This window comes from Sander vitreus, chromosome 2, assembly GCF_031162955.1.
Source record: "Sander vitreus isolate 19-12246 chromosome 2, sanVit1, whole genome shotgun sequence".
NCBI lineage: Eukaryota > Metazoa > Chordata > Actinopteri > Perciformes > Percidae > Sander > Sander vitreus.
The window spans coordinates 15,193,102-15,265,190 of record NC_135856.1 but is presented as its reverse complement, the minus strand read 5'-3'; the positions used below and the strand labels follow the sequence as shown (position 1 = coordinate 15,265,190).

Genomic DNA, 72,089 nt, shown 5'->3' with positions numbered 1-72,089 from the left:
ACTTCTCTGTCCCGCGAGTTAAAAAAAACAATTGGCAAAAGAGCTTTTAAGTTTAAGGCTCCAGCAGATTGGAATAATTTATCTGTTGAAATAAGATCAATTTCACTACTTGGTTTGTTTAAACTTCCCAGTCTGCTCACTTTAAGGTGAACTGCCATTGTCATTAATGATGCAGTCAATCCTTATGCCTACTGTCTATACCCCTATGTTTATATTTGACTGTAGTTAGAAATCCACTCACACTCTACTGTTTACTAATTTACTTATTATTGGCCATCTTGACCATTTGGTGGTTGTAATGTATTGATGAACATATGCATTTGTTGTTGTTTTTTGTTTTGATTTTTGCTTTGTATATGTATGTTGCCGTATTGCTAATTGCATTTTTATTTTAATTTTCTTTATTTATTTATTTAACTCCTCTGTTGTTATGTAATGATTGTGTTATATGTTGGGACCCCCTCGAAAATGAGATGATTCATCTCAAGGGGTTTATCCTAATAAACAAAAATTTGGAACATTTCATATATAGATATAGATGATTCAGATGAAGCTTCTTGTAAAGTTATCACTACATACAACCAATAAATACAAAATTAGCTTATGTCAACGTTCAGGCAAAAATGAATCAGAAAAATCACTGGTGAAACGATGAGCACACAAGTTACATAACTAGTCTATTCAAAGCTAATTGGCTGCTAGTCCATGCTCACCACAAAATGTTACATCACCTGGAAAAATATGTTTGCATTTATATGCTAAATTTCACTCACATTTTTTTTATCCAGAGTGATTTGCTTATACTTTTCCATTTTCACAAAATAAATATTAAACCATTTTTTAGACATATTTGTGGAAACTCTGTGGAACCTCTGGGGACCACGATTATGGTCATGGTTAAAACGAACAGCGGCCTGACGTGTAAAAGTCCAGTGTTTTGAATGATTCTGTTGTTTTTTCGTGCTATATTTGTATTTTTATTTGAATTAATAGAGGGAAGTGGAAAACAGTATAGTTTACATAGCGCTTTAGATCATGGCTCACAACGTACAGACTAATTCTTCCCAATTAACAATGTATTTTTTTGGGATAAAAGTGCACCAGTACAGGACCTACAGATACATACATGTAGGTACAACGGAACAAGATGTGACGTTATAATAGGGGGTAACAATCTGGGCACATACCAAAATATTTTATACTGTAGGTATTTTAACTAATGGGTATCTATTCTATTAGTATGGGGTACAGTATGACTTACTTGTGAATGGACTGAACAACATAGGTTGTACAAAAGATTATGCTATAAATTGGGAAGAATTCCACTATTACGTTGTGGGCCGTAATCTAAAGCCTTACCAAAGTTTTAACCCTGGATTTAAGAGAACTGAGAGTGTTGCAGATACTGTATGTGGTGCCCAGAAAATGAATGCTGCTTCACCTTTGGAGGTCTGGAGGGTCCATAATATAGCAGCAGATCAGAAATGCATTTTGGCTCTGAACCATTAAGTGCTTTATAAACCAGCCGTATTTTAAAAGCAGTTCTTTGACACACATGAGGCTGGTGCAAAGATCTGAGTACTGGTGTGATGTGTTCCACTTTGCTGTGTAAGTGAGGACTCTGGCAGCATTAACTAAGGAGAATGGATTATTTTTCTATGTATTATTTTTCTTAAACTGTTTTTGCAGAGGAATCCAGGTTTTTTTTTATCTCCTCAGCCAGAGGTGAACTTGACCCAGATAACCCAACACAGCTCATATCTCCTGCCTGCAGGTAGTCAGTGCAAATACTCTGCTTGGCAGTCCCACTGTTTCAGGAACAAGAGATAATTAAATGGAATGAGATGTTAATGTTTTTAATCAATGATTAATGGCTTCCTGTTCGCTGCTTGACGCTGCAGGCGAGACTCTAGCTAAGGCTCCAGTGGGAGGTTCATGCAGGGAGGAAGGCTGTCATTTTTCAAATCCATACAAAAATGTATTCAAAGCGTACATCGTATCATCAAAGACAACTTTGTTATATCTGCTTTCTGAGTGCAGGCAATCTTTTTTTTATATATTTTTGTCTTGCTTTCACAGGTTACTGTAATGGTTGAGTTGAAAATACTTATCGCCTAAAGGATTCAATATAATATTCAGGAAAACAATTTTACTGTCTTTCTGCCTGGCTCGAGTAACAGGAATAGGTGAAGCAGGTAAACACCATGACAGTCTGAAAATAGTCATTATCCAGTGTTCGACAGGACACTGACTTGTCACCATGGCGACACATTCTCCCACTGCTAGATATTGTCATTTCCCAAGAGTGCTGGCAACATGGGCTCATCAACACACCTGGACAAACTCTACTCTTTAAGAACACACAGAGGCTAATCACAGGTTGACTTTGAGAACCATTAGAAGCTAAAACATGACATGACATATCTTCAGCTACTTAGGCTTATAGATATAACATTTATCATTTAATCATGTGTGCATTCACTCACACACACACACACACACACACACACACACACACACACACACACACACACACACACACACACACACACACACACACACACACACACACACACACACAAACGCACATTTATCTCTAGCGCATTGTCTTCGCTTCACCTACTTTACTGTTTGGTTCAGTCTCTCGTCAACTTTGTCTCCAATCGCATCATGCAGCTGTTTCCAGAAAATTAAACCCGCTGTACATTACCTGTCCCACCACCGAACGACAGAAAGGCTAGTGAACATTGTGGAGAATTCAGCCAGTTGGTAAAGACCAAAACATGCTAAAAAGAGAGTAAATATTGGACTTTAATATTGGCCTCCAGAAACACGACTTCAAATTAATGCTAATGTTGTTCTGTATCTGCTGGATGTGTAAGTCATGTGTATAAAAAGGCAACTGTTTGCTAGCATGTTTGCCATATTAACTTTATAAGATTAATGTTCTGTTTAAAGCTTCTTCCACTACCCCTAAGTGTTCATAAAAAAAACAAGTAATGTAGCTTTAAAGACCCTTTAAGGAAGTGAATGAACTTCATAAACACTTACTGTAAATACACCCAGCAATTCCCTCCTTTGTGGATGGAGTTTCCTCAGTTGTCATGGAGATGGACACCATCCTCTCGGGAAGACTGTAATATGTAGTTAAACAAACAAAGCTAGGAGATGGACCTTGAGTTAAGATTTTTTGACTGCTGTTTATCGGACGATTCATTACTGGACAAATCGCTTTATAATTTCCCTCTCATTCACACACTCAAAGATATACACCAATGGGGGTGGAGCTGCCATGCAAGGCGATGGTTTGCCCATCTAGAGCAAAATGGGGTTTAGGGTCTCTCTCAAGGACACTTCAATATGTGGACAGGACGAGCAGGGGTCAGAGGATTATCAAACTGCCAACCATGAGATTAACCCTTGTGTTGTCTTCCTGTCAACCTTGAAAAAAACACTTCTTTTTTTTCAACGTTTTTGACGCCTTTTTTTCAGTTTGTTTTTGCTTTTTCCAACGTTTTAAATTGTTAAATTTTTCTTCTACACATTTTCAGTGCTTATTTCTACGTCCCATATTTTCTGATATAAAAATAAAACTGAAAACGGGTCAATTTGACCCGAAGTCAACACAAGGATGACCTGTGGTGGAAGTATTTCGGTGCAGCAGGTGTAGGTTTTGGAAAATAGGAAAGTGAAACAAAATAAAGACAGTTGAAGACTAAACCAAGTTAGGTTTTTGTATTTTATTATAAACTTGCAAGTTTACAGGAATAACACAAGTTCACGAAAGGCACAACAGCACAGTGTGAAAAAGTCTCTTCAACGAGTGAACAGGAACACTGAGCTTACATACACAACAAGGAAATGGGAGTGATAACCACACATGTTCTGCTCTAAACATGACTCCGCATTTCTTACAGGCAACTTTATACACAGAAAGACTAAAACACAGGAGACATCTCGGAGCCATTTCGCCTCCTCCCCCCTGTACAACTTTCACCCCCTGGTTACATCTCAACTATCCAGGGACAAATTAATCTGTACAGAGAGATAGTTTACTGTGACCTTGTACCTTTATCGGTTCAAACTAAGTCTGTAAGCATTCAGCTCCAGACTTTCTGACTCCACTTTAGTTTAGTGAACATCAGAATCTCCATGTGGGAATGAGATAAACTCCCTTTCAGCATTGTGAGAGAAACAGAGAAAGAAATAAAACAAGAATATTAAGAATCATGCTTAAATGTAATTTTTGCGATTACAGACCCACTCTACCTTCTGAGATTTTCTTGGGGCCAAAAGTCTACAGTCATGCTTGTGGCACTTTGAGGCCTTAGGCACAGGGGCGCTTTGAGCTAAATGCTAACATGTTCACAGTGACAATGCTAACATGCGGATGCTAAGCTATAGGTATAATGTTCACCATGTTCACCACCTTAGTTTAGCATGTTAGTAATAGTACAGTTGAGGCTGATGGAAATATAATTGGTTTTGCAGGCATTAGTTAGGTAAATTAAAATTTTGATATGATGATGGCGCTAGATAAAAAGTCAGAGGATCACCAAATATATTATATTACAGTATATTAGAATTGATCTTAAGAGAAACCTAAATGTTTGGACCAAATTTGATCAACATTTTATCAGCAATCCATCCAACAGTTGTCGAGAGATTTCATTCAAAACCGCAAATTTCAACGCTAGAGAAAAAGTCAAGGGGTCATCAACGTTGTGATTCATTCTCTGGGTATCATGAATGTCTGTACCAAATTTGAAGTCAGTCCATCCAAGTTGTTGAGATATTTCTATTAAAATGTGTGCACGTAGTATAGAACTATCCAGCCTACAGAATTTAATAGCAGGTCAGTTCTAGCAAACATCGTCCATATGTTGAATAATTACAATTCCTGAAATGTAGGAACCCTGGAGCTAACTGTTCAACATGCTTTTTTGTAAATTTGCCCCAATAAATCCCTTAATTCTTTCAGTCAAACAAACCGAGAGCACGGCTAAGCCAGCCAGCACATGCAGGTCAACACAAATAACAGCTCTGTGACACTTAAACCCCTTTTAGGCATTGGTGAGTCCTTGCAGCTCTCAATCAACAGAAAGCTTGAGAGGAGGCCTGAAGAATTTTCCAATTAGGCGGCCTGAGCTCATCTCAAAGCTGCAGATGAGATGCACAGCCACATCGCTACAACTTGACATTCCTGTCAGCCACTTTGTGAACTTCCATCTGTCTGCCGTCCATGCACCAGAGGTTTCATGACAGAGCGGTGACAGCAGAGTCACAGATACCGTTGCTGGGAATGTCATCACTGGCTTGAGAATATCCATGTCCTGCTGTCTGCAAGAAATAAAACTTCCGAGTAATGAGACAGAGAATGAGGAGGCTAAGGATTAGATTTGTGTGTGTGTGTGTGTGTGTGCATATCCATTTTTGTAAACCTTTTTGTGTCTTGGAGCCATCCTCATTATGTTGCCAGGTTGTTGTTGTTGTTGTTCCCCTTATCAATGGTCACCATGCACTAGTATATGAGTGGGATACAGATTTTAATGTAGCTAAAAATGCTGCAGTACAGCAGGTGATCTGCAATTTTTTCACAAATTTACAATATGGGAATACTTTGTCAGAGAGCCTAGTGTATTAAATCACATGAACAATTCATCGTCTCCAGACAATGAATACTAAGGCCTTAAGGTAATCCCCTGAATGTTCTTGTAGTGCCACCATGAATTGGTATTTGGTTTAGAATGAAATGTCTCAACAACTGTTGGATAGATTGCCACAAAATGCCTCTGGATCAACTGTGATAATTTTGGTGATCTCTAGACTCATCTAGCTTCAAAAAAAGGTTAACATTAAATTACACATTTGGTCAAATTATGACCAAATACCTACAAAACGTATGACATTCCCATCAGCCTCAGATGTACTTTGTGTTTGGTGCTGATTTGCAAATATTAGCATGCCAACATGCTAAACTAAGATGGTAAACATACCAAACATTAAAGCTGCTTGTTTACCAATTTACCAAACTTCCAATTAAATCACAGTTTAACTTAGACTTGGATGTTTACATGAACACTGTTTACATGTCAGACACTGGACTGGTAATTATGAGAACTACAACATGAACATAAACATGAAAGAAGAAAAAAAATAAGAGCTGCAGGTGGACTAGTATCATATAAACATATATTTATTATTATTACTATTTTTAATGCATACATTTTAGGAACTAACAGGGTTACATTTCACTGAAATTGTATTTTATATGATTTCATGTGACAAATAAATTGATTGATTGATTGATATAATACTAGATGGATGATTAAAGGGATGAGGGGCAGGTGTGCAGTCAGGTTATGATCTGCTGGGTAATGAGGGAACAACAAGGTCTGGCATGATATGAAATGTTACAGCAGGAAGATATGGTAAATGGCAGAAAATAGATGCAAAATATCTTAGGTGGCTCTTTCAAAACAAAAAGTCTGAGTGCAGGAGCTTTTCATTGGAGATTATGCAGTAAATACCTGGACACAATAAGTGCACACACATCACAGCAGAGCTTAGGTGTGCAGCAGTGTTGTGCCTTAATAATGCACCATGTCATCTTTTCTAATCTGGGGTTAACTAATCCACCTATGTTCCTGATCCAGGCAGAGACAAAAGGTCTCCTCGACTGTGGTGAGTGGATTGGACTATTGACTATGGATGGTTCATGTTAACCCTGCTGTCTTTGGCTGCAGGGTGGTGGGCTCTGGAGACCATGTGCACCACCATCATGTTTCTCTCCACTCTGGCTCTAGTACTGCGCCGACATTTCATAAGCCGAGAAAAGACGTAAGTTGTTGTTTTTGTAAACCTTGATCCAAGCAGGGCAGGTTTTTGCTACTTATTCATGCCCCTTTTTGCTACTGCCATAATATAAGTTAATTCAGTGTCATATAATTAAACTACATCTAAAGATAACACTTTATAAAAGACATTTGGAGACTGGAGACTTGACTCAGACTTGACTGCCTGAATACATGAATTACTTCAAAATCCATTTTAAAAAGTAAAGCCTTTGAAATAAAAGCTGAGCTTACCTAAGTATTTTGTTTAACTGGTCATGCTTCCATTCACTGTGAAAATATGTTCTGTAAGTGTATTTTAGATGTAGTAAATCATGTCTTTACTTAATTACAATTAAATTCATCATTATAATTAAAGTTGTAAGTCCTATACTGTACTAGCAGGGCTGTTGCCAGAATTTTAGAAATACAAGTCCAAACTCCCCTCGCAGAATCCAGAACCACTCCGTAAATATTATACAGCCATGAACCACACCCAAACCACCAAACTAATTTTGTGAGTATTTAAAAAGAAATCACAAAATCTCTTTCTTTATTTATTCATGTAACTGTTCAATGATATTTATATTACGTTGTATGCCTTTACACTATGCTCTATTGCAAGGTATATAATTGTGGAGATGAATTATACATTTCTTTTTAAACAGCCACATTTCTGAAATATTGTCAAACTCAGACCCATGTAATATGCATGTAATCACAGAATGTAAACTCTTCTTCATATCACTATGGATTTACAGAAATATCACAGAGGACATGACCTCGATGTCCTCAGTAGTAGCTTTGTCCCTGGTTACTAGCCCATCTTTTGTTGGTCTGCTGTCCGCTTCAGAGAGAGAGGCTCATGGCTTGTATAAATTCTGAACCTCATCTCAGTGAAAATAAAGGGTGCATTAGTGCTTGAGAAGCAGTTACTAACACTTGCTCTTTTTTCTTGTTGCACACATTTGCAGCACAGCTTTTTTTTAATTTATTTTTTTTTATAACAAATCAATGGAAATGCATCGAGAAGAGCTTGTTTTATTCATGTAAAACACACACAATTATGGCCATTTTGTGATCCATTACAGCTGTAATCAACACCCTCAGGCCAGGGCTGTGTACATATACACTAATTAGGACTAACACACTATGTGGCTGAAATTAATCTTGTTTAATTCAGTGGTAATCCAATTTTTAGATGTGTCTCAGGTGTGGTTTTATGTATACCCTTTCCAGGAAACCAGTCCAACTCAGTATTATTTTGTGATCTCAAGAAAACAAACTTGGTATTTCTAGATCAAAAACTCCTTCATGATTTCAGAAAACAAAATCTTTACTAGTGTCTTCTCTGGCCTTCTGCAGTAATGTCATAAGTAGTGTTTAACACAGCAATACATCTTCTGTCTGGTCCAGTTTTCACCACTCAGTAACTGGAGGATCAGGTTGAAAGCTTTATGTTTAACTCTTTAATTGATTTTTAAACACAGCAAAATGGTTTTGCTTTCTTCCGGTGCTCTGGATGTGCCGAGATCTTCATAATGTTTGAGAATAAATTGCTTTAGATGTCATCATCTCAGGTTGTCAAATATTGATCTCTCCACATAATTACGTGTAATGAGGTGCAGTGCCTCAGTTGGAGATCCATGTATAATGCTAGAGCATGGCAAAGTAGAGACCACTACATGAGTCATTTTCTAAGAGCCCTTCTTGCCTTCTGATACTCAACCCCCCAGGCAGGGTCTGTTCTTGGATCTTTAGCTCATTACAACGTGAATAACATCACGGTTTGGGGCTTGAATTGATTCCAAGGTTGTGTGCTGGGAAAACAAGCTGATTACTGTGAAATGTTTTTGTCTTTCTGGGTTAGCCAGCCTCATATTGAGCTGGATGCTATTCTTAGCTGACTAGAAACTGGTAAATACTGATTGCAAATGCCAAGATCATTATGTTGAGAGCTGCCGTAACACTGGCAAAAAAGGTGATGCTGGGGTGAGATGCCCTTTATAATGGTTGTTTTACATAAATGCCAGAACAAACACTTTAGGTTGGCTCTTGACTGTTAATCATATTTATGACACACAAGGTTACAATGACATGTTGTATGATAATGCCCATAATATGACATTTCAGAGGGAGTTTAATATAAGACTGTAACAGTTAATATAGCTTTTGGATTGAACAAACTGTATGTGATGGATTTAGACTCTATTTTTCTCAGGAGCGCTGTTTTTGTCAAAGAGATCCAAACATCCAGATAATTTACTTAATTACACAGGTGCATCCTGTAATTGCCATCCTTTTGTTTGGACATTGAACTAACATTTAACAAATAATTATACTGTATTCACATGCTGAAAGGTTGAGATATCAGTGCAGCATTAAGAAATTGTCCTTGAAAACAAAGGCAGATATTTTTTGACGAGAAGAAAAATGGAAAAGGGTTTCCTTTGTTAGAGGATTGGTTATTTTCTATCAGGAATACGATTGTTAAAGGCCAGTAATGAAACAGCCCTGTCGTCTTTTGGATTCTTTCAATACTCAGCTAACAATGCCTTCTTCTAAGAATTACATTTACATACAACTAAATATACGTTGAGGAAACATCAACATCTCGACATATGGAAACATTTTCACATTAAACATACTTTTGTACTTTAAACTTTATTGTCACCATTTTTCATTTATTTCCTTTGGATGATTTAGCCCCTTTACATACATGATGAAGTATGATCTACCGTTTTTTTCACATAACATACAAAACATGTTTTATACGGATGCCTTACATTGACCAAGATACAGTATTGAGTGGGATGACTTAGCTAAACAAGATTCTCGTGGTGCTTTGAGCTAAATGCTAATGTCATCATGCTAACATTGTCAATGCTAACATGCTTATGTTTAGCAGGTATAATGTTTTTTTTAATGTTCAGCATCTTAGCTTAGTTTGTTAGCATGCTAACATTAGCTAATTAGCACTAAACACAAAGAACAGCTGAGGCTCATGGGAATGTCACAAGTCACCAAAAGTTCTTAGGATTTTATTCAGTATTTTATGGCAAAACACCCAACAGTTTTTGAGCTATTGCAGTCTGAACCAAAGGGGCCATCCTGCTAGCATGGTTAAAATTAAAGTTGTCAGTGCTCCCTGGTGGTCAAACTATGTATTCGAGACACTTTGTAAACGTATATCTAATATCTTTGCCGTTTCTGAGCTGAGGTATCTCGTTACATCGACTGACATAAAGTAAAAGTTATTAGCAAGGCTCTAATTTTTTAACAATAATGTAACAGTGATTAAAAAATCTAATCGGATGTTAACTTTGTTTTATTTTTACATTTCTGCAAGTTGTTTTTTAATTTAAACCAGTGGTTGTTTTGGAAGTAGAAACAACTATTATAACAATGTGTTTTGTAAAATGTTAAGCCGCACACTCAGAAAGAACTTCTTGTTTCTCTTCTTGATAGGATGAAAAGACATCATCAGAGAATACAATTTGTTTGGAATGTGCCCACTGAGTAATTATGCACACTAGCTGCACTGCCTTAATAACATGACTGTTGGTCCAGAAGGTCATAGTGCAGAAAGAAAACAGGGTCTTCATATCTATTTAAATCACTAAAAGGCCTTTTTTTGAAGAGTTTTAAAAATAAGACACAGACAAAACACACACTGACCAACACGTCTAGACACATAACTCCACTCTTTCTATTTGGCAGAAGATCACTTTCCCTGACTTGCAATGGTAAGAGTTATCCCGCCGTCATCCCTTCACTCGTACACTTCACAAGTGTTTCTCATCATTCTCTCCTTCATCAAATTAATTATAATATATGATGTAACACCCAGTTGTGCTCACTGTGACCTCCTCCAACCTCCATCTCTTCCTCCTCTCAGCTTTCCAAAAGACTTGGGGGAGAATGAGGCACCCTGTGGGCAGAGCAGCAAAGATTTGGAGAAGTTAGGCTCAGTGTGTTGCAAGGCATCCACCTCAGGTAAACAATGATAAATATACTGTTTTCTTATGTCACCAATACTTTCCATGGCCAGGTCACTTTTACTGTTTTGTAGCAATATGGGATATCAGAATCGACAGAACCACAGCGTTTATTTTTTATTTTTTTTAAATCAGAGCCTCTGTGAGCAGAATTAAAGTCTGATAGCACCAACAGCTTAATCACTGCTCTGAATAACTGCTTCTGAATGAAACTACATGTAGTCAATGCCTAAACATTTAGATTTTCCCTGTTTTCCAAGAAGGCAGAGTCTTTGTTTAATCTTCTGGGGGCAATTTGTATAGGAAGAATCAAAATATGTCAAGCTGTTGATGAAGCTAATTACAGCAGTCTTCCCTCATTGTCTTAGTGGTGGGAAATTAGATAGTAGGCCTATTGTTATTATTATTTAATTCTGTGCAAAAATAAAATAATGAGTCTGTACAGTTGACACAGTAATGTCGGTCCAATAGGTGGATACAATGTCTTTACACTGACTTTTATATTTAGGTATAAATCCTCTAATTGAGTTTTTGTTTAGTTCATAATAGGAAACTTGATTTGAATTGAAAAGCATTGTAAAGTATGTCTGTTATTTTGTCCACCCACATTGTCTCTGTTATGTCAAGATTTTAAATATTTGCTATGACTTTAATAAAATACCAGTCTACACACCAATAACAACAGCATAATTGAGGAACATGTTGCTCATGTAACACTGAAACCACATTAAGTCTAAAACATGAGTGTGTTTGTCTCTCCACAGATATTTAGGCAGCCTCCAGCAGGGAGATCAGACTCAGTAGGTACATGTTTAACAGGTGAGATCTGCATTCTTCTGGCTGCCACATATAACCAAACCTGTGCCCACTCACACTGGCATCCTCTAATGTTTATAACACAATCCCAGCTGAAACATTTCCCATTTATAAGAAACACAGCCGTGAAAGGTAATCTAGCATTTAAATATGTGTGTTTTGTCAGCTTTTATTGGACTGATAATGGGACTGTAGTGTGGCCACACCATCTGCACTGTTACCCTATATCTTACTAGCACAATAGTTTTACCACCCACTCTGTGTTGAAGAGTATCCGTTTCTAGACTCAAGTTACATTGTAGGAAACTGTGTTGGACGCTTGAGGTTGGCAGACGTGGTCAGCACATTAACCCGGGCGTTCAAGTCACACTGTGCGGAGGGGACATCATGGCTAGCAGGACTACTGACGCATGTTTGCCAGAGCACTGGAGGGATGTGCGAGACTGGAGCATAGAGAAGAGACAAAACCACAGAGTAAGACCATCTCTGACCTCTGAACCACTTCTGTCCTACTCTCTCACACAGCACCCTGAACATGTTGTGCCCCGGTTTCTAGGAATAGTCTTTCTTACAGCTCTTGCACATTTAACTTTAAACAGACTGAACTCAGAGCTGCATGTTTTCTCCCAGTGCAGTCAATACTAAGTCATTTAGACTAGTCTGTTATGTATTCTTTGTCCAATGCCTCTGGGTATTGTCCAGCAGATCAAACAAAGTCAGTGCTCCTTTACTTATCTCCTAACTGTGTTGCATAAAATCATATGTTTTGTGAGTTAAGAAAATGTAAAAAATGTTTGATCAGCACATTGAGCTTGTTAGTGTTATACATTTGCTTATATTGTGTGACCGTCTATATTTAGTGTGGGACATCATGTAATGATTGCATTTCTGATTGTCAATACAAACACAATAATTATACATTAAAAGAGTTTGACACCAGTAGTTCTCCCTGTAGGCCAGGTGATCTGCATCTCCTTAATGCTTTTTGATAGTTAATGTTAAACTGACATACAAATCTGTACTAATTATTGTATTAATTTGCTTCTTAATGAACTCATTAACACAGATGCATTACATAACAGTCATTATGAAGTACCATTACCCTGTGCTGTGCTCAAAGTAATTATAACAGAAAGGACGAACTTGCCTGTCGGCACAAAACCGTCTCCAGCTGGTTGTGAATTTTTCATTTATCTGGCAAGTAAACTTTCTATCCATGCGAGTGCCTGACAGACAGCTGTCATGTTATTAATTAGATGACTTGGTTACCACATGCGTTTTCCAAATAAATACAAAGCCATTACTGCTATTACTAATTTTGTTTTCACTTGCCACCTTTCAAAAAAGTCAACAGACAGAACCTCATTCACTGTTGGTTCAGCATCCTGCTGAATGACACACGAGCATGTGGACTAAAACAAAAGAAGAAGTCAGTGAAGAGTGAAGAATTGTCTTAATGTCCCTGAAAATTTTTTATTTAAATGTTTATTAAATTATTTCACCATACCTAGAGATTGGCATGGGGTACTTTCCATAAAATCATCTCTCAATGCAAATCAAACCAGCTATTAGGCTAACTGAAATAAAACCATTTTTAAAAGAACATTTATTTATTTACGATACATTATTTATTCACAAAGAAAATTGGTGTCCTTAAAGATTGGATTTTTCCTCATTTTTTATTTAAGGCATTAAGATCAATTTCCAAAAGATGATTTTTTAATTCCTCTTTTTAGTCAACTTTAGCATGGGTTCATAAACTTATGAATACCACTGTGTGTGTGTGTGTGTGTGTGTGTGTGTGTGTGTGTGTGTGTGTGTGTGTGTGTGTGTGTGTGTGTGTGTGTGTGTATTAATAGAAAATGAAGTTGAGTCAATGTATTTTTTTCTTTTCCGCCTTTAATGGATGGAAGACATGCAGGAAATCATCACAGGTCGGACTCGAACCCTGGACCTCTGCGTCAAGGCATAAACCTCTCAGAATATGTGCGCCTGCTCTAACCAGTGTCAGTGTACATTTTTAAAACCAAGGCTTTTGCCTGTAATTTTGTATTTATTCTATGAAATTTGTTGAATAAGATTATATATAATATATGAGAGATCCTTGGCAACTAGACTAAACAACCTGTCAGTTAAAAGTCCAGTACAGCTGAGCACTTCCTGTAGCTTGCTTAATATTTTATCGATTAAAATGTGACAGTACTCTGTTCACTCAGAGGTGGGTCTGCTCTGATCAAAAAGTGCAAGATCCAATTCCGCTTTGCAACATCTCTCTCTTAATGATGAAATACTTCACGTCGCTGTCTCGCTCTCCTTTCCCCACAGATGTGGGTTGCAGATGTGGAAGGTGTCCTCAGGTCCATGGCGAGACAGCTGGTGAGTCTTTGTCATTTTTAAAATAATATTATTATGACTGGATAGATAAGTCAATTGTCTACAAACTGGATATGATAATTCTGAATGATACTTGTGTTTTTGAATGTAGTTGTTTATAACTCGTTGTTGGCAGTGAAGTGTCAAACTAACTTTCCCTCTCCTGTTCCTAGAATGCTTCTCTGGAGAAATATCCTCGTTTTAAAGTGGAAACAGCACAGAATGTCGTCCTCCATCTTCTTTAAACCACAGCAGGTCTCTCTGCAATCAACCAGCTAATCCATAGAGGCGGCTTTAGATGTTCTTAAACAATTTGAAAGCAGAACTCAATAGGCTTTAAACTATTGATTGTTTCAAACGTTTACTTGTTTATTATTCTAGCATGATGGGGTTGTCACCGAAGATTAGCTGCCATACAGCGTTGTGTCTTTGTGTCATGAGCCCTAAAATTGTAACATATATTTGTTAAACCCAGTTTTCTTAGCAAACCTCACCGCTTCAATCACTCATGCAAGGATCTCTCACCCTAAGCTGTTAAGTAATTTCACACCTGAGTGTATCAATCCACTGTCCCATAAGTGACGAAAAGAAGTTTCCAATTTGAGGTTCTCCTGGAACGATTGCTAACTTTTTGGTCAATACTCTGCTGACCTGACCAGAAATAAATCAGTATTTTCTCTGATGTACACGGCCTGCTGCGTCTTTATTTGAAGGGGAAATCCATACCCAAGCTATCAGGGTTATACCTTTGCATAATTTTACATTTTACTCTCTGCGTGGTGATTCTCAAGCGTTTCGAATGATGCCTACATCATATACAATGGCGATTGAGCCCTCCGTATGAACAGATGTTTTTCATCTTTTTATGAGCTGGACCATATCCTTTGCCAACAAATGAGATCTTATTATTTCCTCTCTGATTAAATAAATAATTGAATCCTTGTTGTTATGAAGGTTGTTTTCCTGTTTAGATATCAGTGTGCATTCAATTTATGTTCCACTGGGACCAACAGGCCACAAAGTTATTTTTGAAATGGGACCAAAACCACCACTGTGACAAGGATATGGCAGAGTGTTATGCATCTACTCTATTAAAAACTCTATTATCGTAAATGTCTCTGTTTGCCATTGTGACAACTGTGTACCAAATCCCTCCAGTGATGGCAAACTACTCGGGGAACTAATGTCCCTAATATGTCTCCATGAACATGAATGGCTCTGCCAAGCGTGCACTCTGAATCCGCCTGTGTAATCAAGACGGTATAGGACACGGATATCTGCTGATAGTGGCGGGAGCACTTCCATATCTCCTTGTTGCCTCCTGCCCTGATGAGCCCTTCTGACTCAAATTACAAGGTGAAAGCAGGGCTTTTGAAGAGCAGCTTGGGTAATGAGTGTGGTCTTCCTGCGCACTCTGGCAGACCATGGGAGTTAATCTAATGATGGGGAGAGAGCCATGATTCCTAATGGCCTCAGAGAGAGAGAGAGAGAGAGAAGCATCGCCGTATAGTGACCGATGGAGACACTAATACATAGCCCTCTTTCTTCCCCAATCAGTGGGGCAACACACTTGTACAGCAGACTTAATCATATCTTTACTAGACTTTGAGATTCAATATAGAAAAAACCCTGAACGAGGACTGGGAGGAATGAAAGGAACAGAAGTGAATTTATTGGCTCTTGAGAAGCTGATTATAGTTGTGTTGTTGTTGACTGTTGGCAATAAAAGGATGGAGGGCATTCAGACATCAAGTCAATATTGTGACCTGTTTGGAAGCTATCCGTCATGAATCACAGTACCCTACAGGCTTTGTTTAATGTATGTGTACATGTTATTATACCATAAAGCATGGGTCAGAGGTTCATCCACAGTCCAGTTTTTTTAATCATTTATTAAGAAAGTCATGCAGGCACAGTGAAAACGCAGACCTAAATGTTTTCAGTATGTTTTGTTTCTTTTATTTATACATTTATAAAACTGTTTGTCCTAGGTTTGTATCTGAGGAAAGATGTCATTTTCCCCAAAAAATTAACAATGTATTTTCTGTGATGCACTACACGATTGGAGAATTAATTGGTGTAATTGACAGGAGTGGCCTGCTTCAGTTATGGTTGTATGAAAGTACAGTTGCTATTGTTGTTGACTTAAAAAAGAGTCTACAGCCATGCTACTAGCTCTGTGAGGCTGTACTTAAAATGCTAACTTCAGCATGCTAACATGCTGATGTTAAGCAATTGCAATGTTTACCTTGTTCACCATCTCAGTTTAGCATATTTGCACGCAAACATTTGCTAATTAGCCCTACAAACATAGTACAACTGTGGCTGATGAGGATGTTAGTGTTTCAGGTATCTGATCATTAACCAGAGTATAAATTAAAATGTTGACCTGATGATGGTGAAGTCAGCCAGTCACCAAATGTATTACAATACATTGTGAGGGGGACATGAATGTCTGAACCAAATTTCACGCCAACAAATTCAATGGTTGTTGAGATATTTCACAAAAAAACAAAAATTTAATTTCCCCTTGCAGGATTAATAAAGTATGTCTTAATCCTAATCGTCTCAACCTCATAGTGGTGCTAGAGGAAAAGCCAAGGGATCACCAAAGTTAGTAGGTTTTGTCATCTGGGAACCATGAATGTCTGAACAAAATTGCATGGCAATCCATCTAATTGCTCAACAACAATAAATCATTGTTGAGATATTTCAGTCTGGACCACAGTGGTGGACTGACCAACAGAGCCTTGGGTGAGGACCTCAGCTTGTGACACTGAGTAACACAGACCATCTTATAATGGTATTAAACATATGCTGGTGTACTGTAAGGTGTTACTGTGTATGCAATTAGGCCCTAATGCTGTACATTTAATTTAATTTAGATGTTGATGTTATATCCAGTAAATGAATATTGTCTTCACATGTGTATTATGAATGAATAGTGACATATCATCTATATATGCACACACCTTCAGCTTTACTGGAGGAAGACCATTTGTGGTCACAACGTTGTTATGTCCATGTAGAACAAAAGAAATATTGGGAGCAAGATGGCCATATTGGGTTATTTTCTTTGGTCTTTTTGTCCAAGTAACACCTCTCCTGTTCTCTGTCGCCCGAAATGCCTGCAAACAAATGTGCTTCTGTGGTAATCCACACAGTGATGAGAATACCTCATAATCAGCAGCAGGTTGATACAGCGAACAGCAGCCTCCTGCAGTGAGAGCAAAAGTCTGATAAGATGCCACTCAAAGGCAATTAGCACGAAGCACACAGCACACATTAGCACACACACACACACACACACACACACACACACACACACACACACACACACACACACACACACACACACACACACACACACACACACACACACCTGAAAACGCCTACACACTCTCTTTCTCTGCTATTTTATAGGTGGCGGTTTTTGTTTGGTGGGGCTTGAGTGGGTTGGAGAGGTTGTGAGAATAGCAAGGTGTCCCCTCAGCCTGCATGATATGTTTGTTCTCTTCAGGGTGCCACTTTAGGAAATGAGCAGTGACATACAGAGGAGCTTCTTCTTGTAGGTCACATATGAGCATCATGAGAGCTGACCCTGTGGTTGACACTGTGATGGAGGAAATGAGATGATGGAGAACAACGGCAGTGAGCAGCCTGATAGTAGTCATTGCCATACTAATGTTGAAAAGGGACTAGACACATCAGACACACAAACTGTAAATCTTTATTTTTGACCAAAGTCTAAAGGTATATGTAGCACCCTAGTAAAAAATATATGAGCTGGTCCAAGTCCCTGGTTAATAATAACTTAACACATAGTTGATAAGATGATGAAATGCCCTCTGCTGTAAGTAGCCCTTGAACCTCTCAGGTGCTTTTCTTCTGTATTGGGTGCGGCCAGGTGTCAATTTTGTTACTAGCCTATCAGTGCCAATCAGAGAGGAGTCTTGTAACCTACCGGGGTTTTTTTTAGGGGGCGGGACTTAACAAAACGAGAGACAGATTGAGAGCATTGACTATAAAATTAGTGGACGGAGCATGTGTGACGTCAGCCATTGGTTTGTGGAGATCTGCTATGAGTCGTGGAGTTTGCCGTTACAGGCACAGCCATCCTGGTTGCGGATGTGATGATTTTAGACGAGAGGGAGGAGTGAGGGAGGAGCCCTTACACTCCACGTTATGTTACACACTTTCACTGGCAATCACAGCCATAGCCACGCCCTAAAACACCCCCTGCTTTATCGCCGATTTTAAAATCAACGAGACCATAATTTAAAAAATGAGCATCATTCTGTGTTGCAGAAGACTTCAAACTAGTGATTGAGACCATAAACTCATTATGAAAATGTTTACTGAGGTAATAAATCAAGTGAGAAGTGGGTCACTTTCTCATAGACTTCTACAGAAACTGACCTCCTTTTGCAACCGCACGTGTTGCCCCCTGCTGGAACTCAGATAGAATGCAGGTTTAAGGCACTTCCTCATTTGCAGCACTTCGCCGAACCGGATGGTTTGTCCATTAATATTAACAGTCTATGATTGAGTGCGAGAGAAGCGGGGAACAGTCAGAGAAATGCTAAGGAGTTGGTTGTAAATCCAGGAAATCGGTTAAATTACTGTTCATTAAAGTTAAGAACGGTGGGATTTATGTCAGTGTGTAACCCTGCTGAAACGGGGGAGTAAACTGGGTTTTGTAGCTGTTTGCATCGGTAACGGTAATGCTAGTCAAGTGGAGCTAACGCCATAGCCACGTGTGGACGGTTGCTAATAAGCTAGCTAGTTAAAGTACAATTCTGGCGCAAAACGAACCTAGGGGTTGTTAACAGATGTGTACCCACTCTGTCGCTCTTTGGGTAGGGTGACCAGATGTCCCCGGTTTTCGGGGACAGTCCCCGGTTTTGGTGACCTGTCCCCGGCTGGAGCTGTCCCCGGAAATGTCCCCGGTTTTCACTGTAACTGAAATTGGAATGAAAGAAAGAAAACATTGACCAAACATATAGTCGCGCTGACTCACGCACCCTACACGCGCAAACTCAAGCCAGAGCAAGCTCTGCTCAGAGCTCAGATATGTTCTAGAATGTCCATATTTTACAATGCTAAAATTACTGTTTATTTACATGAAGTCTGGTGGGTTTAGCGCACCACAATTTTGCGGACTTTTTATCTTTAAAAAAAGGATCTTACTCTAACAGAAAGATCAACCTCCTTAGAAATCCTTTCCATAATGTTGTCAGACACTTAGAATATTAATCTGAGCCTGTCAGCGGCAAAACGAGCACTTTTATGAACGTAAATATAAGCTGGACAATTGATGTCCATTAACTGACATTGTAGCTTGTTTCGCCGTTGCTGACTGCGATCTTGTTTAATACTGGACCAATGTAAAAGGAAAATATTTCCTCAATAGTTTTAATTGTATCCGATACTCAATGAGCTGTTGCAGAAACAAGCCCAGCGTGAAGCAATAAAGCAAAAGCTGTCAGATAAATGTAGTGCAGTAAACATTACAACATTTTCCTCTTAGGTGTAGTGGAGTACTTTTGAAGTAGCAGCAGGGACAATTCTAGGATCAGACCTTTAGAGGGGCTCAGCCCGTAATGACAATGTGACACGGATACAGTGCATGCAAAAGTGTTAATCTGCACCATGAAATTACCAACTTCTTCACAACCGCACACCTGCTCTCCCTGTGATTCAGCCAAAGGCGTGAGTCTGGCACAACCACCTCAACCAGAATCTAAGCTTTCCAATGATATTAGTGCCAGGTTTGCGAGAAAATTAACATTTAACTTACATGAAATGTTATCATATGCATTCTGCATAAATCTCTGCACACCATTACTCTCTGTGAAATATTTCAGAAACTCTTCACTCAACACATGCATCGGTACAACAAGCGGTTCCCGGGTAATCTGGTTTTGAAATTGCAACAAAATTTCTACATGGTCTCCAACTATAGGCACAAATTATAATGTATTCTCAACTATTTATGTCAGCACAGACATTTTGTAAATTGCTTAGCCAGTGTATCCCACCATAATGGTTATTATATTGCCAGATTCCAGACAATCCCACTTACAAATATGAATATATATTTATACTGGTATGCTTCCTAGTGACATTAATGCAAAAATATGAAGAAAAAACTATTCAACCTGTGTGTGCAAGGTTAAAATTCTGAAGTGCAAAATAGTTCAGGCTACAGCACAAATACAGTATTTCCATCCATAGATAAGAATAATCAAGTCTTACCTCTGAATTTCTCTTCAAAGTGCACCAGATTGATGCATTTAAACGTTAAAATAGACTAAATGTTCTTACAGGGGAGCATGCCCATGGACCCCCCTAGGGGGGCTTGTGCCCCAGTGCAGCTCTAGGTCTTGTGATGCCCCTGGGGCAATGTCCCCGTTTTTTACTTACGCTTCTGAGGCGAAAATGTCCCCGGATTTCGTCTCAGAAATCTGGTCACCTTATCTTTGGGACATGTTTTCATGCTAATCGAATGAGTTTAGACCTTGAAAGACGCTAGCGCGGACCGCTGATTAGCTTACAACGCTAGTATTCGGGGCACAGGGAACGTAAAAACAAATCGCTATTTATACCACTAAAAAGGCTCAAAATATCGCCACACTTCAACGGTAGCATAATGAGGGTCCCAACATGTTAACCGAAGTATTGAGAACTTCGTAAGTGTACAGACAGTTTATTGAACGAAGAGCTGCGGGAGCTCCATGAAAGGGCTAAGAGTGAGAGAGAGCTACCGGTAGTCAATGCCGCAACACAGCCTCGTACTTTGGAAAACTGGTGGTGTACCTGCGGACATTGTGAAGCTATGGCCACCAAACAGGAGTGTCTGTGTTGCAAGGAGTGGGACCTGTTGCATCGCAATACCCAAGAGACACAGTGTTTTGTACAGTCTGAAGATTTCCCCTCTCTGATAAACAGGGCTGTACTTGAAACTTTTTCAACGACCCAGACCGGAGGGACCAGATGGACAGTTATCCACTGAGTAAGTACACTAGACAAGTTATGCAGAGTGCGATTATTTCAGATATATTGAGCAAATTGCTTCCAAGACCAAATTGCTTCCAAGACCAAATTGTTTCCAAGACGGCGGCGGCATGTAAACATGAACGCGAGTGTCTTTATAATCTATCTTTTCAATAAACTGTCTGTACACTTACAAAGTTCTCAATGCTTCGGTGAACATTTAGGGACCCTCATTATGCTACCGTTGAAGTGTGGTGATATTTTGAGCATTTTTAGTGGTATAAATAGCGATTTGTTTTTACATTCCCTGTGCCCCGAATACTAGCGTTGTAAGCTAATCAGCGGTCCGCGCCAGCGTCTTTCAAGCTCCAAACTCATTCGATTAGCATGAAAACATGTCCCAGAGAGCGACAGAGTGGGTACACATCTGTTAATAACCCCTAGGTTCGTTTTGCGCCGGAATTGTCCTTTAACTATCACCCTCACAAGCTGGGAGAAGAGACTGTGTGCGTGCCAAAACCCACTTTGCCACCAACTTTCTGAGTGAGTATGTACGTTGATAACGGTAATGATATGGTCTCTGGATAGAGTACATTGAATGCTGCCACACGTGATGCTGCAGTAGAGGTGCTCAGGACTTGCTGCTGCATAGCAGAAGAGCCTGAGTTTTGCACACAAACACCCAGAACAAGTTTCTTCATCGTACAGCTTTTTTTATTTCTCTTGGATCACAAGAACATTTTAAAGGGTTAAATGAAATAAACCTTTTCTTGTATGACATTCAATGTGGTTTAATGTTTATTCAGGTGTGCTAGTAATGGGATTCATGTGTTAAATAAGAGTTAGTGACTAAGAATGAATGCATGGGAGTTTTAGGTTCACAATATTAATATAGTTATATAATAAGAGAGAGAGAGAGATCGAGCAGTGGTGGTCGAGCAAGCTAGAGAGTGAATGAAGAGAGGGATCGCCGAACAAAGCAGTAATCAGAGGGGGGACAACATTTTCTGATTGTTTCACTGCGGTTACCTTATAAAGCACAAATAAACACTTTTATTATGATTATGAGTGAATGCAGAGCTTCATCCTGTCTGTTTCTGAGTGTGCGTGTCAGTTAATCTTCTGTCAATATGAGACCCTAAGGGGCAAAGCAGCGGTTGGCTGCACACTGTTATTGGCTGGGGATTACACACCCATGTGGGGCTCAAAGGCTCTTTGACTACGCCCATAAACGTCCCGTACACAGAGAAATAAGAAGAAAGAAAATACAAACAGAGGGCAGGGTCTCTACAGATACAGACACCACCACACACCAGGGTCAGAATGTTGTGCTATGCCCCTGCCACACACTTGTAGTGGGTTATAAGTGATGACTGAGAGGGATTACTTTTGTATTTGTCTATACATACAAAGTCCTACATATTATACCTTCAATATTATCTGAACGATACCAAATATTAGATTTATGCCTTAATCTGAAAGTGTACATGCAGAGGTTTGACTGCTGCCTGCCAACAGGTTATGCCAGCTACAGCACATAAGACTGCATCTCAGTGAACACACCCTCAGGACATGGTGGGTGAGTAGGTCAGGTCAGTAATGCCCACTGGCCACGATATTTAATGCATTTCTAAAACAAAGCTGCATTTCAAGAGTAACATGGACTCCCTCTAATCGAATCAGGGAAGTTTGTTCTGTCATTTTGCAAGACTGCATATCAACCCCTGTGACACAGTGCTCATACCATCATGCTAATCAGCTGCCTCTATTCAAATCCCCCACAACCACGCTCCAACAACCACGCCATGAAAATGGATGTGACACGATAAACCACATCCACATATAATGAGGAGTGATTCCCCCGCTGCAGAGGGAGAGTCCTGGGCTTTCCCCCTGACTGTTCTTTTTGGCATCTCTTCAGTTCAGCTAGTGACTCAGCCCTTTGGATGGTCCATGGCTGCCGGGTGGCAGCTGAGTTGAATTAAAGATGGCCTAGTGCCCCCCCCCCTCCCAAGCTGCTTCTGTTGCCCTGGTGTTGTCAGGGACAGGATGCTGGACTTTCCTGATTGTTGCAGGTGAAACTAACTTCTGAGAAGAGAGGTGCTCACTTAATAACGCCAATGACTCATACATAAGGGATAAATACATTAAAATAAATGGCAAAATTGGCACGCTAAAATGACTATTTCAATATGTAACAAATAGAGCTGAAACAATTAGTCAATTAATGGGTTAGTTGATTGACAGAAAATTAGTAAGCAACATGCTTGTCAATAAAACCAACCAATCAAGTTTGTTTGTCAAAGTTATTATTCAAGCTAAAGAACCAAACTTTCACTGGTTCCACCTTGAAGTAGGCCTAAATATTTATATTAAATATTATAAATGTTCACTTTTTTTCTGATATCTATCTTACTGTTATCCTTATAACGTTATTGGTGAAGAAAAACAAAAACAGGTGATTTAATAGAGATAGACAGTAGTAACTGACAGTAGAAATCCTGACATCACTGTGAAGTTGCCAGGCAAACAGCAGACCTTAATGAATCCGCCCAAGAAATACTCCTCCACGTATCTCCACGTACAAACAACAAATTGCTTTTGCACTTTGGTTTTGTATAGATTAAACAAATTAGAAATGTTAAATAATGAGCTTTTGAGGTGCTGGTAGGCTGGTTTTGTTACTATTGGCCAGAGCCTGGCTAGCTGTTTCCTGTCTTGTTATGCTAAGCTAAGTTAATTAGCTGCTGGCTCCAGTTTTATATTTACCATACAAAGATGATAGTGATGTTATTCTTCTCATCTAACTCTTGGCAAGAAAGGGAATAAGTGAATTTCCCAAAAATTCTAACTAATATATAACAATAACCAGCAGATTAATGAACAAGGAAAATAATTGTTGGTTGCAGCTCTAAATAACAAAGTAGCATAAAAAGAATGAATGGATCATGGAAAGAGTGTAGTAGGAAAAAGGCACAAAGCTGAAGAAAACATGTATAGATTCCATTTACTTCAACCCATCAACATCCAGTTTTAGCCCTTTTATGTCCATAGTTTTATGGTTGAAAAAAATCCTCTCAACACTGACTGACAGTCTCTCATACTGTATATTCAGCTTGTTGTTAAACAAGTGGTAAAAACTGAAAATGGCCATAGTTAACAACATAACCTTTGTGCATTAGAGAATAATTAAATAATAAATAAACAAGCATTTAACTAATCTACCCACAATTCAGTCTGACAGTATCTGGTTTCTTTGATCTCCACTAAGTTCTCTGGGTATAAAACAAGTTTATGCAAGCTGAGCCTGTTGCCATTTGTTTGTAAAACAAATGACTTTTTTTAAAATAAAATTTTCAGTTTTTGCAGTAGTTATGGAAGGCAGCCATAACTTTATTAGATTTAAATGATTAATCTCATAATAAGTGGCTGTATATTTCTCATGGTTATCTCCATCATTTCAGAGCTCAAAATGTTTCATTGTTTGCCAGCGAGAGGCAGGTCTGTATCACTCTTATATAATTGAGCCAGCGTTTTGACAAAGGGGGTGGGCATCTGAAGAAACAGAGCAGAATTAAGGAGCAAGTGAAGGAGAGCCAGGCAGACAGGCGAACCCTTTCTGCAAGCCATCAGTGCTAAGCGACCCAGACGAGGAATCTGTCATGATGAATGCCAATGCTAACTAAATGCTGAGGTATATGGCATTCCTTCCTCCCACTCAGTTATCTGTCAGTGTGTGTGTGTATGTGTGAAGGGTGTGAGCTGATTATAGGGCAAAGGCAGACTCAGTGTATGTTATATAAGCAATAATTGAGTTAATGTATTGACCGTATTGATATGCATTGAGTTGACATCTGTGCTGCATTACCCTAATAACAGAAAATGGATGCTTATAACTTATTAAGCTTGTATCAATGGGCTCATGTTTAGGAGATGAAACCAGATGGTGAGGAATGCCAGTTGATGGCAATTAGTTCTAACTGGGGCATGTGTAGTATGCAGTGAAACCATGGTTGTTTTCATTGCCCTTTTGAGATGAAACCTCTTAAAACTGTACAAGCACATATGGGCGAGTGACAGCACTGTGTCTTAAATCCCATGAAAAACACTATATGCAGGGACGGCCCTCTTCCCCCCTTCAAGGCCAGGCAGCAATAGAGCTCACAGCTGGAGAACGGTGGAAGTGAGAATCTACTGTCTCTATTCATGGCTCCTCTCCCGCTCTTCAGCTGTGCCATTTTCAATCAATAGCTTTTAGGAAATTAGCATCTACCCTGCAGTTTGAAATGAAAGGCTTCTTTTGTTGTGAAGCCCATAGTGTGTATAATGATCTCATGCTGAAGAAACACGCACATTTTTCAGAGGAGTTTTTCCCCCATTGCAGCAAATTACATAATATGTTCATGTTCAAAGTAAAGCCTGAATGGCTTTGGGGGGGAAAAAAGCTGCATTCACAGCCAACATAGGAATTAAGGTGATGCTTACCTACTGTATGTTCTGGTGCAAAGTGTATGAAAAGCAATGCATTTTAGCAGTGTGGCACAAGACTTGCATGTGAATAAGATCATCTTATTTCCCCTCTGGCTCCAGGTGTTTACTGGGACCACTAATTCCCATCTGCATATATGCTTACCTCCTCTTTCCACTCCTCCCACTCCCCCTTCCTCCTCTTTGTGGATCATGTGCCAGTGCCTGAAGCAGAACAAGAACGTAAGAATAACTTTGATTTGACCAAGGAGAAGTCAGACAACTTCTTTATTATATTTTCTCAAAGCAATATACTCCTCAGATACATCACTGTGGCAAAGATGAAGATTAATTATGTTATCAGTAATGGATTTTATAGTGGCAATGATGACAAAATATGGAGGTATGGTTGCACATACATTGTACCAGTTCTGGAAAAATAATCAAATCCTTAACTCAGAGGAGGATTTCCATAGCAAAACAATAACAGCCAAACATGTATGTAGTACATTTTTTCTAGTGGAAGAAGAAGGGGGTCCCTACGGTCAAACAGTGGCTTAAAGGGACTATCCCTTTTGGATATTTCCAGGTGGGGTTGTATGAGTTACTTATCCATAGTCAGTGTATAACCTAGTGACTTTGGTGTTAAAGAGTTAGTTCTGATTAACCAAAGACACGCAATAACACTAACTAACTAACTGATCGAGGCAGTGGTAGACCAGTTACTGTAACAGTAACTGTGTTTTGTGAGGTAAAATTATTGTTTTTGTCAAAGGAGTCTGGTGGCTTAGAAGAGAGCATAGATGGAGATAACAACTTCCGTTTCCTGTCGGAAAGGGATGTCTGTACAGCAGAGTGAAGTATATTGTAAATATAGCATATACACTTATACCAATATTGTTTTTTAAGGTGGGCCTTTTTCAGGTGGCTAAAGTACTCCCCCCCCCCCCCCCCTCTGCCCCCCTCTGATAGACTTTCAGAGTTTAACGAGATCTTGCAGCCTCTACACAGTGTTTCTCAAACTTTTTTAAATATTGTACCCCCTTTTGAACTGTTTTTTTTAAGCCAAGTACCCCCTGAACAGCGCAAAACATTTTTGGTAGAAAAAAAAGTCTATATAAAGAGGAACAATACAGTGCTGGCAGTGATAGATTTACTAAACAACTGCCTTGTAACTAAAAACATTTAAATGCTACATTTCAAATGTTTGGAATCCATCACTTAATTCATTCATTATTATAGCATAATTATTTTAGGAATTATGCATGACATATTTGTAAATGAGCATTTTTGTAAAAATGTCACGTACCCCCTGCAGTACTCCAAAGTACCCCTAGGGGTTTGGGTCTTGTGTGTGTGTGTGTGTGTGTGTGTGTGTGTGTGTGTGTGTGTGTGTGTGTGTGTGTGTGTGTGTGTGTGTGTGTGTGTGTGTGTGTGTGTGTGTTGCAGCGGAGGGGTAGGGGTTGATACAGATAATGGGTCCTCCATGTTCCATCCATCTTGTCTTTATGCTGTGTATCCTTTTAAACAAACCATAAATTACACTTTGATATCATGATGTTGTATATCCCTTTTTCTTTAAATATGCACTGTATGCACTTAAATCTTATACTACAAAGTGTACTGTAGTATTTCCCACTGAAGTGTGTTAAAGTATGATGTCTCACAAAATAGAAATAATCAAGTAAACAACCTTAAAACATACAGTCCTTTAGATTAATGGTAATGAGTTACTTTCTACTTCTGCTTTGTACATATACTAAATGATTTTCATTAGTGCAGTACAGCTCAGTCTGCAGTTTAGTTTTTACTGTATTGCTTGCCGTTTAGTTTTAAGAAAAACTAAATGCATTGTGGTGATTATCAGCTGCCTCTTTCAGTATCCAACATCGCCATCTGTTGTTGACTAAAGTAGCTGCCCCATTCTGGAGTTGGGCAGAATGTGTGAATCTTCATTTGAACTGCTCATATTGTACATGAACGCAGAGAATGTGTAAAAAAGCAACACATCAGCACAAAGTTTCCCAGAGGTTTTGTATTCTTTCCCAAAATGTGTGTATTGAGCAAATTGAAGCTGACCACATCCAAACTAATTTACTTTCTGTTGGGCAGAGGCTGTGACTGAGTTCACCAACACTGTAACTATACACAAACTGTAGACGTGATCTTAAAGGTGCAGTGGGTAAGCCTTATAAAACTACCTTTCTGTCATATTTGCAGAAACTGACCCTATGTTCCAGTAGAACTACATGAAGCAGGTAATTAAAAAACAAATCTGGCTTCTCTGGCACCACCTACAGCCTGTAGTGTGATTTGCAAAAATCCACCGCTCCCTGTTCAGATCAAGGGGGTAAGCCAGCTTCCATAAAGCTTACCTCCTATGGCAACCCGGTCTCACGACAGTTCGTGTAAATGTCACGTTATTTTTAATCTATTGATACGTGTTCACGGGGACGTTTTTCTTGTTTTTTCGTGGTGGCCAGCACGAAATACCCTACGGGGAAAGGACGCCTCACACGCTGGGAGACGGCTGAAAAGGACGCCTGAAATGTAGGGAGGCGGCCGCAAGGCGGCCGCTGGGGACACGACTACGGGGAAAGGACGTCTCACACGCCGGGAATGGCACCAATTTGATGCTACCTAGCACTCACCCGCTGTTAGCATTCCATTGACTGCCATTCATTTTGACGTCACTTTGACAGCGAATAACTTTACATCTGAAGCGTTTAAAGACTCTAATTGTCCATTGTTTATTTCTAAAGAAACATGACAATGTATAAAAGGCTCCATTACCATGTATCTCACATTATGGCTCTGTAGCAGACGTTTTTGTAAAAATAGGATAACGATTGTTTCATAACCATGCGACTTACTGTCGCATAGTAGAGGAATTACCGTACAGTACAGGAGTAGCTTGCAGGCAGTTTGAACTTACATTAGCTGTTTAAGTTTAATTACTAATGTTAACTAGCATTTTAGTTAGCAATAATTAGCCTGTGCCTATGTTATCTCCTTGCATATACCTACGCTCTCCGTCTCTGCAAGATTGGGAATGATTGAGATTTCTCTTGGCACAGCTACCAGAAGACTTACAACTTTCAGACAGGTTGCTCATGTCACATCTACGTTGTCTCTCTCAGTTGGAGGCTGTGCAGTAACGCTCAGTGCTCACCGGGAAAGTGCTTCACTGGTCTCCGCTGAAAACAACAGCGTCGCTTTGTCCATTTATTTTACTGTCTATTGTTCAGATGCACAAATCAGGGCCAGGGGGGGGTCTAACTGTGTGTTAATCACTGCTCATGCACAGGCATTCATTCTCCCTTGTGTGGGGAGGGGCTTAGGAGACCGTTTTGGGCTTTAGCGGAAAGGGGGGAGGGACTGAGAAGTTGTTGATGTTCAAATCTTTTGGCTAAGTCCTGGATCTTTGCAATCCTACCCATGGCACCTTTAATAATGGAGTCCTGCAATGGAAAACATGTTTTGACTACTGTTATTGTGATGTGTCATATTTTCTATTACTAGCTGACTTACAGAAAACAAAATGTTTAGAGAACACAAAGCACCCTTTCACCTCCGGTCATCATCATCAGCGACACCCTGGGTCTTCCTCCAGCGGACCGCTTCCGTCAGCTCCTTTCATCGGTACCATCGGGACCAGTGTCTAGACTCATGGCTTCTCTACCCCTTAGAAATAATTTAAATAGCGATGGAGTCTAATATCCAAAGACTGTACATTTCATATTGTGCATATGTAACAAATAAACCTTTTGCATATTTTGCAACGAAGTCTCTCCTGATTGAATACAGTAAGTCATTGTAATCAATAAACATAATCACAATTCAGTCAGAGAACTCACGTTTGAAATATTTATTATAACAGCAGTACATTGTGTTTGGCGGCCAGACTTCGACCTCATCACTCCCCGCATTTTGGGTTTCCATAAGATATTGGGGAGTGATGATAAAGTAGCCTTCCCCTGGCCGGAGCCTACAGGTGGATGCTAGGGTGGTGGTTGAGCTGAAAGCAGGCAGCGATACAGGTGCAGGGCAGCAGCAGCATTGACAAGGCAGAGATGAGGAAATTGTGCAGCTTAAATGAACCCCCAAATTGAGGGGGGTGTTTGGTAAATGATACGGGGAGTGAGGCATGTCACGTGCAGCTGGTGTTGACTGCCTGAACTAGCTCACAAGCGTCGCCCCATTGGTGCTACTTAACATCTTCCTAGTATATGCCGCCCTTAAATAAATCCCAAATGTAATTTAGTACTGTAGATACATCCAATTCATGACTAGTACTGTGGAACCAGCACTTAAAAATAAACAATAAAAATGATATTTGCTTGCAGGATCAGCAAACACATGGTGAAGGATATGGGGTGAAGGAAACCTTAACAAAGTCCATAGAAATGTATTTAGGCCATTGGGTTTGTTTTTCTCCTAAATGTGATGATGGAATGCATAAAATACACATATTTTGGTATAACCCTCCTGTACTGTATGGTGACATATAGTAGCAGTGGTGGAACATGTATACATACATATTTTAAAGTAGCAATGCCACAATGAACAAATACTCCATTACAATTTTAATTCCTGCATTCAAAGTAGATAAAAGTAATGTTGTCAGCAAAATACTTGGTGGAGCTAATTTTAACTACTATATACTGTACTATGCTGTCTAACATCATCATCATCATCATCATCATCATCATCATCATCATCATATGTTTTTCATTTAAAATCTGAATCTGCAAAGTGACTAGAAGCTGTTAGATGAATGTAGTGATGTTCTATATAGTAAATATAGTAGTATATAGTAAATGAACCATTTTCTCCATTTGCAGTCATCCTAGCAGAAGTGTGTGTACAGACGTTTACTGATGTATTTAAGGACACCAAGACAAGGAAATTCACATTTTAATCACTTTTTTTGTTTTGCTCAGCAAAACTTGAGTTCAGTTCCAGTTATCACTAATTAAAGTGCATTTGTATGCATGTGGGAAACCTAATTAAATACAGAGCTAAACTCTCTGCTTCTAATCGTCTGAGGCCATTTGTTGCTGCAGTTTTTGATTGACAATTACACAGGACAAGGTCAAGTTTTGAATGGCAGAGAAACTACTTCTAGACTTTGATTTTAATTTCTGAAATATATTTTGTTCATTCTTATTGTACTGATTTAATATGTCAACTTTTAAACCATTTTTTTTTTCAGACTGATACTGAAATGAGCGCAATATGTAACTATGCAGAAATGATGTGATTCTGGCGCCATCTAAATCTGTATTTGCATTAACGGCATCATTACGCTCATAATGCCTCTTTGGTGTTGTTTATATTGTCTTGATGAAGTGTTCAAAAAAGAATACTCACTCTAATATTAATACCAAGTAGTAATAGCAATAATCGTGTTCATTTGTCTATGGTGTAAATCGATTTTAATATGTAATGCACTTAGCACTTTTGTCATTAAGTTTATATTTAAATTATCGTGACTCCTGTGTATCTGCTCTGTCCCATTTGCAGGTAGTGAGGCTGACAGTGCAGTTCAAGCCTACAAAGGCCAGTTCAGGCTTCCTCAGTCTCTCTCAGTTCCCCCATGGTGTCCTGGTTTGGTTGCTTGTTTATGTCTTTCTTTTGAGCATGCAACATCTTCTGCACTTTTTTCCACTCACCATAGCATATGAATCACATACATCACTTATATCACTGATTGTTCACATCTCATTAATTTGTTTTGTAAATAACTTCATTTAACATAATATTCTACTCTGAAAACTGATTGAGAAGAAGCTATGTAACTATTATTTATATGTGAATGAAGATAATCTCTCCTTCATTAAGAGATGTGGGGTTGCCGTGGTCTTACCGATAACATTAACAATGGCTATGATCTATGAGTCCCAATAAATCGTACAATACCAGGACTGTGAAAATAAAGCAAATATAATTCATCAAATATAGTGTCATGAACTGGATCATGGTTCAGACAAAGGAGGGAGGCACAAAAGGGTGGAGGTCAAAAATGAAACAATTTATTAAAATAGTAAATTACGTTGGTAAATCCAAATTTATTATAATTTGACACTTGGGATTATGAAATTTGTAACCTGGTATTTCCCTTATTGTGCCACTAGGTGGCAGCAGATCGCCTCTTTTTTTTTTACCGGGCAGAACTACTGAACAGCAAAGTTCAACGTAAACTGCAGCCGAGTAGAGATAAGTCAAGTCAGCACCAGACACCCACAACAACTCAGAGAAAACGGGCGGTTATGAATTTTAAAATAAAAGCGTGAATTGGTCCATTTATGGATTATGACAGTTACAGTATATGTGGATTTAATTGATGGCTACATTTTACTGGTTAGAAATGTACTATTACATTAAAACTACCTTCTCTTGTAATACTAAAAAACACAAAAACGTGTTTCATGGTCCTGATTGAGTGTGGCTACGACCTACTATTCAGACTCTCAGTAGCCTACTGTCGGCTTTCTATCACCTTCTAAAATATAACTCACTATATTCACCTAATGTCCCCTACATCACAGGGTGATTAGATGAATGGAAAATACATGCACTATGGCCATGCTTAATGCTTTTCAAGTACCCACTAATAGTGCCCATAGCACCAGCGAGGCTGGATTGACAACCAAGCTATAGCCTCTCGCTCATAGGTTTACTGTGCATCAACTGGTTTGTGCTGATTTAATTGAAATATAGTTTGGGAGCATGCACCACCTAATTGCAATATCTGACATAAAAATGTAGACCTACATATTGCATAGAAAGTGGGAGGAATGGTAAGACATCAAAAAAGTGTTGCTTTGTTTTTTATATCAACATCAGGGCTGTGGCAAGACACCAAAAATATTGTCTTAAATACTCTTCAGTCTCTCTTTTTATTTGGATTTTTTTTATTTGTTAATTTACCTGTTTAATTATATGTTCTTAACACTTTAGACACATGTTTTAAAGCCTTCTCCACACTTTATTTATTTTTGTGGGCCAAAAAGTTGTCCCATTTCAATATTCTAATATAACAGGCTAATAGTGTAAAAAATACTGGAATCAATGTGACTCCATCCAGGTCGCTAAACCCCCCACATTCTTAGAAAAACCGGACAAAGGACACGAGTTCACTGTCCCCATGACAGTTGGTACGTATGGGTCTTATTTTGAAATGTAACCGGATGTGGTGTGTTTATTCGGTTTCTCTTGACACCGTTACGAGCAGCAGGCTGTTGGTTGCAGTTCTCCACTTTGCTCTGCTCGCACCCAGGCGAGTAGCTATGTGACAGAGTGGCCGCTGCTTTATCCCGGACCCCCAGCGTCTCAGTCTCCCCCGTCCACTCAGGATGGATCAGAGGAGAGCTGACACCAGCATCAACCCGGTTTCGCTGTACGGGGAATTTACGGTCACTGGTAACCGAAAAGCCAGGTGTGCCGTGAGCTTGACCGAGAAGGACCTCATCGTCCAGAGGCTTCTTTTGGCACCTGTCGGGCGAAACAAGGTGGTGCTCAGCCTGAAGGACTGCGTCGGTTGCAGGGCATACCGGGAAGATGACAACGCGGACCCGGCAGCATACTTGGCAGTCTACTTCTACCCGCTCAAACGCCGCTGGATGAGTTCCGGGATGTCGCGGCAGAGAGCGGAGCAGTGCTTTCGTCTCGCTTCGCTCCAGGACCCGCGCGCTAACCTGGAGGAGGCGGAGAAGTGGGCTCGCGCTGTTCGAGAACGCTCTGCACGGCAACAGTACCTAAGAGACGGTGAGTGTTCGTTAGCAACAACAAGGAAAAGTTTATTGTCAGGACTCCACGCACTACATGTAGCCTACAGTTGATTCTATAAGATGATAAAACGATGTGACTTGAGGCAATAATAGATAGGCCTAGTGCCATTAGATCACCTAATGATTGAGTATAAATCTGCACGTGTTCATGAAGTGAAATTAAAAAGAAACTAAACAGTTTCAAAAAATAGGCCTAATACATTCTAGACCAGATCTTAATTTGGGGCCCTTCTACAACGTGGGGCCTAATATTAGGTATGCTGGTGTTGTTTTTAAAGCATCAATTGGTAATCCAGCCTTCTTTTAGCTACCACTCATTTTATCATAGCAGGCTGAAGGCATGTATAGTCTGACTTTACTGCACTCCAAAATGAATTATCAAAACTGAAAAGGTATATTGTAATTTTTTTTTTTTTATGGATTCATCTGCTGATTATTTTCCAGATTAAATAACACGTGTATTCTATAAAAAGTCAGAAAATAGTCCAAAACCCAAAGGTTTTCAGTTTACTATCACATACGCCAAAGAAAAGCAGCACATCTTCACAAATGAGGAGCTGGAAGAATGCTTGGCACTTTGCTTGAAAAAATGACTTAAATTATTAGACAATCATCAAAATAGTTAATAGTTAGGTAATTATTTGACCATCAATTTATAGATTAATCCTTTCAGCTCTGCTGTTTCATTAATCACTTTAGAGAAATGACCTCCATGACCTGAAGTCAGGAGATGTCCCATCATGGCTTCTTCCTATGATTAACTAACTGCATTTTGGATACTGTTCAAATACTGCAGTCATACTATCTACATGTGCCTATACTTGTCTTACTATACTATATTGTAAATTAAGATACAAATTTGAAGGCATGATAATCTTTATTGGTTTATTCTCATATCAGTTTGCCCCACAGCTCTTTAAATTATTAATATTATTATTTGCTTATTTCCTGTACAGAACTGGCTTATTTTTATCTGTCAGCTCTAATTTAAGGCTATTGTTCCGTTACCTTTAACCTGTTCCTTAAATGAATAAAACAAAAGGATTGGTCTGGTACAGAGTCACATTTCGTTAACAGAATTCAAACAAACCCTGCTATTGATTTCACATCATGTCAAGAAATTGTAAGAGGTATATCCTGTATAGAACTTGATTCTTATCTCTTATCTGTCACAGGATGTCATTAACTTTAACCTACTCCTTATATGAATAAAACAATAGGGCTGGTGTGGTATGGAGAGTCACATTACAGTAACGTTAGTCTGCAATCAAACCATTTTAACATAAAAGACACCTGAGAAACATGAGGTAGTATTACTGCTATTGAGTTCATGTATTGCCAAGAGGTTATAATTACTCCAGTGGGAAACATTCTCTAATTGGAGTTTTCTAAAGATAAGTTATCTCATCATTTGTCCTCCTCACAAAGCTGTCCCAGCTCTATAAAGAAAAAACATAAAATGCAATTTTTTGCTTAACACAAACTTTTCCCTCCACGCAGCCATGGTATCACTGGCATTGTGTGACCCAGATAGCATTCCCCCGTTTGCACAAATGCATTTTTTAACGAGACAAAATATGCTGCAATTCTATACTGCCTGTCATTGTCAGAAGAAGGAAAGAGCAGACTTTTAGCAACTCAAAACAGAATTATTTGTATTGAGTCCACTGCTTGGAGCTTAACCTGAGACCGTGCTTTAACAAGTTTTCTGCCATGGGACAGAGGACAAAACCCAGTTCTTTGCTTTGAAACACCTGCTGTTTCTGGTGCCATTTTTTTTTTATACAATTTTATTTCCTGCTTGTTTATTACTAACAGGGATGCAAAGTAGAGCGTCGGAAACTAGAGCTGGAACAACTGATCGTTCACTGTTGCTGCATCTGTCGAGCTTTCCGTTGTCGTACGGCACGTATGCAGTTTACAATGGAAGATTTACCACTCAAAATTCATTGTAATATTTGAATCATAAGGTTCCTTTATTTTACACAGAAGTAAACAAATGCAGGATCCTCATTTCTACCTGTCCTGTTGTCCCGCGTGTCACTGAAATGTACATTTTGTAACACCACCCACAATCTTTTCCTCAACTGTCTCGTTCTTGAGCCGCATGTCTGTTAAACGTACGTCCCCACCAAGCACATCTAAATATGACGCTAAAGGAGACTTTTTGCATCAATAACAAACGCCAAAGGCACCTGACCAAGCATAGCGTTTTGACGCGATGGGAGTGAGAATGTTGCCTTTTTTACGTTGTAAGTGGGGGGCTGTGTCTGACCATTTCTGTAATTTTCCGACAATCTGACTTTCACACCCACTGATTGATTGATTGATTGATTGATTCACGCACAAATGTGAGAAAGCAAGCTGAGTTTTAACTTCTCTCTCTAGGTTTCTTTTTTATTCTTTACACAACTATTTCAACAACACTATGAATCTGAAAATGTGCGCTGCCATATTTAAACAATTATTGTCATGTGGAGAAGAAATCCAAAGCCTGACAGACTTTCTGTGGCTGGTTATGGTTGCTAAGCTATGATTGCTGACTATTGACTATCGCTGGTTGGGAAGGTGGTGTAGCGAACAGTCAGTAAATCAATTAGTCGATGAACAGGAAATTAATCAGTAACAATTCTGACAATCGATCACATTTTTCAGGTAAAAAACGCCAAACATTTGCTGGTTCCAGACCCTCAAATGTGACGATGTGCTGCTTTGTCTTAAAGTATAATAAAATTAATATCGTTGGTGTTAATTGGTTGGACAAACTATTATTTGATTGATTGAGCAGAGTAATTGGCAAAATAATGAATGATGAAAATAATTATTAGTTGAAGCCCTACTGAAAACCAGTTTGGGTCGTATTTTTTTTATTTCATTGAGTCAAACAGAACTATAAGTGCTGAGCAAAAATATTGGCAGCATGTGTTCCCGCTGGGCTACCTGCTGAAGTGTCACATTTCTGAGCATTTTTGTAGTCAGCAGCATTCATTTCAAACATCGTTCAGATTGCAGGGGTCTTTGGTATCTTTGGAATGTGACAACAGGATTCCTGTCTAAAAAGCAGTCTGCAGTAAGTTACTCATTATGCCAAAGGCTTTGTGAACCATACTTAATCATGTTCATGAGCTCTGCATCCAAACCATTAGTCTAAGTGAGGTCAGTGCTGCCGGTCTCTATCAATATTAGAGCAGTGTGTCATTGACTTGACTTCTGGTGTCCTCACAGAATTATTCAGAAAGCATCGGTTTTCCCCAGATCCATTTACCTCTGACAGGTACATGGTTATACCAAAAAGGCCAACTCTCTTCTCTTTGTCAATATTTGATCATTCTTGTATAAGACTTAGACTTAGACTTAGACTTCTCTTTATTGATCCTTTTGGGATGACTCCCACAAGGAAATTAGATTTCCAGCAGCAGATTTTAGCAGCATATAAAACACTCTTTAAATAAAGAGGTATAAAAAATAAAAAATACAGTATAGAAAAAATACAGTATAAGAATAGCAATGACAACAAACTTTTAGCTAAATATTTTTTACAAACAGTAAACAACAATAAACTACAGATAAATATAGATAAATATATAGATATATAGGAGTGTGTATGGTATTGTGTTATTGTACAGTTAATAAATGACATTTAGCATAAATTAGCAGTTAAGAGCAGTTAGAGTGTCCAGGTATGTATATGTGAGTATAATGTTTAAATACAAATAGGTCTTTGGCATGTTTGCACATGCTCAGGTTGCCCAGCGTTGCTTCTCTGCGCTAACACTGTAGGTGATTGTGTCAAACTGTATGGCAAAGGGATTGACTCCACTTCAGTGTTCATGGAATCAATACTAGTTTGCATGATAATTAACATTTCCCCAAGTATCTATTAAGACAACAAGCTGTCAGTTGGCCCTGGGGTTCCGTTGCGCCTCCTTTGCTCAGTCCTTTTTTTTCTTCACTTTTGGGTATTTGAGGCAGTTGTTGAGAGATCTGTCTGACAGGTCACAGACCATATATAATGCCGGTGCAAAGCAAAAGAAGATTTTTACAGCACCATTGTCAATTTGTATTCCAGGCCGGACGGATGAATTAGTTTGAACATGGTTTACTGTTTGTTTTCTTTGTCTTTCTATAATTATTTCAGCCTACTGGATTACAGGCTAGTTATTTCCTCACAGTAGGAAGTAGTGCAGAATATACCACTATATCATGGTCAGCTAGCTGTTGGCTCTAGTCTTTGTGGTGTGCAGCCTTTAACAGAAGAAGCGAGGTGACATGAGGTGGCACTAGTTCTTTGCGTATAAGATCCACAAGATCCTCATACATTTCATCCCTGCTTTGACAATTACAATGGACAGTTCAGATGCATTGCCAAGTATTTCCTAAATAGTATTGATCACATGCTGTCGATAAATGGATTAAATTCAGCTGTGGACAGCATTATAATTATAATGAAGCAGGTGATGGCAGCAGGCAGAGGGGTATTGATTAAATCAATCACTCTTGTCAACTGAGTTGTCATCTGGCTTAAGCACTTGGCTGCCACTGTCTAATGACAATGAATTATAACGCATTACAAACTAATGTGAATTAATTCATTGGGGTTACCAAGAATATATGTGGTCAATCACACAACACTGTCAACCTTTTTTTTTTTTTTTTTTTAAACTGTATCTGGGTCGAACGCAATAACATTTTCAATGTGATATTACCGGATCAATTATATTACCATGCCGATGTGCAGCCACAGTGACATGCTAGCAAATGCTAATGCACTGTAACCGAATAAGGCTGTTAGTAAAAGCGTTGGATGCAATGGAAATATCAGTGATGGAATGTCAGACGAGAAGCACCTTATTTGACACTCTCAGGGGGGAATTCTGTTGCTCCTTTTAGCAGCCAAATCCCGGCGTCTCAGCCAGTCAATGCTATTACTAATAGATTACCTCTGGCTGAGACAGAGTTTGAATGGTTTGTATGCTCTATTGCACACAATTTCATACATGCAAGCAAAAAAGAAGAAGTTTATGGTAAAAAATGTCAATTGTCATTCGATGCCTATTTTTGACGTATACAGGGAGCCTGTCTAAACCTAAATGAAACATTTTACATTGTTTAAGTATCCATAAGATATTTTAGGATCCATTTTTTTCTGGGCTACAAAAAAAGGCTAATTTGTGAGATCCAGAGAGGGTGAAAACATAACTTTTGTATGTATGTTTTATAGCAGTCAAACAGAAAGGGCAGTGTCATGGTCTGAAGTTGTTTTGCAGGTGATGAAGTTTCATCATTCTTCAACAAGAAAGTAATCTGAATCTAATGGTCGGTCTGCCAAGTCTCCACACAACAGGCCCACAGATTATGTATGGGACATACTCGACATGCTTGTCCTGCTTGTCCTCTCTGGAATTTGCTGCAGAAGAAGGGGGAATAGTTTAAATAATTTTCCAAATGCAGACTGATTGTGATGTTGCTTGTATGGCAAAGGGTGACCTTTTGAGAAATTCAGGATTTAGTAATGTTTTAAATTTGGGATAAATCTTTATACTCTTTATGTTTTGGTTTGTAACTTGGTTTCGTTTTAAGTTTCAACAATTTGTAATCAAATTGCCAAATAATTTGATAGTTCCAACTTCTTAAATGTGAACATTTGCTGCTTTTTCTTTACCTTAACATTATACCTTAAAATTATAGTAAAGAAAATATCTTTGGATTTTGGAGTGTTTGTTAGACAAAAGATACATCTGAAGATGTCACCTTGGTCTCTCGGAAAATGTAATTTTGACAGTTTTCATTGATTAATCAAGAAGATAATCAACAAGTAAATCGATTATGAAAGTGATCGTTAATTGCAGCCCAATTATTTACAGATAAATATCCAGCAAACATGCCCAGGCTTCTAATGGGTACTGTATAACTTAAAGTACGGAGGCTGTTCGGAATATACTGATTTACTGTAAACTGATTTCCCCATTGCATTTTGGTATTGGTGAACATGCTCGCTATTACATATTTTTACATACAGTATGTTTTTAGTGGTTGAGCTGTATGTCTATGTGGGTGTGTGAAGGTGATAAGCATGAGTTGTCTGGTGAGGACGTACCAAAAATAAGGTGCTAGTCATAACAATGACATAATTGAAAAGGGGATATTCTTTTTAAATGTGATAAGCTGGTAACTCATGTGACTGATTCATCAAGGATCACACCCTTGTGAGTATTCAGTCTTGAATGGACAAGAATGATGGAATTTCCTGATTTTCTTACAACAGAAACCATGTTTCATTTGCTTTAAGTTGTCCCTCTAGCGCTATAGTAGTAAAGGAAAATGTTTTATTATTTGGTCTGTCCTCTGATCAGCACTGTAGTATTAGAGGTGTGTGTGTGTGTGTGTGTGTGTGTGTGTGTGTGTGTGTGTGTGTGTGTGTGTGTGTGTGATGGCAGTAGTAGCAGCAGTCCTCTCCCTGAGGACTCCTCCTTATTGGATATACAATGCAATAGAGCTTGACGTGCTGTCGTGACCTCTGATTCAGTGTCTCTGGAGATTTCTCCGGATCTGGGAGCTCACAGCAGCTCTGTGTCTGTAATGACAGTGTCCTGCCCTCTCTCTTTTACCACGAGCAAATCTAAATGATGGAGTATACGGGTGAAATTTGGCAAAATACACTCCAGCGTAGACCCCATCAAACTTTGTTCCTGTCGTTGTCGCAGACTATTTACATCTCAAACTGGAGGATGACTTTCTGTACATTTATACCACCAAGCATAAAAAGCATTCAGTGCTGCTCACTAGTTTGCTATTCTCAGAAACGGCTTTTCGAGTCATTCTATGATACGCCGACAACAACAACAACATCCACTAATTGACCAGTCGGCCTACAGAGCAGCTGGTTCACCTCAGAGAAAGTGTCTTTGCCTGGTAAAAGAACATGTGGTTGTGGGTTTTTTATGGTGGGAAGTCCATTTCCTCCATACGCTGGCACACAACACATTTTCTATGTATTTAGACGTTTTTTTGCAGTAATGTCATGTTTTGGTCTCATGTCTTTTATTTAACACTGACTAATAGTTACAGAAAGTGAATAAAACTGAAACTAAACATTAAATTATTGGCAATGTAAGTGACTTTCGGAAAGTTTTTTTTTCATGCAGCAACATAACCTCCTCTCTCTAATCCAACCCTGCAACCTAAAATACCCGTATGAGAGAGACAGACGATGGTTACATCCTCTCTCTGCTTTCACAACCTGGCTCTCTGTCTCACAACATGCATCTCTTTATTATAACAATGCAGTGGATACAGTATAGACATGTGGTTGACAGACAGTGCAGGATGATTTCATATAAAAACTTCAATGTCGTAAACTCTATGCCTTTCCTAATATAGATCTACAGCTAGCTAACCACTGCCACCTCCTCCTGCTCCTTCCACACCCTTTGTGGTTCTGGCTCAGAAAAAATCTGCTGTGTGCTCGAGTAGCTTCCACTCTCTGATTTACAGACAGCTTTATGGACAGGAGTCATCACCTCACTGCACCTAAATGTTACTTCAGTGAGTTAGGTACACAAAGTTTCTTTTAAAGGTACAGTCTGTGATTTAGCTGTAAACAAAAGGGTAGTCCCACCACTAAAAATCAACATACAGGATTGGAGAATAATATCACTCTAAAATTGATTGACAGGCCTTTTTATACAGCTTTTTAATGTTTTCTGGTGCATGGGATTTTCAAATCAGTAATGTTTGTAAAACACAGCAGTAAAACATGCCCACATTTCTATATGATCAGATGACAAACACACAGAAAATCAAACCAAATCAATTGTATTTGAATAAACCTGCTAATGAAATAGTACAAACGATTACTGACTGTATCCTTAATTTGCTAACCTTAATATCAGGACAACGTTAATCATAGGACGAGAAAGGACGAGATGAGTGGTGTCTCATGTTGTCTCATACAATAGTTTGTATTACCTTACCTACTATTATATAGTACAATATATTCAGTGGTGGAAGACACATTCAGATGTTTTACTTAAAGTAGCAATATCAGTGTAAAAATACTCCATTACAAGCAAACATCATGTATTCAGAAGTATTATCAGCAGAATGTACTTAAAGTATCAAAAGTAAAAGTGCTTATTTAGCAGACAAAATATTCAATTATCAGACTTTATATTTTGTTTGGTAGTTTAATCTGAGTCTTTTATGTAGTGATCATACATTTTGTATGTTAAAATCTGCAAAGTAACTATTAACTGTAGCTGTCAAATATATGTAGTTGTGTAAAAAGTACAATAATCAATAATCTCTTATGAAATGTGTAGTAGATGTGGAGACTAGCATAATATGGAAATACTCAAGTAAATAAGTACCTCAAAATTGTACTTAAGTACAGTGCTTGAGTAGTTATTTTCCAACACTGAATATGTATGTGTGTGTGTGTGTGTGTGTGTATACATATATATATATATATATATATATATATAACTTAATAACATCAAAATGCACTGATGTAAATAAAAGCAAGTTGCCTTAGACTTTTAGTCTCTTTTTTGCACTGTGAATGGTCTTTAAGTATAGAAAAGTGCCATATCAATAAACAATAAACACAAAACTACACACATTCTGGTACTGTTCATGTGCATGCACTAATAAGAATGTGGGCACATTTAAAGGAGAACTCCGGGCAATGTTTACGTTAATCTTGATCGCTATAAGTATGTGTAACTCCACAGTGGCAAAGCCCCAGGAATTGATGAGATCCGTCCAGAAATGCTTAAAGCTCTGGGTGTGGAGGGGTTGTCTTGGTTGACACGCCTCTTCAACATTGCGTGGAAGTCTGGGACGGTGCCTAAGGAGTGGCAGACCGGGGTGGTGGTTCCCCTTTTTAAAAAGGGGGACCAGAGGGTGTGTGCCAATTACAGGGGTATCACACTTCTCAGCCTCCCCGGTAAAGTCTACTCGAAGGTGCTGGAAAGGAGGGTTCGGTCGATAGTCGAATCTCAGGTTGAAGAGGAACAATGCGGATTCCGTCCTGGTCGTGGAACAACGGACCAGATCTTTACTCTCGCAAGGATCCTGGAGGGAGCCTGTGAGTATGCCCAACCAGTCTACATGTGTTTTGTGGATCTGGAGAAGGCGTATGACCCCGTAAGTGCCCCGGGAGATACTGTGGGAGGTGCTGCGGGAGTACGGGGTGAGGGGGTCCCTTCTCAGGGCCATCCAATCTCTGTACGACCAAAGCGAGAGCTGTGTCCAGGTTCTCGGCAGTAAGTCGGACTCGTTTCAGGTGAGAGTTGGCCTCCGCCAGGGCTGCGCTTTGTCACCAATCCTGTTTGTAGTATTTATGGACAGGATATCGAGGCATAGTCGGGGTGGAGAGGGGTTGCAGTTCGGTGGGCTGGGGATCTCATCGCTGCTTTTTGCAGATGATGTGGTCCTGATGGCATCATCGGCCTGTGACCTTCAGCACTCACTGGATCGGTTCGCAGCCGAGTGTGAAGCGGCTGGGATGAGGATCAGCACCTCTAAATCGGAGGCCATGGTTCTCAGCAGGAAACCGATGGAGTGCCTTCTCCAGGTAGGGAATGAGTCCTTACCCCAAGTGAAGGAGTTCAAGTACCTTGGGGTCTTGTTCGCGAGTGAGGGACAATGGAGCGGGAGATTGGTCGGAGAATCGGCACAGCAGGTGCGGTATTACATTCAATTTATCGCACCGTTGTGACGAAAAGAGAGCTGAGCCAGAAGGCAAAGCTCTCAATCTACCGGTCAGTTTTTGTTCCTACCCTCACCTATGGTCATGAAGGCTGGGTCATGACCGAAAGAACAAGATCCAGGGTACAAGCGGCCGAAATGGGTTTCCTCAGGAGGGTAGCTGGCGTCTCCCTTAGAGATAGGGTGAGAAGCTCAGTTATCCGTGAGGAGCTCGGAGTAGAGCCGCTGCTCCTTTGCGTCGAAAGGAGCCAGTTGAGGTGGTTCGGGCATCTGGTAAGGATGCCCCCTGGGCGCCTCCCTAGGGAGGTGTTCCAGGCACGTCCAGCTGGGAGGAGGCCTCGGGGGAGACCCAGGACTAGGTGGAGGGATTATATCTCTAACCTGGCCTGGGAACGCCTCGGGATCCCCCAGTCGGAGCTGGTTAATGTGGCCCGGGAAAGGGAAGTTTGGGGTCCCCTGCTGGAGCTGCTACCCCCGCGACCCGACCCCGGATAAGCGGATGAAGATGGATGGATGGATGGATATAAGTATGTGAGTACTGTCAATAGCAAAAAAAATTAGCCGAATCTGTGTTAGCAATATGGAGCTGCTGCAGCTAATGTCGAGAGCTCCCACTTAGCTAAAACGGCAGTTTTGGGGGCATATCATAAAGAGTGCCTTTGTGCCTCTTTAACAGACACAAAATGCAACTAAAATGTCTGTGCAACATTAACAGGGCCCTTACATGACAACAAGATGCGTTTTCATCTCAGACATTGTTTAAATTCACTTACCCTGTTAGCTGCTAGCTGCCGTCTGGGATGAGTGAGTGTGTTCAGCCAGGCTTTGGTAATAATCATCAAGCAGCAGTTCTGTGTGTATTTGTAGCATATATCCATTTTGTGTGCGATCCATCTGGCGTTGGTGAATAGTAGCCTCTGCAGTGGCGAACTGTGTGTGAGTTGCCTTAGCCAGGCTAGCAGGCCCGACCGGCATCCTTCTACTTCCTCCCCGCCTTCCCTATGTAACTACATGGAAACGGGCCAAATGATGCCCGTTTCTTGTAAAGTAACCGCGTTACAGAAGGCTGGCTGTAGTCTTGCGCTGAAGTCCCGCGGGAATTCAGTTGTAGCAGGAAAAGGTAAACAGCAGTGTGCAGATCGGAGCGTAGTGTGTGAAGAGTGAAGAGCGGAGATGTTCACAAGGGAAGAAGCTTGGAGTAACGTAACTATGGAGCTAGAGCTAGCCTTCAGTAACGCTTTTACTGTACAAGAAACAGGCATCATTTGGCCCGTTTCCATGTAGTTACATAGTCACTGATATGATCATAACCACTACAGTGCTCAATTACCTATTTTTGAGGGGGAAATAAACTTTTTTCGCCGCGAAAGCATGAACTGTCCTCTGGAGGACATCCACCAGACCAGCGGGCGCCCGTGGATTGTTGTCGGCCGCGGCAGGCGGGGAAGGCAGGGAGGAAGTAGAAGGATGCCGGTCGGGCCTGCTACCCTGGCTAAGGCAACTAACATGCAGTTCGCCACTGCAGAGACTACTATTCACCAACGCCAGATGGATCACACACAAAATGAATATACAGTCATGTGAAAAAATTAGGACACCCATGCTAAAGTTGACTAAAAAGAGGAATAAAAAAATCATCTTTAGGAAATTGATCTTAATGCCTTAATTAAAAAAATGAGGAAAAATCCAATCTTTAAGGACACCAATTTTGTTTGTGAATGACTAATGTATCGTAAATAAATAAATGTTCTTCCTTAAAATACAGGGGGCATAAGTAAGTACACCCCTATGTTAAATTACCATAGACACAGGCAGATTTTTATTTTTAAAGGCCAGTTATTTCATGGATCCAGCATACTATGCATCCTGATAAAGTTCCCTTGGCCTTTGGAATTAAAATAGCCCCACATCATCACATACCCTTCACCATACGTAGAGATTGGCATGGGATACTTTCCATAAAATCATCTCTCAATGCAAATCAAACCAGCTATTAGGCTAACTGAAATTAAACCATGCCAATTTTTTTATTCCTCTTTTTAGTCAACTTTAGCATGGGTGTCCTAATTTTTTCACATGACTGTATATGCTACAAATACACACAGAACTGCTGCGTGATGATTTTTACTGAAGCCTAGCTGAACACACTCACTCATCCCAGACGGCAGCTAGCAGCTAACAGGGTAAGTGAATTTAAACAATGTCTGAGATGAAAACGCATCTTGTTGTCATGTAAGGGCCATGTTCATGTTGCACAGACATTTTAATTGCATTTTGTGTCTGTTAAAGAGGCACAAAGGCACTCTTTATGATATGCCCCCAAAAATGCCATTTTAGCTAAGTGGGAGCTCTCGACATTAGCTGCAGCAGCTCCATATTGCTAACACCGATTCGGCTCAGTACTCACATACTTATAGCGATCAAGATTAACGTAAAAATTGCCCGGAGTTCTCCTTTAAGCACACTAGAAACGCTGGTCTGGTCCACAGTGACTTGCAATTAGTTTTGGGATCCAAACCTTGAAACTCCAAATAAAGCATGTGCATGTCACTATGAATAATATTTGAGTCCAAGATAGATGACCCATAGCAGGACTAAACCTCTAATCATGATGGATACATTCCAGACATTGTGTTGTATCTTTAAATGGCTATCATGAGGTTACAGTTAGTATGTTGTTAACTACAGTATGAAGCTCGGTTTAGAGGCTGAACACTGCACTGCCATCAGATGACCAGCTCATATCTGCAAAAAGGATGTTTTTCAGAGTTAAAAGATGACACGAATGCAACATAAAATCATCTTCCAACAGTTTAAAGTAAGTAAGTAAAATGTATTCAGGAAGCGCTTTTTACAGACATAAATCACAAAGTTCTTACAGGGGCAAACACAAGAAACAGAAGAAAAAAGATTGAGAACACGATACACAATCAGTATTACTGTGCACAATAATACTGAAAGTGCAGAGGTCAACCACACGCCTGTCTAAACAGGTACAGTATGTCTTTATCTGATTTTAAAAAGAATCCACAGAAACAGCAGACCGTAAGGCTGGAGGCAATGTGAGAATGTCTTATTTTACCAGACCATTTGTTTAAGTCCGCTTTAGTCACTGATTGGTGGCTAAAAGTGATTGTTTTTGTGATCATTATACGTTTCTTTTTGTTTTGTTCATTTGCTACTGAACACAAGATTTCTTCCACATACATCAGACTACATGAGATTCAGACTGCCATACATGTACAGTACAGTATATGAGAGAGTATTTGTTTGCCCTCAGCTGGCTTGGGACAAAGCTAACATTTAGTAGGTAGCAAGTGAACATATCTGTCATATTACAGGGGGCAGGGAGGGTATACCAGGTCAAATACATGTTAATCCATAAATCCTTTTAATGTGGAAACTGGATTCTTTCCTAATGGGTGTTTGTAAAGGCTTAGAGCCTTAATCACCACTGAGACCGAAAAAGAGCATTGAGACACAAACCTGTTGGTGAGTACAGTAGGTGTCAATGGATGGAGGTCCTCTGTCACCATGCTCTAGGTCTGTTTTTCTATGAGAATAATAAAATAATAAAAAAACATATACTTTTAATTTCCATTTATCACAAAGTTACAACTGATACGAGCCCAAATTTGTAAAAAACAAAACAAACAAACAGTGAAAAACATTTTCTTCTAGGGCTGTGCAATTTATCAAATTTTGATAGCAATTTCGATTTTGGCTACTAACGGTCACAAAAACAATGTAATCCAGAAAAACGATTATTTTGCACATTACATTTTGAAAGTAAACTGTTATTTTGTCTTGTGTTCTGAAGGGAAATTCAAAAAGTTCAATGGGAAAAGTATTAAGGGAAATTTCACAGTTCAAAGTGTTTTCACTGTTGATTTGTTTAACTGTTTTTCAAGTTTCATAAATGCAACATCTTTCCAAAAGTCAATGAGTAATCGTGTTAAATAATCTTGATTTTATCTTTGATATTGCCAGAATTACTTGTGATTGCGATTTTTTTCCATAATCAAGCAGCCCAATTTTCTTCTTTGTTTTCAGTCTAATGTCAGTGTCCTGCTGCTATTGGTTGACATTTATGCTAACATGAAGCAGGACACGTTTTAATGCTGCTTTCAAGCAATGTCGGCATGTCCTGTTATTCCAATTTGGGAGTGCTCATGTATTATTCCAAGATGGTGCAAGCCTTGTATTCACGTCATTCAAATAGTATAGATTAGGTACTCTTGCTGTGCAGCGATTTGTAGTTTGAAGCTGCCTTGTGTAAACAACGTTCTGATTAGATTCAGTGTTACTGCACATTGCATATTGGATTTTATTTAGGTGTAACTGTCAGTGATGGTGGCTTTGCAGCCATGTTGCCAGCGACTTTTTGACACTTTGTAGTTCAGAGATATTGCAGCTGTCAGAAATTCTTGAGGGTGTATAAGAGCATCAGACTGATCTCATTAAGTGGCGTATGTATGACACGCCAATCCGTATGCCATTTTGGCGTGTTATCAAGACGCATAATCGCTTTTTAGCGTGTTTATCAACGCCGTTTGGCCTCCATTGACCTACATTACGTGTGAATTATCGCCATAGCGAGTAGTATGAAATGACGGAAGTCCACGGAGGTTGGTTGGGGTGGCGGATGGGTAAAACACAGGACTTTCACCCAGGAGCGCCGGGATCACGTTGGTTAACCTTTTTTTTTTAAAGCCTTCCCCAATGTTCTTTTTCTAAACCCAATCGTTTATTGTTTTCCTAAGCGTGTGACGTTGGTCACCGTCGTGTTTTTGTCGTTTTTTTTGTCGTCTTTTTTTGTGTTACTAAAGCCTTTCCCAATGTTCTTTTCCTAAACCCAACCTTTTTTTTTTTTTACACGCGTGTGACGTTGTTCTCGCGATAGCACGGCACGTTCTCGCGATAACACGCCACGTGATGTGTATGTTTACATCCGCTGTATACAGCGTAGACATACATGTGGATAGCTCAAAATGCGTACAGATAACACGCCATTTGGCTTTAGGAAAGTGGCGTGTATGTTTACGCAAAGTCATGATGCCATGTTGAGAGCATTGTCTTTTGCTACAAATGAAATGCACTTCCAAGGCAAAATGTGTCCTGATGTCTCCTCTCTCCCTTTAAATCCCCAATGACACCAAATCTGGACAGACTGGAACTGTTCTCATCAGAGTTGCAAATTTATGTCGTCTGAGTGGTGTTTTGTGGGCTCAGCACTGTGTGATGAAAGCCACTTCTTTAATATTCGTTAATTGCAGGCAGTTAATGCTTTGTCATAGGGCTGCACGATTATGGCCAAAAATAATCACGATTATATCAATATATTGATCACGATTAATTATCATGATTATTTGTTGATTTTAACCAAAACACATTTTATTGTCAAATAGGCTAATTATAACTGTATTCACATCCATATTGTGCTACGTTAGCCTACCGTTAGCTACAGTAGTAACTGGATTAAACACGGCTAAAATGCTGACAGCTAAACGGTGTGTGTGACTGTATTTCACTGTTAGAGGATTACAACAGCGGGACGTACAACAGTCTGCTGCTAAAGCTATGAGCTAAAAGACTCAAACTAGCACTGGTCACTGCTGTTGTCTGAAAAACAACACAGACGGGACAAAATGTTGCGTTTACTGGTAAACTGGTAAACCTCGTGATGACTTATGACCGACTGCTACCTGTTGTGGAATTTTCCTCACGTTACTCTGTCCTCTGTGACTGTCAACATCTAAACTAAACTGCGCGGTGCAGGGAACCACTCTGATTGGCTCATGGAGGCACGTGATCAGAGAGTGGTTTATGGAGCTTTGGAAAAAAAAAACTTTGATACAGAGCGTTCTATGAACGGAATGAAGCATTTTAAATATCGCTCGATCACGTGAATTTGATCGTGGGAAACCAAACGTGAACGTGATTAAAATTCGATTAATTGTGCAGCCCTACTTTGTCATGCTTTAATGCTGATTGTGAGCTGATATGAAGGAAGTTGAGTGAGACAATAGTATGACTGACGCATGCACAGGTCATCACAATGAGTCAGTGTGAGTCGTCAAGCAACGATGGCGCTTTTGATAGATAGAATGATCATGTAAGGTCATGGATGATTTTATTCAACGAGGATGCAGCAACATGCTGGGTAATGTTTGCATTTTACCCTCAGATGTTAAAGGAAATATGAAAGATATTACATTTGAAGTTTACAGTTAAACCTTCATCTCTGACATCTTGCTGAATGTACTGAATGAGAGTTGTCAGACAAAGGTAAGAAATCTGTCTGTTCTCAAACTTTATACAGTATGCACCCTTGCTTTGCCAGAAAATGTGTTTTTTCCGGGTCCTGGGTTTTTCCCTTTCATTTAAGCTGTCATTTCCTCTAGCGAATAAGTAGTGATTATTCCATTAAGATCTGGGAGAGTTCCTATGCTCTTGGTTTGAAGAAAGCAGATGAGTCTACTGTAATCACAGATCAAGTGAATGCTGTTGAGATGCAGACCAGAGATTTGTTGCTGTAGTGCTTTTTTTTAATCTTTCGTCTCAGCTGCAGTTTGTAAGGAGGATTATTCAGTCAAGTTACAGTAGCTCTATGTCATACTTTGTGGTTCGGTTAACAAACTGATAACGTAATCAGAAACAGACCACAATAAGTGTCTTTGACTCTATGTTCATCAATAGCAACATATATACAACTTTACAATTAGGGCTACACCCATTGCAAACAAGCCAGACAAAAATAAACTCCATTTCCCTTAAAGATCTATGGCAGAATGTTATATAGTTATATTTCCATTGATTTGAGTGTGCCTCATTAGATCTATGTAACGCAGACAAGCTAATGACAGAGGAGGAAACCCGGAGCGAGAGAGATGACTAGATACTTCCCTCTGGAATGTTTGGAGAAGGAAAGGGGTGGCACACAGGAAGTAACATGGGGTTGGAGTTAACCACTAAGGTCTGCGTGGGTGTTGAGGCACACAGACAACAAGGTCAGGTCCTTCAGTGCCAGCTGTCATGCCAGCTGATTCATAAGGGCACTTCTGTGGCTTTCCCTCATGAGTCCAGTAGTTATGATCTGGAGAGGAGAGACTACATAGAAATATTCATCCTACAGAGAAAGTGCCTTTATGAAACCAGCACAAGAAATGTGAGTTTGTTGTTTGCAGTTAAAAAGTATACATATAGCAACCTATCTTCCTACCTTGCTGGAAGACTGATGAGTTTACCTCAGGTCAAACTCCAGTGACAGAGGTAATACATAATAAATAAATAAAAAGGTTAAGGTATGTTCATTGTTGTGACCTGTTTCACTGCATTCCAATAGGATCACTGGGACTTCACTGAAAGTGCAGTATCCAGTGAAACCAAACCTGCCAATTTGGTTTTAAATTGGCAGTTTGTGCTCATCCCTGCACTTCAGTTGTTCCTGCCCATCGTTACTCATATATCAGCTGTCAGACTTGTTTGGATGGTTTGCCTCCCTCCATGCTCAGCAGGCGTGACATAGAAAACAGTCTTACTAAAGCGCGCTGTTTCTACAACAGAGAATACTCTGTGTATCTTCATACTTACTACTACTATTTTTAGTCACTGTTCCATTATCTTTTATTGTGACTGTTATTGCCACTGTTCATCACACCCCCAACTGGCACCTTCAGACACCGCCTACCAAGAGACTAGGTCTGTCCGAGGTTTCTTCCTAAAAGGGAGTTTTTCCTCGCCACTGTTGCACTAAATGCTTGCTCTTGGGGGAATTACTAGAATTGTTGGGTCCTTGTATATTATAGAGTGTGGTCTAGACCTACCCTATCTGTAAAGTGTCTTGAGATAACTCTTGTTATGATTTGATACTATAAATAAAATTGAATTGAATTTTAAGGGAGACGGGGAAAAGCAGAGAACATTGATATGTAGTTTAGTTAAGATTTGTACGGAGGTAAAGGAAAACGTTTTTCTTATAGGAATACATGGTGTAATTTTGTTTAAACATTTGAGATACCATCCCCTTATCCTCCTTATCTCCTCTCTCTCAGAACTACCAGCTCCCCCTTAACATAAGCACAGTTTTATCATCATACTCTGACTTCCATCATATCTGTATCTCTATTTAGTTCTTCCTATCTCATCTCAGATATTGAATAATAATCTAATGTTGGCAAGGCACAGTTTTATGCTTGGAGTATTTAATTAATCCCCTTCAGGAAGGAAGAACAGGCCAAAACTAGCTTCTTCCAGTTCCTCCCTTCTTTAGCCCCATGCTGTGCCTCTGAGAAGCCATCATCTTCAGAGTGTTTTAAAACGATTTGGGGTGTGTGTGTGTGTGTGTGTGTGTGTGTGTGTGTGTGTGTGTGTGTAATATCAGTGTTACCCTCTGAAATCTGTTTGATCCCGAAGATGTTTTGAACACTAATTTGCACCAACCCTGCAGTTACAAATGTACCAAAGTGTCCATCTTTAGATCCAAGCAGTGTGGGATTGATTCTAAAGATGGACAAGTGTCCTAAGTGTGTAACTGACTTTTCTTTTCTTTTCTAAAGATGAGATGAAACTGCACAAGCAACATTGGATAAACATTAATGGCAGGTCATGGCTGCAGGATCTCTGTTGCATGTCATACAAACAAAAAACAAAAGTACTGCTAAAACTAGGACTGAAAATAGATAAGTTTGAGGTTAAGGTTTCCAAAGCTGAACAGGAGGCTGTTGTTGGATTCACACTGTGAAGAGTCTGTCCATTCACTGGGCTGTCACTCCAAATGTTCTAAATTTTTTTTAATAAAAATAGAAACTTTCCAGGCGACAGTGTCCTATATAGTAAGCGTGCTTTGATGTAAAAATATTGTTTGTTGTGGAGAATTGACCTTGTCTTTTTTGTCCTCTGCAGGGGCGTCGTTGAGCGTGTTGTCTCGTCCGAGCCGGATGATGCTGCTTATGAACCCGCAGAGCGGGAAAGGACAGGCGCTCACTCTCTACAACAACCACATCCAACGAATGCTCAACGAGGCGGGAGTCTCACACACTCTGGTCATCACCGGTGAGTTGGAGGCACAAGTACACACCACGCAGAGATATACACCACAGCATGAGAATATATATACGCACTCACACTCACGCACACACAGACACACACACATAATCATAGGCACAGCTCAGCAAGACCACAATAACAACACCATCACCTCCCTCCATGTGTCTCTCTCTCTCTCTGTCCCAGTAACCCTCCACTAGTTTAAATCCCCTTCGTGTTTTTATGCTTTCAACATCAACTGCCTCTGACCCATATGCATACAGATTTGTTATGCAATAAATTTGTGTGTACACTTAGCACAGTCACACATATGGATAAAGACAGGTCTATGATAAACACACATTCGCACAAAATCCCCTTTGGTCATGATTTGATTTAATACATGCATTCATAATCGTCACCATAATCTACACTGGGTGGTAGTGATTATATAGTGCAGTATTAGACTCACTCACTCATCCCATACTATATCATGCTCTCTGCCTGATCAGTTCAGTTATTCACTGAAGTTTTCTCTTGTCTTTTATTTTGAGTTTTACCAGATAAGATAAAAAAGATAACAGATAAAAAACATGTCTTTCATCACAGTGTGAGGCTCATAAACAGAGAAAAGAGGGCAGACATACAGAGGCATATGAGAATTCATCATCCTGGTACTGTGGTGTGGAAAACACGAAAATTGAGCTTATTGTGATTTCTGAGATGCACTTTTTGACAAGTTAATCCCAGAGAATAGATTTAATCCCCAAATCTATATCTAAATGTGAGAGCATGACTACTTAAAGAGAGATTTAAAACCATGGTGATAGGACCATCTCTTCGAACAAATACACTTCTAAAATAAAACTTTGACTCTAACCTCTCCCAAATAGCCCTGAATGATGCCTCCGTAGATAAGTATTGTGTTTTTTTTGTTTTTTGTGCAGTCTAGTAATTCCTCAACAATCCTAATTGAGCTCCATAGTATGAGAAACAATCCTATTTACATTTTTCACTGGAATCCAATAATCGATCTGCCTCAGCTGTGTTATAGCTGAAACCTGTAACTTTATTAATTAATAGTACATTATTACGTCCTTTGAATGTATTCACATTTACAATCTAAAGGCGCTCTCTGCTGTTGAGAAGTTTGAAACTGGTTTGTACTCAACATCTTGTGGAAAAGAACATCTGATCCATTTAATAAAAACGTATTAACATCTACTATGGTTGATTATTAATGGTGAAAAAACTCTGACCCTTTACACTTGCAAATAGTTGATTCCAAAATGATTTTCACAACCCAAACGTTTGCTTATTAACGGCTTGTTACAAAGATTTAACACAACAGACAGCTCTGTGCAAAAGGCTGTGCATCAGATGGTCTGAACATTTGATACCCAATTATGAACATGGAATTGTTTATTATAAGACTTAACAGTTACTATAACAGAGAGTCTACCTGATTAAACACACTGTAGAAGGAGGTAGATGGAGAGATGGTAGCTGCTGTCTAACTGTGCAAAGCTGATTAAATGATCAAACATAAAATGACACCTTTGAATTTAATGAGCCAGACCTGCTCCAGTGTTCAGATTGCTCATGTTTGAATGATTACTTCACATCTGCATGTGATCACACCATAGGCGTAATTTACAGGGGGGCTCAAAACTGGCCAGTGCAACCTCCTCAAATATCTAATAATAATTTCCTTTACATAAATAAAGACATTTGCACCATAACTTAATGCAGAAAAGGCACAAATATAGAAATTAGAAAAATTCACCAGAATGCAGGAAAGTGTTTGACGCTCAAGTTTGCTCAAAAGTAGAGCTATCAACCAGTTGCTTTTCAAGACAATGTAGTGGCATCTATCAGTTTTGCTGTCTGTATGGCACCTTTGCCTCCATCAAGCAAGATTTAAATTGATCCTTTACAAAACCCCGCCCCCCTTAGTTAACTGTTACTAAGTCTGTCAGACTTACAATTCTACCGCTACCGACACACCCAATTTGACCAATGAAAAAAATGTTTGCCCATAATGCTTGCTAAACGGCACATCTATACTTGTGTATCATTGCGTATGGCTTGAAGTCTCTTGTATGCGGTTGCTAACAAAAGTGGATTAACATTATTGGACCTTTGGCTGTGTGGCAGCTTTGTGCACTGCCAGGGGTGGAGGGCAGATGAAGGATTACTGCACTGCTGTGGATCCTTCTGCACTGCTGTGGGGGTCAGAGAGAGAGAGAGAGAGAGAGAGAGAGAGAGAGAGAGAGAGAGAGAGAGAAATAGTAAAGATATCCACTGAATCATCATGAAATGTCTGTCACACAGTATTAATTAAACGACCGCAACATGCTCGTCTTCCTCTAGGGCTCTGACTCATCTGCTCAATACAAATATTTATGATATTATTATATTTTTTCTTTTATGGCAACAATCCATGTGCTGTCTTAAAGAATGGCATGGTTCATTTATCAAGGTACAGCACAACCTGTTTTGGGGCTCCTTTCTGTGCCATGGCCCATGTAAGGATGTGGAAGAACTAACAAGGTGGACAGGAATCATTGAAAGAGCATAGATCCTACAAAATGGGGAAAAGAAGCTATCAATAAAGTAGTTTGAGACAACTTGGCAACTACAGCGGTGCCTCAAACCAGTATAAAGTAATAACATTTTGAGACACTGGACTATGGCTGGGCAATATATCGATATTATATCGATATATGGGGCTAGTCTTAAATTTTGGATATCGTAATATCCTGATATGACACAAGTGTTGTCTTTTCTTGGTTTTAAAAGAACACGCCGACTTATTGGGACTTTAGCTTATTCACCGTAACCCCCAGAGTTAGATAAGTCGATACATACCCTTCTCATCTCCGTGCGTGTTGTAACTCTATCCGACGGTTCCACCGGTAGCTTAGCCTAGCACAGATCCTGAAGTTAATCGGTTCCAACTAACCTACTGCTCCGAATAAGTGACAAAATAACGCCAACATGTTCCTATTTACATGTTGTGATTTGTAGAGTCACAGCATGTACAAATAACAAGGTCAAATGAGACACAGTCATCTTCTAACTGTATATAAACTGGGAACTATATTCTCAGAAAGGCGAAGCACTGCTACTCTCTGCTACTTGGGCGGAGTGATATGCTTTGCAGCACCTGAGAAGCCCCGAGCAGATCAGCAATGCTTCGCCTTTCTGAGAATATAGTTCCGAGTTTATATACGGTTAGAAGATGGCTGTGTCTCATGTGACCTTTTTATTTGTACACGCTGTGACTATACAAATCACAACATGTAAATAGGAACATGTTGGCGTTATTTTGTCACTTATTCGGAGCAGTAGGCTAGTTGGAACCAGTTACCTGCAGGTTCTGTGCTAGGCTAAGCTACCGGTGGAACCGTCGGACAGAGTTACAGCACGCACGGAGATGAGAAGGGTATGTATCGACTTATCTAACTCTGGGGGTTACGGTGAATACGCTAAAGTCCCAATAAGTCGGCGTGTTCCTTTTAAAGGCTGCATTACAGTAGAGTGATGTCATTTTCTGAACACACCAGACTGTTCTAGCTCTTTCATTATTTGTCTTTTACCCACATAGTTATTATTTCAACATAACTGATGATTATTTATCAAAAATCTCATTGTGTGCATATATTGTGAAAGCGCCAATTGTCAACCCTACAATATCGCCACAATATCGATATCGAGGTATTTGGTAAAAAATATCGGGATATTTGATTTTCTGCATATCGCCCAGCTCTACATTGGACCTTAAAATGCCAGAAGCCCTGTAATACAATTGATCAGACTCAGGCACAAACCTGGCTGCCCTGTGGTGCTTAAAGGAGCACTCTACCGACATGAAGATCAGTTTACTCATCACAGTGTTGTGATGATGATGAAAGCACGGGGAAGTTAAAAGATGGAAGCGTTAACCAGGCTGGGAAAGATGCTGTCTGTTTCTGTTTGCATCGTGGAAAACGTAGGTTCCAACGTTTTTGGTGCTTTACTCATACTAGGGATGAAATGTTAGGATTTCTCTGCCTGTCTTTGTTTTGTTATTTGTCTTATGCAAGTCCCCCCAATGTTTTGGTAGTACAAGACTAAACCTTTGGAGTACCCCTTTAGAGAATACCAGAGTAAAAATAGGCAAAATATTTCACATTCCTTTTCTATGACATTTTGACTTTGCTGTAAAAGTTTGGCTTGTTACTTCATATGATTGTAAACAGGCAGAAAAGATGAATCTACAGAATCTGAACAGCTGACTGCCTGTCCCATGTTTTGACTGATGTAAAGTATCGTTTTGTTCTCACATTAAAATCTTGCTGCAGTGTAAGTTTTGAAAAGTAAATCAATCGTGGATTTTGAGAGCCATCCCTATACTGCAGACAGTTTTTTCCACCATGACTCTGTGACCCAAAAGCAATCATTTTGAGGATTTTACTCATTTAATGTGGTTGTTACCACTTCATATAATTGCTGCTTGGTGTAGTTATTCTTTTCTAAACTGTTGCTCAATTTAGGCACTTTTTTTCCACTGGCAGACCACAAAAGAGTTCCAATGTTAAAACTCTTATTAGCTGGTCATGGTTCAGGCGTGGCTGAGGAAGTGTCTATCAGTGGTACAACCCATTCGGGTCTCTCTGGATCTGTGATGAGGAGTGTTTTTATTGCTGTCCGTCTAACTTCACACTGGGAAAAAATATAACGTTCATCACATGTTTTAGGACAGTGGGGTGAAAGTAGTTCTCTTTTGGTGATGAGTTTTGGTGGCATGAATTTAATGAGATTTAAGAAGGGACTGTTACAGTAAACTTTATAAGACTGCTTTTGTGAGTTGGGGAAATGAGGCTGAAACGTGTACATGTTTGACTGTACACTGTGACATGCTGTAAACAAAATATTTTGGTTATGCAAATATGACAAATACAGCCATGCTAAGCCTATTTAAAGGCATCTGATGTCCACTTAATGTACATTCTCTTCAGGATGTAAAAATGTCCCACCATAGGTGTGTGTGTGTGTGTGTGTGTGTGTGTGTGTGTGTGTGTGTGTGTGTGTGTGTGTGTGCAAATTTGTGTGTTCATCTGTTGCCTACGCCCTCAGGCCCCTCCCGGCAGCTGACTGAGCTGTAAGTGTTAAATACTGTTTTGTGCTGTTCAACTGTCACCACCTGCTGTCATTTATGTGGAGGAGTACTGCAGTTATTAGAATGTGCTGTTTGAAAAGAGCCGCAGATCGGATGTGTGTGACAGCAGTGTGGAGATGATACAAGGTTAGCATGAGGACAGAGCTTCTCCTCGTTACTTTGCATGCACTCAAACCATCCCGATGGAAGATTTGAAATATGATCACCTGAATCTGCCGCAGCTCCCCTCGGCTTCACGGAGCTTCACAACGAGTTTCATCTCATCCAAATAAATGATAATGTTGTGATATGATAATTGTTTGCTCTATAAATGTCAAAACATTGTAGAAAAAAACAACATTATAAATCATTGCAATTACTTATCAAATTAGCTGTAAATTCATTTTCTTTTGATCAATTAATAATTTCATTGTTTTTTGCTCCAGAAAGTTTAATAGCACACTCAACATTATCAATGTAGTAACCTCCTCGAGTGCCAAATATCTTTACCTCGTGCAAAATAAGACGAGGTTACAGTGTTGGTCAGAGAGATCCTCCAAATGCTTGTATAAATGTATACGTGTTGGAAGAAATACCATAATCCTAACAGTGATCTGCAGTTTTACTTATCCTCACAGGAGCTTACTCATCTTTGTATCCTTCTGAGAACATTTTGAAAAGATGCACCACAGTCCCTTTTCAGGCTGTGACCAGAGGCCAGTAGAGATCTGCATGACTGTAATGAGTTAGTCACAAAGAATCCACTGCCTCTACCCTGCCTCTAGAGAAACTCTTCCACACTCTCTCCTAAGTATCATCACAAGCAGCACTGTGAGACGTATCTCCATCACATATATATTTTTTCCCTCACTGTGTCATTTTGCCATTATCAATCTGTCTGACGAGGGGAGATGCATACTAAAGCTGCTCTCAGCTCTCCTCCCACCACACTGCAGTGTTCCTGCTCTACAGCTTTGTTGCTGATTGGGGCCTTTCAATCCTGTTTAGTTTACAGTGTCTGCATAGATAAGGAAATGTGATGTGACTGGACTGATAAGGAGGAATTGATTCCTTTATTCTGCAGAGTTTATTGAAGGGAAGAGGAGAGGCTGAGAAATCAGATACTTCTCCAGAGGGGGTGGGGGATAACTTTGCTGTATTTCTGTTGGGTAAATAAACACAACCGCGGCATTAAAAGGAAGAATAGGGTAGTTACATGGAAGAGACAAAAGAAGACAACTTATTTTTAGGTCCTTGAAATGTCAGAGAAAATCTGATGATTTTTGGGCTCATATAAAAGTAGAATCCTTTTCTAGACTTGTTGTCATTTAGTGTTTTTTCTCCCATCAAATGCAGTTCAGTGTTTCTCCTATTATAGCTGCCTCAACAAATATGTAAACTATGCAAAATATAATACTATACTGTTTATTGATTAGTGGCCTACTGTAGCTAATCCTTAGGGCGGACCTACTGTATCTTTCTGTCTAGGTTTGCTATAGCTGAAATGTCTTTGTTCGTTGGAATGATTAGGATGGCCACTTGTATGCTGCCCTGCTGTCTTACTATGTTATGATAGTTCAGCTGTCCATCAGGAACCTGTCAGTCTAAGGTTTTGTTGCCTAAACAACAAATTTCCTGTCTGAAAACCTGATGTTCTGGCTTAGTCCAGTCAAAAATATTAGCATCAGAAATATCTCGTAATCTCACAGATTGTGATTCCAGCACCGGGTTATCATTGGGCAAAAATATAATTTATGAAAAACAACTCTGTTGGAAGTTTTCCGCTTGTCATTGCAGCAGGGAGCTTTGCTGAGATAAACAACTATTTTTAGCAGCTTTACAGCCAATAATCAATGACTTCATGGTCCCTTTTTCTCATTCTCACACAGGTTGTGGTAGCAGCTCTGTAGATGTTTATGCCTTTAAGAAATGTATCAATGCTCCATGATGTTTTTTTTTCACAAAAACATGCCGTGTCTGCATATGATATTAAATAATATCAATATTAGGATGATGGCGGTTTTTAAAGTGAAAGAAATAAGAATGTGTGTGTGAAAGAGTGGAGAGACAGAAGGAAAAAGCTTCCATTGTTGCTGAGCAGAAAGAAGAGGAGAGAGTTGTGACAGCCCAGTGTGCTTCACTGACTTTGCTTGACACCTCACAGCATTCCTTCTGCCCTTTCACCTGCAGAATGAGGACAGGGAAACTGAGAGCGAGACAAAGACAGAGAGAGAGCTGCATCCCTTCACACACTTAACACTGAGAGGAATATTTAAAAACCTGACTACAAAGAAAACGTGAAAGTGTTAAGATGATGAGAATAACATTAAGATATTAAAATATTATGAGTGACAGGTTTAGTTAGACTTTCAAACGTCAATGGGATGAAGAAGTTACTGTCATTCCATAAATATGTTGAAAATAAGTTCAGTCACAGCTGTTCTCAAGTATCTTGTGCTCAGTGTCCAGTTCAAGTTCAGAAAAAAACTTAGTTGGAGAACAGTTTTCACTCGACTAAACAGCGTTAAAATCTAAGTTTTTTTAAATACACCTTACATGCAGTTGAGAGGTAAAGTTATGAACATTAAACTCTAGATGGTTTATCAGTTGTTCTATGGCCTTTAAAAACGCCATCCTAGCATGTGCCAGATCATTATAAACTCATGCTAAGATATCTGAATATCTGATCTGGCTCCTGCTTAATCTCACCTCCCCCAAAGTTCAGTCAATAGATAGAAAAGCACACATAGTGTGGTTTTGGATCCCTCAGACATTCTTGAGAAGGTTTCACTACAGTAAATTTGGTAACATTTTATTTGACGGGTCTGTAATTTCCTCATTTGTTTGTTGATTTTGAGTTTGTTAGGAAGGTTGGTTTGATTTTGAGTTTGGTAGAAAGGTCCCTGAAAAGGAAAACATTTTCCTTGAAACCAAGTAAAAAGCCCTTAATTGTTCCTTTATTTTTAGATACTTTATTCCTTGTATATGTTGAATTGTATGTTTGTCTGTAGACAGATTTTTTGCATGTTCAGCTGACCTGCTGTCCACTGAGTAGAAGACTCTGGGTTATACAAGCAGTTCATTAATAGAAAGTGTAGTAATTGAAGACTATCTTTATAATTAGTACCAAATTGCAAAGTCCTTTTCAGGAAACTTCTAGGAAATGAAAGACCCTAAAATGAAGCATTACTATAAAAGCCATGACACCCAGATAATATTGTTGAGGAAATGTTAAGAGTTAGTTCTGCCAAAATCCAACACTTGTGCTTTTCACATTTACTTTTCTATATTATTGTTTATATCCTTTTATGTTTTTCCATATTTAATTAGTCCTGTTATGTAGTTCTACAGACAATCTCCTAAAATGTTACTCTTGTGTTGTCCACCTTAAGAGGAAGCCCTCTCACTAAGGCCACACTTCATCACATGATTCAGCCTCAGATTAATTTGACAAAGTGCTCTCGGGTAATTTAGTTGTTCCAAACTAATTGGCAGCGTGGTCGACACTTCATTTAAGACCATATATCAGCTTTCCCTCCCACGGAGATACTTTAATTTGGCAACTGAAGAGAAAAAGGAAAGAAGATCGCGAGGAGGACTAGGACTCCTTGTTTACCTGAGCTCTTAATGCCAATGTCATGATTTAAATAAGACGTACGTATTAGTGTCATGTGTAACTAGAGCTGCTGAGATCAAACAACGGCGAAAAATGTCCTTGAGCGAGACACCGAATGTCTCTCACACCGCCATTAGAGCTGACCGTGACCTCTGACCTCTCTGTGGAGGGAGGAAGCTGACAGGACAAATTTCTCTTTTACTTTCTAGATTTCTTGTACAGGAAAGACACACCTACATATTTATGTGTGTATGTGTGCTTTGCAGAGAGGCAGAACCACGCCCGAGAGCTGGTGAAAGAGGCCGACCTGTCGCAGTGGGACGCTTTAGTCATCATGTCCGGAGATGGACTGCTGTTTGAGGTAAAGAGAGACACACAACATGCGTTCACTATATTCATGTCCACACACACATTGTGTGGCTTTACATTAGTGAAGGACACTAAAAGTCTACATTACACACTGCTGTCATCATAATAAACCTGCTGTTGTGTATCAAAATGAACATTATCAATTATAAAATGTTGCCCAATAGAAGTTCATCAGAGACAAATAGAGTGAATTTAGATGGGTTTCATCACTGAGCCCAGCCTCTGATGTCCTGACTGAATTCAAGCAGTCTTTGTAGTTGCTGTTATTGACATCACTGATTTATTTGATCACTATTGAGTCCATCTGAAATTCTCTAATACGCTATGATATACTAAACTCAAGCATTACATTACTTAAAACCTGGAAAAAGGAATACATATTAACAGGGATGAAACAATTGATTGATTAGTGAATGGACATAAAATGAATCAGCAACCGTTTTAATAATTTATTTTTATCATAAAAACTTTTGAAAACCATTCTCTGGTTCAAGCAGCTTTTTAGCATTTTATATAATTGTAAACTGAATATTTTGTATTTTAGACTGCTGGTCTAACTAAGACTTCGGGCATTTTAAATTTGTGGCATGTAATTTTAAATTTTTTTTGACATTTTATAGTTAACAATTAATCGATTAATCAAAATTGATTGAAATGATTGGCTGATTAACAGTAATGAAAGTAATTGTCATTGCAGCCTTACAAATATTGAATAGCCTTCTGTTAATGTGGTATAATCACTGCTAAAAGTTACAGACTAGTGGTTACAGTAGTCAGAGTGAAACCTCAAACAGGTTATATTTATTCACCCAGTGTGAGTAACGTGATATACTTGTTATTATTAGGGATGGTTAGAACTTTTTAATACTAGTTCAACTCAATACTAGTTTTAGAACTGAAACTTAACACATGCAGTCTAAAATTGTAAAAAAAAAAATATATATATATATATATATATATATACAGTATACTGTATATACATTATTTGAAAATAAGTACACAAGACTAAGAATCAGACACATTTAAGTCTATAGCATAAAGGCATAGAGGTTTGATACACAACCCTGTAATAGCACGCAGAAAACCTGATCAAAGCTGTATTTTCTGTCAGGTGATAAATGGTCTGCTGGAGAGACCAGACTGGGAGGAGGCCATCCGAACCCCGCTGGGTATTCTTCCTAGTGGATCAGGCAATGCCTTGGCTGCATCTATACATCACTACTCTGGGTGAGACACACACAAGAATCCTGTGTGGCTATGATATTGTTTCTCTCATGGCTGCACACAAGCACACACACACATCACTCTGGCTGGGTGAAGTGACTTAATTAATTTACTACGTGATTAATTTACTGTAGTAGAGCTTCAGCGATTAATCTATTGGTCGATCAACAGAATATTAATCGGCAACCATTAGTTAGTTTAAGTCACTTTTCAAGCAGAAATGCCAAACAGTTGCTGGTTCTAGCTTCCTAAATTTTGGGATTATTTTTGTCATGCATGATAGTAAAATCTGAATATTTTTGGATTTTTGACTGTTGGTCGAGTGGAGCAAGACATTTTGTAGACTGATAGACAGATTTTATAGAATGATTACTCAGTTAATCAAGAAAATTATGGGCAGATTAATCAATAACGAAAATAATAAGTAGTTGCAGCTCTTGACTGTAGATAAGAACATTAAAAGTGTTCAAGTTACATTCTAGCATTATTACTCTCTATCATGACTAACCTACAACTGAGAGCTCGACACAAACCAGTCTTACCAGTTGGGTAACATATTTGGGCCACATCATTCCAGGAGTACTATGATCATTTGCACGTCATAGTACATATATACTGCATGCAGGTAAATCTGGTTTAAACAAGACTACGCAATGGTGGAGTCAGTAGTTCTGATGGTGCCCAGTATATCAACTGTATAGAAATATAATAACGGGTATTTGTAATGTAGTGTAAATGCTCCAGACACAACTACTGTGTGAAGATGTAATGATTAAAACAATTAGAATTGTTTTGTTTTTTAGTACAGATATTAGATGTAGTATCCTTTTTAGACACACATAGGCCTGCCTTCTGGTGCTTTTCAGTGTAAAAACCACTTATCTCATCTATAAATTATTAATGACTCGCTCATTTGCCCGATTGTTTGGAGTTCATTCAGCCAGAACAAAGAACAGAAAGGAGTAGTTGATGGACAGAAGGAAAAGAGGAAAGAACAATAAGGGCAACAGATCAGATTCAGAGGTGGAGGAACTTCTGCTGTGTCTGAAAATCACTCCCTTGTTCATTCATTCACTATGTAAGGAATAATGTAGAGCGAGCCGGTCATTGCGAATTAGAACCCTGTAAATCAAAGTATTGGACATATTTAAATTTTGACTTGATGATGACACTAGTAGAAATGTCAGAGATCACCAAAGTCAGGAGTCATTCATTTTATACATGATAGAAGATTCCACGTAATATTTCCAAAATGGTCTAGACACCCCTGATAGATCAACGGTTTGTGGTGCAGGAAATGTTCTGTGCCAAAACTGTGTCATGGAATATTATATTATTTCACTACAAATTGACCTTTTTCTCTTAGTAGAGTGAAGGTAGTTGGTGTAGTGTCATGAAGACATTGCTTCTTGTGCTGCTGGCTATATACATTTTCCTGTGTTCTGTTGTTTGTGTTTTAAATACTCTGCCCTTTCTACTATGAAGTCACCTGGTGTCACTTGGGAAATTTTAAAACGTCATGAAGTGCTTTGAGGCACTTCCTTTTTAAGCTGCTCATAGTCTTTGTACATCACATTAAGCTTTGTCTTGCCCTTTTACTATTTTATTTTTTTTTGTAATCTGTCATTTGGTATTTCAGTGTTTTTTTTTCTTCCGTGTCCAGCAACCTTTATGTACTGTATTGTTTATTGTACTGCCTTTGTGCTGTAGTTTGGGACTTTTATTCTCAGTGAGATTACTAGCTAAATAAAGGATACATTAAATAAAGTCACAATGAAATTAAATGAAACAAAACCTTACACCGATGGTTCTGTCTTCACCAAAGAGCCACATTCATTCATCACTTCAACTGCATCTGCCAATCAGCTTCTCATCCAACAATGGTCTACCAGCCAGAGTGGCAGCAACAACGAGAGGAAGGAACCAGACTCTGTATTGTTTACTCTCCTCTCCCGGGGCATCCAGAAACTCTCTCTCTCTCTCTCTCTCTCTCTCTCTCTCTCTCTCTCTCTCTCTCTCTCTCTCTCTCTCTCTCACTCTCTCTCTCTGGTTGCTGCAGGCTGTCCTGCAGTGGCCCTGGCCAGAGTGTATTTGGTATTATTCCCAGCTGAATGTAGGGTTCACTGAGGCTATGTGGATCAAACGAGTGACCGCTAGAACGTATCTGTTATTATGCAATGCAGTGAACAGGTTTGCTGAGTGAGGGTTTAATGTGTTTCTGTACACAAACATAATGAGCACAAGCGGGAACATCATCTGAACGCTGACTGTTTCTGAAGTGACAGATGTGACACTTTGATGTGAGTGAGAGTCTCCCTCCCCTGGTCGTTCACAGATACTGCATAAACAAATCCATGGATTGGATCTGGAAATAAAAGGAGCTTATTTAAAATTCAACCTTCTTGAATAATGTTGAGTTTTTTTAAAACAGTGTTGAAATTAAAAAGTACTCCTCCAGCTGAAAATTGGCCCCTGTGACTGATGTATCGTTTTATATGACATTACAATTTTATAGTTGTAGCTGGTTGAGGAGGAGCCAGCGTTAATTACTTTATATACAGATAGTTAGTTAAATGGGGTAGTAAACAGGACACAACAAAATAAATAATTAGGCTACACAGATTTGTATTGATGTATAACCTGAGAAGATAAGAGAGGAACTAACTCTTGGAGGAACTCATAGACATCTGGAACATATGACAAGGGGCCCCAAATAGACTCTGACTTCTTGTAAAAGGTTTCCACTGGTTTAATATTTAACAGTGTCCTGTATTTTATAAGCTTGCCATACGTTTTTAGCCATGCTATCTGTCGGATGGATTGCCATAAAATTTGGTACCAACATCTATGTCCCCGAAAGGATGAATTGGGTTGATGTTTTGGTGATTCCAAAACTCATCTAGTGCCACCATCAGGTCAATGTTTCAGTTTGCCTAATACTTCTGACTTTATGACTAAACACTTGCAAAACATACAATGTTCCCATCAACCTCAGCTGTACTTGTACTTGCGTTGTGTGCTAATTAGCAAATGTTAGCATGCTAACAAACTAGAATAGATAGAGAACATGCTAACCATATTAGCATTATTATTGTGAGCATGTTAGCTGCTGATGTTAATATTTAGCTTAAAGAGCTGATGGCAAGGCTGTGTACTCTTATTGACGTAAATATTGTTATTTATTGACCTTTCTACCAGACAATGAGTAGAAATAACAGAGCCGTGGAAATGTAGATCAGACTATTTGGATAGCTGGACTGGTAAATAAATTCAGGATGATAAATATGGAGATATCTGCAGGGCCACTGCAAGTGAACTCCACTGAGACAACCAGTCATCCCTGTAATTGGCTGTGGTTGGTAACAGCAGGCAAATCTGTGTGTGTGTGTGTGTGTGTGTGTGTGTGTGTGTGTGTGTGTGTGTGTGTGTGTGTGTGTGTGTGTGTGTGTGTGTGTGTGTGTGTGTGTGTGTGTGTGTTAGGGCTGTTATCATGACCTTCCACCCCTGTCTCCATTCTCCCAGATGGGGTTGTCTTTGTTGTCTGACTGGCCTGTCATGTCTGAAGGCCCATAAGCTGATTCTGTCCCTCCAAGATTTTTCCCTGAGCCTCCTGGTTTATTGACCCCCCCCCCCCCCCCAACTTAACCTACTCCGTCACCCTCACCCCCACTCCCTTCATAGCTCCATGGGCCTCCACCCACCTCATCTTCCTCCTCTGTTTACGATCACACAAAAAGGTCAGCTACCCCAGTTTTGTATAACACTCGTCTTATGGTTTAATCCCCCAAACACAGCCTCGACCCACTTTCTAACCCAAAAATATTAAGTGCACCTTCTTGTTTATCTTATTTTTGAAGCTAGATTATTAACTGTGTCTCCTTCTAGAGGACTGCTCTAGGGCTGAACTGATTCGTCAATTTATTGTTTATTAACCCTCTAGAGTCAAGAGCTCCGCCGCTGTGATTCAGCAGGATGAAAATAAATGTCATGTTTTTAGATAAATTCATGAGTTTTTATCATACAAGCATGGCAAAAATATTGGCAGAAACCTTATATGAGTATTCAGCGAAAAGAGACATTACCCCTCCCACCATTGACTTTTGGTCACAAAACATTTTCTTTAGATTGCAAATTAGTTGTATAAAACAATGGAGCAGATGAAAGTGTTTGTGCTTGTTACATACCTAAGACTTCACTAAGACACACAATCACCTTAAGTGACCAAAACAGTTCGTCACAATGGGTAAGCACACTTCTAAAACTACTTTTATACAACTTGTTTATTTAGCAGTACTTTAAAAAGGAGTACAATCATGAAACACATTTCACTTAGATAGTATTGTAGGTGAACTTGTGCTTTATAGAAAACAGTCATGGTCCTTCGAAAATACTGCTTAGATTTGTTCAAATTGACAACAATATCAGAGCATGCCAAAATTATCTGTGTCTGAAAACAACCTAAAATGTGAGAATTTGCTGCTTTTCTTGGTTTATATCATTGTAAATGAAACGGGTTTTGGGCCGTTGATTGGACAAAATAGATTATGTAAACAATAATATATCTATTTTCTTAACCGAAAGTTAATAATCATTAGCTGAAGTCCTAGACTGGTGTCCATTTTGGATCTAGTGCAACTCTGCCCACTAAATGGCCTTTTGACCATGTAATTAGAGCTGCTGCTGCCTTAAATGGTGCTTACCCACTGCTAGTACCAGCCCTACTCGGCTCGTCTTGGCTCGACTCGACCGCGGTGCCCCGTCTTCCTTTTTCCATTGCAGATTTAGTACCGCCTCATGCGTGAGGCGAGCATGGCTGGTCGTCATAGCGATGCCAGAGAAAACTGCCGTGACCTAACGCGACACGCACACAGAACGTTGAAGGTGTGTTGTTTTTGATTCTGTTGCCACAGCCAGAACACACGTTTAGTTTCAAAAGAAGCTGGAGGCAGCAAAAACAACACCGCTGGCTAAACTATTTAAAAATGGCGGGTTCATTCAGGACATGGATGTATTAAGAGAACAGGACACCCCCGTCTGTCGCTTGAAATTAAGACGCAGTGATTAGTGATGATTCTCTCCGACCAATCAGTAATCTGCAGTCACCTTTTGGTATCGCCTCAGCTCGTTTGGAACCTCGATGGAGGTAATAGTAAATACTGTTGGCAGGTACCAGGGACTTTTTTTCATAATGGAAAACCAAAAAAGGCGAGTCAAGCTGGTACCATGTAAGGGAAAAACGCCATACGACAAGCTGTAAACACAACCTGTCTCCCGGTCAAGTGCATTCCGTCGGAAATATTGACCTAAAGCACCCTGGGCCTGAAGTGGAAGTAGTTCTGTGGTAGCTGTTGTTTTGTTTTGAAATCAAGCTTCACGTCGTTACTTTGTGCTGTTGCAGCAGAATGAACTAAAACATGTTAATCGAGCATCTTACAACAACTGTTGGTTGTTGGTTTCAGTACCATTACCAAAACAATGCTTTGCTTTTTTTGGTTTTGAAAACAATCTCGCCACAAAGTAGCTGTTTAGAGCTTTTGATCATAACACATGATCTTCATCAGCAGAGTTTGTGCAGTTGTCATTGCAGATGTTCACATTTTCAATTTTGAGCACTTAAATGACTTCTGCTCTCAGAAGAAAATGGAAATCTACAAATCCATCACAACTGTTGATGAAAATGATGTTAAGAAAAGTAAGAAAAGCTTAAAGGTGCACTAGGTAAGACTTATAAAACTACCTTTCTGTCATATTTGCTGAAACTGACCCTATGTTCCAGTAGAACTACATGAAGCAGGTAATAAAAAATAAAAAATCTGGCTCCTCTAGCACCACCTACAGCCTGTAGTGCGATTTGCAAAAATCCACTGCTCCCTGTTGAGATGCACCAATCAGGGCCAGGGGGGGTGTCTAACTGCGTGTCAATCACTGCTCAGGCACACGCATTTCATAGCGTCCTCCCCTTCCCTGCACACGAGCTGCAGATAGGTTTCCTCCCCTTCTCCCCTCTTCACACGCGCTCTATTGTGCACAGCTCTCCCTTGTGGGGGGAGGTGCTTAGGAGACCGTTTTGGGCTTTAGCAGAAAGGGGGGAGGGACTGAGAAGTTGTCGATGTTCAAATTTTTTGGCCAAGTCCTGGATCTTCACAATCCTACCTACGGCACCTTTAATACTTGACACGGTTTAATCAGTTAGTATTGAAGCTTGATTCTCAGCCCTGTTTATTAATTAACTAACCAGTTGTTTCATCATTTCTACCAGCTGTCTGTGCTTTCTGACTTTTTTCTTCTTAACAATACACCTTATCAACTTACCCAGTCACTCATATAAATAACCTTTTTATTAGCATTTATTTAACAAAGGACTGTCTTGAAACAAATTATCTCTCTAACAAGAGAGTTCTGTCCAAAACAATTGATTTCTTGATCAGACTGTTTTGAATGCCTGATAAGATGGCAATTTAAACTCCTTTCACATTTAATTCATATGAGCATATTTTCCAATCACTGTAGTTCAGATATCTCTTGAAGGCAGCTTGAAGACAGATTAGATCTCTGTGGTTAGATGCTTCCAGCTTTGCCCGTTGTGACTCTCTCCTACTTTGTTCCTCCAGAGCCCCGCCAGTGTTCAGTGAGGAGCTCCTTGTCAGCTGTGGTTTCCTGCTCTGTCAAAGACTTGTGGCCCGAATGGACCTGGTCTCCATCCATGTGGCCTCCAGCCCTCGTCTCTTCTCCTTCCTCTCGCTGGCCTGGGGCTTTGTGGCCGACGTCGACATAGAGAGCGAGAAGTACCGTCATGTCGGAGCTGCCAGGTTCACTATTGGCACGCTGGTGAGGCTGGCTTCTCTCCACGTCTACAAGGGAAAGCTGGCTTACCTGCCCGCCACAGAGGACTACAACAATGAGGAGAGTTTAGAAAATAACCAGGCACTGCATTGTAATAATCAGGCTTCCTCCTTGGCTCCGGCCTCTCGACCATCCAGTGACTCTCCCTGCCAGAACACTTTTCACAACTCCTGCCACTCCAACAACTCCCTCAAAGTGCGGAGAACAGAGAGCATGCCTTCTCGATGCGCTACCAAAGGCCCGTCTGACTCCCTCCTGCTGCCTCTTGACCAGCCGCTGCCCAGCGACTGGGTGGTGGTGCAGGAGGAAGACTTTGTCCTCATGCTGGCCATGTACCAGTCCCACCTGGCGGAGGACCTGCTGGCAGCCCCAGGCGCCACCTCGGATGACGGCTTCATCCATCTTATCTATGTCAGAGCGGGGATATCACGCGCCGCGCTGCTGAAGCTGTTCCTAGCTATGGAGAAGGGTGCACATCTGACTACTAACTGTCAGCATTTAGTGCACACTAAGGTACGGGCGCTCAGGCTGGAGCCACATTCACCCAAAGGGATAATAACAGTAGATGGAGAAATGGTAGAATATGGGCCGGTGCAAGCAGAGGTACACAGAGGCCTGGCGAAATTAATCACTGGATGAACAATCATCGCCACCAACTTTCATCTCTATAAAGGCCCAATAAACACATTTTAACATTTCAACTGAGACATGTCCAGAGCAATGAATGTAAGACTCATTCACTGTTATCTGCAACCTCATAGTCTCTCATCGGTACGTAGAAAACACGTTTCTGTAGACGATTATGCGATATTACGACTCAATGTTCAATATTAAATAAATAGGTAAGACATTATGAAATGAATAATCATATTAATTAATGCAGACAAGATACATAATATAATCATGAAATTGTAAAACAACCTAATACATGTTTTTTAATTGTTCTTTCATCCAGCTTCCTTTCAAAATAAGAACTTTAGGTTTTTTATTTTATTTTCCACATTTTTATTTATTTCACAACGCACTTTTTTGTGTCCATCAAGACAAACAGGGCAGAGTAAGCTATGTGATTGGACAGCCAAAAAGTTAATTACGAAACCTTCAAAAGTCGAAGTTGAGTCGAGTTGAAACAAGATATTTTTAATGGTGTGTACAAAAAAAACCTGCTGGAATAAAGTAAACAATGAATGCAGTTATTGTGAAAAGGAACAGGATAACATTTCACAATAATGCGCTGAGGTTTAAAAAAGTATTGAATTGTTATTATTATATTATTATTTTAATGCCTCTATTCATTTAATATTGAACACTTTGGGACTCCATAGCCACGGCTGAGCTTACTGTAGACAGACAGTTCATGATAAAGTGTATCTCAACTTGTTTATCGCTGCATGGAGAGGATTTCTTCTCTGTGCTGAAGCTGACCTAGCAACCTGAATTACAGCATCTTCAATGAGACTGTGTGCAGTATGAGACTGTGTGTGTGTGTGTGTGTGTGTGTGTGTGTGTGTGTGTGTGTGTGTGTGTGTGTGTGTGTGTTTAACAGAGGTGGTTGGGCTTTGTGACTGTTCATTGAAAACAGAGAGCCTCAAACACTCAATTAAGGCAACATAGCAAGCAATATAAGTAAGTATGTTATTTACTATTAATATTTAATTTGAAGAGAGAAGAGATCTGAAATATTTAATGATAACAGAAACAAAAAACCTGGTTGGGAAATACATTCACAATAATATTACCATCATTCATGTAGTCCTGGTGGTGGATTCATTTGTAGTTCATCGCCATTTTGAGTCTTGAATAATGTTTCTCATTTCTTGTTTTGCTTCTTCTGGTCTCAATATATGTGCTTTTCCATTTAAAAAGATTTTTTCAACAACTAATAATTGTTTTTTAAATAGAACAGGTTTTGAAATTTCGGTTGCTGACATTTTTGCCTACAAATCAATGGGGGTAAATGGAGTTTCGTTTTTTGTGCTCAAAGCTTTGAAAAGTCAACAGACTTCACTGTCAGTAGTATATCGGGTCTGTTTCAGTAGAAAGTAGTTCCAGTAAAATCTGTTCACAGTGAGCTCTGTGGATTATCCAGAGTAACCAAAGCATTTAGTCAGGAAAGAGATGTTAAACATGAGGTTTTTTTTGCTGCATCACAAACAAAATGCCATTGACAACCTTATTACTATCAATGCAGAAATCTCATAGATGGACATTAAAACCTGCTCAATTAAACCAAAACTATCTGCATGACTAGGTCAAAGAGAAAATACTGTTTCTTTTTGTAATTTGGGTGAATGGACTCTGTAATCCACCAGTTTGGTGCTGATTTATCCCGTTAATGTGAATAACTGGCTCAATCACCTACGAGTTTACTGGCAGTAAATTAAGAAATCACTAACTAAAGTATAAACAGACAAAACAAAAGTAGTGCTCCAGAAAAAGTAAATTACAACACTGAACTCATGAAAAATACCTACTGTCCCTATGGGGGATTTATTAATGATCAACACCTAGGTGTCCTTGCCATTGAGCTTAAAGTCACATAGAGGAAATGATGACTGAGGCTCCGGCCTTCATTGGCAGTAAAGTCAGATTTTTAAATGTGTTCTTAATTGTGATCCAAATCTCTTCCAAGGTATGTTTCATTCATTTTACAAAAATCGGATGTGGACGCAAAGAAATCCGTTCTTTGACTAAACTTGTCACACTCTGACTGAACTCTGAGTAGCCTTAAACAAGGAGGAGAGGGGAGGGGGGGGATATCAACTTGTTAAATCCTGCATGAGGTAGGCAGCATTGTGTTCCTGACACGGCGCCCTTATTCTTCCTCCCTACCACAACAAATCATTTGGGAGCATTAGCAAACTGTCCTGTGGTGAGAAA

General features: G+C 39.5%; 1 protein-coding gene across 1 annotated transcript; it reads left to right on the top strand.

Annotated features, from left to right (window-relative positions):
* The first annotated feature begins 32,710 nt into the window (after positions 1-32,710).
* Positions 32,711-70,654, top strand: LOC144536533 (sphingosine kinase 1-like). Its single transcript, XM_078279729.1, has 5 exons — positions 32,711-33,253; positions 51,892-52,041; positions 61,040-61,134; positions 62,254-62,369; positions 68,978-70,654. The coding sequence occupies exons 1-5, from the start codon at positions 32,842-32,844 to the stop codon at positions 69,846-69,848; spliced, it is 1,644 nt and encodes a 547-aa protein (XP_078135855.1). The 5' UTR covers positions 32,711-32,841; the 3' UTR covers positions 69,849-70,654.
* Positions 70,655-72,089: the final 1,435 nt, after the last annotated feature.

Coding starts and splice junctions, on each gene's coding strand:
- LOC144536533 (XM_078279729.1), top strand. CDS start 32,842: ATGGATCAGAGGAGAGCTGACACCAGCATCAACCCGGTTTCGCTGTAC. Junction 33,254..51,891: donor GCAACAGTACCTAAGAGACG/GTGAGTGTTCGT, acceptor TGTCCTCTGCAG/GGGCGTCGTTGAGCGTGTTG. Junction 52,042..61,039: donor ACACACTCTGGTCATCACCG/GTGAGTTGGAGG, acceptor TGTGCTTTGCAG/AGAGGCAGAACCACGCCCGA.